The sequence below is a fragment of the Pelecanus crispus genome, chromosome 23, assembly GCF_030463565.1.
Source record: "Pelecanus crispus isolate bPelCri1 chromosome 23, bPelCri1.pri, whole genome shotgun sequence".
Lineage (NCBI taxonomy): Eukaryota > Metazoa > Chordata > Aves > Pelecaniformes > Pelecanidae > Pelecanus > Pelecanus crispus.
This window is the reverse complement of record NC_134665.1, coordinates 1,104,433-1,173,690: the sequence shown is the minus strand read 5'-3', so window position 1 is coordinate 1,173,690 and position 69,258 is coordinate 1,104,433. Positions and strand designations below refer to the sequence as shown.

Genomic DNA, 69,258 nt, shown 5'->3' with positions numbered 1-69,258 from the left:
ATGGGAAGCTGAGAACACCTCCTGGCTTGCTTTGCCCAGCACCAGCAACATTACAATGGTAATGAGCCACTCCCTTGCTGGGCCTCTTGTCCGCGGCATCAGCAGGAGCCTTGTGTGAGCAAAGGCATCCAGAATCAGCGGGCTTGGCATGGCCCCAGTGTCCCTGGGGAGAGGGTTGCAGCTGTCCCCGAGCAGGGACTACAAAGGGCTGCACTGCAGTGCCCCAGCAGCAGCTCCAGCCCTCCTGGCTGCCAGCAAGCCCTGCTCCTCTGTAGGGCCAGCACGCTGTGCCCACCACCCCAACCCTCCTGCCTCCCCCTGAGGGCCCTCTCTTCTCTTCCTCCACCACGCACTGACTGCAGCCCCTGCTTCCAGCTTTCCTGCGGGCACTGCTGCCAGCACTGCCGGGCCATCTCTGGCCAGAGCTGCTCTCACTGCTCAGCTAAGCAGCGCCATCAGGGCACTCGGTGTGACAGCTCTTCCCTGCCTTCCTTCCTCCCTCCCTCCCTCCCGCAGGCGTTTGGAAAGTACCTCCAGCCTTCGGAGAGGACAGGCATCGTCCTCATGGCCATTGAGGCCATGAGAGACTCAAGCATCTACGACAAGGAGGAGGCGAGCAGCATCCTGGCTGTGGCCATGAGAGAACCTGCCTCCTGGCTGACGGAGGTAAGCGGCCTGTGGCTGCCCTGCCCTGCCCTTGAGCCCTTTCAGGCGTTGTTCCTCCCTCCATCCCTCCCTCCCTAACCCAGGCGCCTTGAAGCCATTTTAAGCCAGCAGAGTAGGATGGCAAGGCCAGCACTTTCAGAGGCAGCTGAGGAAATGGCTGCGCTCCAGTGGCAGCACCATCCTCACCTGTGTGCCCTCCAGGTGCCAAACATCGTGAGGGGCATCTATGAAAACATGCAGTGCATCTGCACGGTGTCAGCCCGGCACAGCTTGGACTTGCTGCTTCTCCTGATGACTGACCAGTGCCCCAGGGAAGTGGTCACAAGCCTCCTGAAGCTCTCTCCATCGTCATGCGACAGGTGCTGACCCCAAAAGACTTTCTGCCTGCCAGACCCACAGAAAAGTGCAGGGCATCCCCGAGGAGCAGGGCCCTCCACGCCACCACGCTTTCCAGCCCTGGCGGGGCGGCCAAGCCCGCAGTAGCCAAAGCTGGCCAAGCCAGCCCAGAGCCCCGCCACGAGGTTCCTCCCTGCCCCACGGGGAACACTCTCTCAGCCCCCTCCTCCTTGCCCAGGCAGGGACCCGGGCACTCCAAGCCAGGGGGCGGGAAGGGCCGCGGCTGCAGCACAGCCTGGGTCCGGCGGGGCTGGCCCGGGCACAGTGTGGTGGCCGAGGCAGCCCTGCTGACAGAGCGCTCTGGGCCCGCAGTGCTGCTCTGGCCATGTGGGATGTGATGCTTTCCCAGCCCCACACGCTGGTGAAGGTCTTGAGGGAGCTGCTCAACAGGCTCGAGGACCAGCGGCTGCGCAGGATGTTCAGCTCCAACACAGAGGACGCCTGCATCCCGCACTTGGCTGTGAGTGACCAGACCAGTCCTTGCTCAGCCTCAGGGCTGTGCCTGCCTCTCCAGGAAAACAGGCACGGCCCTCTCCCCTCCCATCTGCCCACAAATGGTCACCTCCTCCAGGACATACGGGCACAGCCCCTTAGGGCCAGCGGGGATGACCACGTGGTGTGCGGCGAGGCGCAGGGCACGGGGGTGCCAAGCGGCCCTCCGCGGGCAGAGCTGCCCCCAGGACAGGCTGTCTGGCCCCGCTGCCCTTGCCCTGAGCTGCCAGGGGGAACCAGGAGCCGCACGGTGTGGGGAGCCCTGCGGGCTCTGCCAGTCTCTCACTGCCGCCTTTGTTTCAGCTGCTGGCCTCCGGCAACATTAAATCAGAGGACTTTGCTGGCCTGTACAAAGTCCACAGGTACCTGAGGCGGCCAAGCCTGGTGCTGCTCTCGCTGGTGCTCAGAGGCCTCCTCACGCTGTCGCAGAGACCTGAGATGGTGAGCAGGGCAGAGTCAAGTGAAGCCCCACGTTGGCAGCGTGGGGCTGGGGCAGCGGGTAACACGCACAGGGGCTTGGCCTGGGCTGGCAGTCAGGAGGTGGGGTGGCAGCTCCAAATGCCCTCGCTGTCCCCTTCCCGGGCCACAGGGTCCTTCAGGCTCGCACCTTGCCGCTGCAGCGCAAGGAGCAATGCTCCCTCAGCCAGCTGCAGGAGCTCTCGCTCCTGGCGCATCCCCGCGCTGTCGGGCAGGAGTTTCTGCTGCGCACCGAGGCAGCCAGCGCCAAAGTGCCTCGGTGGCGGGAGCGCTGTCCCCAGAAGAAGCGTCCTGCTGAGAGGGGGACGATGAGGTACAGCCGATGCTACGGGCTGCCTCTGGGGCCTGGGGCAGCGGGCCTCTGTCACGAAGGGGTCACAGCCCGCTCGTTGCCAGCTTGGAGATCGCTGCCCTTCCCCGCACCCTGCGGTGCACAAGCCGTGGGGGTCTGCAGAGTGCTGCCATGAAGGGGCCTGGTGGCTGCCTGGGGAGCTTTCCAGGCCCGGAGGGTTACCAACCCCTGTGCCTGTTTGGGCCAGTCGGGAAAGGGGGTGGCTGAGCAGGGGACACGCAGCCTTTCTTCTCCTGCCCTAACTTCCCTCCCCGCTGCTATCCCCGTGTCCCCATCAGCGCGCCCATGGCCACCGCCTGCCAGGAGGCTGCTGCAGGGATTCCTGTGCCGCCTGCCCTGCCAGGAAGCCCGACGGGAGGCTGCTGCTTAGTGGCCAGAGCACTTTTGCCAGGGTGGTCTTTCACCGCTTCGCAACCAGGAAATTCTGTGCTTCACACAGGCAAGAAAGATGCTGGTCCTGCTGCCGGACATCCTGGAGAGCCAGCAGAATGCCAGCACTGACAACAAGAGGAAGGCCCTGCTTGTCTTCAGAAACGTCATGGGCCATATGAAGAGGAAGGAGGCCAGCCTCACCGCTCTGCAGCTGGCGGAGAAGCTCCTGCCGCTCTTTGATGACGTAAGGCTGCTGTGGGAGCCTGATCCCCACTGATGGGCCCTCCGCAAGGACAACTGCCCGGCAGCCCAGCCCTGCGGCAGCCCTTGGCCAGGGCTCTTCCCCTCCTCACGCCCCTGGGCTCTCGTGGGGATGGCTTCTGGGCTCTGCAGCCCCACACGCCTTCTCCCTCACAGCTTGATGCCTCCGGGCGACCTGAGCCCCCTGGGGCCATTCAGCCACGGCTGCAGATCTGGCCCACAGCTCCTGTGTGCAGAACCTGACTCCAAAGCAGCCCCCCTCACATCAGCCACGCTCACGCCCTTGCTCAGGGAGCGCCTGTTGCTAAAGTCCTCCTGTCCTCCTCCCTAGCAGGAGTCCAGCCAGCTGCGAGAGCTCTCCATCTGCCTCTTCAAAGATGTCATGCAGATGGCGGTGGGGAACGACAAGCAGCAGCTGAAGAAGAGCGTGCAGAGAAGCCTGCTCCCACTGCTCTTCCACATGAGTGACCGGACCGAGAGCGTGGCCGAGGTACAGATTTCAGGCCCCAGCGGCCATGCGGAGAAGGGCGTGCTGACACCACAGGGGTGGCCTGGGCATCAGGGAGGGGCAAGGGCTGCTGGCAGTTGGACTCTGGGCAGAGCTCCCCTCCTTGCCTGCACCGCTCCCCCCACTGCCTTCCTCCTCCCTCTGTGCCTCCTGCTGCAGAGGAGGACGGGGAGGTGGGGTCCCCTGCCATCCCCGCTCCCCCCATTCCGCCCTCCTCCAGCACACCCCAGAGGAAGGCTCCCGCCATCCCCAGCGTGAGGAGGGGCGCAGAAGCTGCCACGGACATTTCCCACACCTGCCCTACCTGGTCAAGCCGGGCTCAGCAGCAGCCCATGGCCACCAAGGCCTGAACATGAGAGGCCCTAGAGGTTTCCCAGCTGCCCCTGCAGGTCTTGGAGGCCAGGCCTTTGAGCCCCAATCCCTCTCCACAAGCCTCCCAATCCCTCTCCACAAGCCCCCCAATCCCTGTCCCCCTCTGCAGGCCTCTCGGGAAGCCCTCCTCGTCGCTGCAAAGCTGCTCAAGTGGAAACAGCTCACGCACCTGACCAAGACCCAGCAGGCATGCAGAATTGGGGAGTGCTTGGTGAGGACAACCCCCAAGCCCCAGGGCCCGTGCTGGACGAGGGCTGCCCCCTGTGCAGCTCTGCCTCGCCTGCCCTGCTCCAGCCCAGAGCCCACAGCCTGGAGCTGCATCCTCCTTCCCTGCCCTCAGGCACAGAGCCCCCCAAGGGCTCTTCTCCACGCCCCTCTCCCCTCCCCACCCTCAGCATGTTGCAAGCCCAGCTGCGCCCTGGCTCAGAGGCTCTCAGGACCTGCAGAGCCCGCTCTGCCTGCGCCTGCCTCTCAACCTCAGCCCCATGCCCTTGTGCTCTCTCCAGCTGCTGCAGGACAGGAGCAGAGTTGAAGAATACCTGAGTCAGAGCCTGCCATACCTGACGGATGCTCAGGTCACCTTGCGAGAGGCAGCCGTGAGCTTCATTGGTGAGCCACAGCCCCTGTGCCCCATGGGGTCCCTCTTTTGGCAGCCTGGCCCCAGCCCCAGCCGCTGCACTGGCAGCAAGGGGCAGCCCTGCGGCTGCCACAGCCCCGACTGCCCCGTGCAGGGCCTGGGCAGCCAGGGGCTCTGTGCCTCCCTCTCCCAGCCCTGCCCACGCAGCTGGGCTTGCTGGCAGCCTTGCTCAGTCCCACCCGCCCTCGCCTACTGTCCTTCCCTGGGCTCACCCTGCTGAGGGGGAGGAGGGTGTGCAGCCAAACCGGCAGAGCCGGGAGCTGCGCTGCTGGGAGCATGCTGGGGAGCGGGAGGTCTGACGCAGCTCTGTGCCTAGGGCTTGCCGCGCAGCACCTGAGGGACAACAGCGAGGAGAAGCTGTCTGAGATCTGCAGCGGTGAGCAGGGGCAGTGCTGTGTGTGCCGGGGCTGCTGGGGCAGGCCACAGGGCCTGGGCAGTGTGCTGCTGCTATGCCTCGCCCTGCTCCAGGGAAACGCTTTCAGGGCAGAGGAACACCTCCGGGGCATTCCTGAGCAGCACCTTCCAGCTCATCCATGTGTCCCACCTGCTCCTCCTGGCCAGGGAAAGGCATGGCTGGGGCTGGCATGGTCTGGAGGGGATGCCGCGGGGTCTCTGCAGATAGGTGGGTTTCAGCTCTGTTCTCTTTCTTTCTGTTGCAGCCCTCCAGCTTTTGGAGAAAGACGCCGAGCCCTCGCTCTCGTCCCTGGCAGCTCAGACCCTGCTGATCCTGAGAGCTCCAAGGGAGCAGCCAACAGCGGGGCGGAGCCTGTGGGCGCTGTGCTGCTGGCCCTGCACAGCCAGGCAGAAGTGAAGCTCTCCTCAAGACAACGGCTCTTTTGGATTAAAGCTGGAAGCACAAGCCCAAGGCCATGGCGTCCTTCCTTCACACGGGAACCATCCTGAGCGTGCCGAGCGGACAGCGCTGTTCCAGGCCTCTACCGCTGTGCGCAGGGCAGCTCACCCCTCAGCACACCACTGACATCACAAGCAGCTGTGCAACACAACTTCCTGCTCCTGCTCTGCCAACTCCTCAGACATCTCTGACATCATAATGGCCGGCACCAGGAACGTTCCTGCTCCAGCCATACCACCTACACAGCTCCACGTGACATCACAAGCACCGCCAATACACAGCTGCATGCTCTGCCCTACTACATACACTGCCACCACAGGCATCACACGTAGATGTACACGCCACGAGACACCTCTGTCTTGCGATGATCCGGGGATTTCTCCCATGCCAAAGGTGCCAGCCCCCAAAGTTCTGGGCACACACTCTGGGCACCTGCCCTTGCCTTCCCTCCCAGCACTCCCAATACACATTCTCAAACTCACTCTCACTCTTGGCACAGACCACCTCCCAAAGTACAATCATCCACCAATTTCTCCCACGCCATAGCTCTAAGGCCTTAGAGCTGTTGCTGGTCCTCACCTTCCCTTGACAGCGCTTTCACAGCCAAACACACTCTGGCCATCTGCCCTTGCCTTGCCTCCCAGCACTCCCGTTACACATTCACAAGCTCACTCTCACTTTCGGCACAGACCACCTCCCAAAGTGCAAATTTCCAGCGATTTCTCCTACACCGCAGGCCAAAGGGCTAAGAGATGTTGCTGCTCCTCACCTTCCCTTGACAAGGCTTTCACAGCCAAACACAGTCTGAGCATCTGCCCTTGCCTTGCCTCCCAGCACTCCCAATACACATTCTCAGGCTCACTCCCACTCCAGGCACCTCCCAAAGTACAATCATCCACCAATTTCTCCCACACCATAGCTCTAAGGCCTTAGAGCTGTTGCTGGTCCTCACATTCTCTTGCAAGCGCTTTCACTCCCAAACACACTCTGGGCATCTGCCCTTGCCTTCCCTCCCAGCACTCCCAATACACATTCTCATACTTACTCTCACTCTCGGCACAGACCACCTCCCAAAGTTCAATCATACACCAATTTCTCCCACACCATACCTCTACTGGCTTAGAGCTGTTGCTGGTCTTCACTTTCCCTTGCAAGTTCTTTCACAGCCAAACACACTCTGGCCATCTGCCCTTGCCTTGCCTCCCAGCACTCCCAATACACATTCCCATACTGTGTGTTTGAAATCGCTGGGCGTTTGCACTTTGGGAGCTGGTCCGTGCCGGGAGTGAGAGTGAGCTTGACAATGTGTATTTGGAGTTGTTGGTGGAAAGGCAAGTGCAAATCAGCATTGTGTGTTTCGCTGTGAAGGCGGTGGCCGGGAAAGGTAAGGAGGAGCGAGAGCTTTCCGTTCTGGCACCTTTGCTGTGAGAGAAATCGCTTGACTTTTGCAGTATCGGAGCGGGGCTCTGCCTGTCGTGACAGTGACACAGAGGGTGGGCAGTGTAAGGAGCTAAGCAAGCACGGAGCACCACTGTGTGCGGTCAGCAGAGCCCTGCTCTGACACTGCAAACTTCCAATGCTTTCTGCCACAGCAAAGCTGCCAGCACTCAAAGCTCTTGCTGCTCTTCACCTTTCGTTGTGTGTTGTTTCACAGCCAAACACACAGTGGCGCTCCGGGCTTGCTTATTTCCTTACACTGCCAGCTCTGTCTTACTGTCACGATCAGCAGAGCCCTGCTCAACACGGCAAACATCCAGTGATTTCTCCCACAGCAAAGATGAGAGCACTGAATGCTCTTGTTGCTCCCCACCTTCCCGTGCCACCACTTTCACAGCACTAAGGCCTTCACTATTGCGGTGGGAGGAATCTCTGAACATTTGCACTTTGGGAGCTGGTCTCTGCCGAGAGTGAGAGTGAGCTTGAGAACATATCTTCGGAGTGCTTGGCACAGAGGCAAGGGTACATCACCATTGTGTGTTTCCCTGTGAAGGCGGTGGCTAGGAAAGGTAAGGAGGAGCGAGAACGTTCCGTGCTGGCACCTTTGCTGTGGGAGAAATCGCTGGATGTTTGCAGTCTCGCAGGAGGGCTCTGCTGATCGGACACAGTGGTGCCTGTGTTTGCTTTGCTCCTCACAGCTCCAAATTCACTCTAGAGCATCAGCACATCAAAGTTCTTGGCTAGAGCACCTGCTGCATATGTTTGTCCATGGGGATCCACTAAATCCAAGCTTACTGGTGAAGCCACTACTCACAGGACTCATTCCACATCGTGACCATCACTCCTCTCAGGAACAGATGGGAAAGCTCTGCATGACAAAGGCTGTCAGGACGTGCTCCAGAAGACCAGTACAACAAGACCCCCATCACCTAATTGCACAGAAATAATTCTAGCTCAGCGAAACAATTATTGAAAATGAAACACACAGAACAGCATCCACCATCAAAACTCCTTCAGTCGTAGTTTTAACTGCCACAGAGCTGCAGGCTGACGACCTTACCATCACCGTCACCCGACCCCAAAAGAAATGCTAACTGGCAAACAGTAACTCTGCCCACAGCCCGTATCTCTCCAGCCTTCAGAGGCAGAATAGCTCAGCCCACAGCTCTGCAGGTACAGACCAGCCCAGGCTTACAGCCTGTGTCTGCCTACTCCATCATCTGCCCAGAAAGTCAAATCAGTGGCTCCCGTCACGCAGCTCCCCCTGCCCAGGGCTGGGGCTGGCAGCACAGACAGGCCTGCATTTTGGGAAAGCCTTGGGGCCCAGAGCAATTCCCGGGCAGCTCCCTCCCCTCCCCTCCCCTCCCCTCCCCTCCCCTCCCCTCCCCTCCCCTCCCCTCCCTCCGTGAAGCAGGCCCAGACCCCTACATTGTGGCCCTAAACCCCTAATTGGTTGTGTTTGGGGGGACTTATTGGTCATATTGGGGTCACTCACCTTTTTTTGGTGGTGTTTCCAGTAGTAATGTGTGACTTCCGGTAATGCTGGAGGCCTTCCGGACCATAGAGAGGAACTTCTGGATCGTAGAGTTGGAAACCAAAAGCTCCTCTCTATGACCTGCACCGTCGAGTTCGACCCTGGAGGTCCAACTCCATGGTACGGCCTATAGAGTCGGCCCTGTGCAGCACAGAGCGGCGCGCCGGAAGCCCCTCTCGTACCCGGAAGTGCAGCTCCATGGTCCGGCTCCCAGGGATGGCCCGCAGCGATCGTGGCGGTTTGCCGGTAGCGTTTGGAAGGCGCTGTCTGTGGTTTGGGAGTCCTGCACGGGCAGAGCGTGGTGTTGTTTTTTCAGGTTGTTCGTTCCTTTTGTTGAGCCTTTGTGTGCTGGATGTGCCTTTTGTTTTGCAGTGGGTGTTTTTACTTGGGTTTATGGGTGTAGATGTTATTTTGTTTGTGTGTAGGAGTGCTGGTGTGCAGGTCGGTTAACAGATTTGTTGACTCTTGTTTGCATATTTGGTGGGTGAAGTTTCCTAATGGTGATGTATTTTGCATTCCCGCTGGGATTAATGAGCGGTGATGGTAATCTGTGGGGGGCGGTGGTGGGTGTGATGTCAGTAGTCCTGGCTGGAACACGAATGATTGTGTAGATTAAGGTATAAAAAAAATTAAAAATAATCAGTCTGGTGCAGCAGTAGAAAATGCCATGCTCCCTGGGAGTAAAATTAATTTTTTTTTTTAAATGGTTACTCACAGGTAGTATGTAAGTTTCTCCTGCTGCTTCTTTTCTTTTTATAAAAGTGATTTTTCTTTTAGGTTTTTTTTTTTGTCTTGACTGAGCGTGCGAGCGATGTCAGGGCCATAGGGAGGCAAGGCAAAGCCAGAGCCCCCGTGTTTGTGGTGCTGTGGAAGCGGCGCCAAGGGAGGGTGAGGGCTGGGCAGAGCTTTGGGTGCTGGCACCTTTGGCGTGGGAGAAACCCCCGGACGTTGGCAATTTGGGAGGTGGGCTGGAGAGCCCTGAGGGAGGGCAGGGCTGTGCACAGCCCTTGCGCTGCTGAGAGAACAGCCCCAGGGCCATGGCCCTTCTCGCAGGCCGTCTCTCCGCAGGCCCAGTGTCCCGGCGGGCTGAGGAGCCGCTGCGGGCTGGGGGGCAGCGGGCGCAGGGCAGCCCTGGGAGGAGAGGCGCGGGCTGCCTGTGCCCGCCTGGCAACAGCCACGCCATTGGCCACAGCTGAGCCAATGAGCGGAGCCGGAGGCGGCCTGTCAGTCCCAGGCAGCCTGGGGCGGGGCCGGAGGGGGCAGAGGCCGAGCAGCCTGAGGAGAAATGGGGGGGGGGGGGAGTGGGAGGAGGAGGAGAAAGAGGAGGAGAAGGAGAAGGAGAAGGAGAAGGAGAAGAAAGAGGAGAAGGAGAAGGAGAAGGAGAAGGAGAAGGAGAAGGAGAAGGAGGAGCAGGAATCTCCGCGTGCGGGTGGGCCTGGGGACAGGGACCTGGAGCCCTCAGTGCCCTGGGCCCCAGCATGGCCCAGCTCCCCAGCCCAGCCCCGAGTGCTCAGCCCCAGGGCCAAGGCCACAGGCAGGGTCCGAGCGGCTCCTGCTGCTGCCCCGAGGGTCGCCAGCCCGCGCCCTGAGAGCTGGAGGTGGGTGTCTGATGTGCGCAGGGCAGGGGAAGGCGGAGTGGCCTCCTCTCCAAGAGAGGGCTGCAGGCTGTGGAGCGGGCGTGCTGTGGTGGGGACAGAGCAGGTGCCTTTGCTGTCCCCAGGCCTGCACGTGGGTCTCGTGCTCATGGTCGGCCCCACCTCTGTTGACAGCCTTTGATAAAGAAATGTGCTGCCTGCAAAAGGCCTGCCCTTGGGCCTAATCCTGCACCCTAACATTGGCATCACCTTGCAGGGTGGCCAGGAGTGGGGAGAAAAGCCCGGCTGGGAGGAAAAAACTGCCCAGCTTTGGGTTTTTTCTTGGTTTGCTTGTTGGTTTTGCTTTCAAAATAATACTATTTAGGCTCTAAAGACAACCTGCAAGGAAAAAGGTAGCAGGCGTACCAGGCTGGCCACATTTCAAGCCTGAATGCATTCAACAGCCACACAAACCACCGCTCGCTCCCGCTGTGCACACTCCACCACCTGCCTGCAGGTACAGGCAGCTGCCCTGTTTCTTGAGCACTCTCCAGGAGCGGCAGCACCAGGCAGCTCAAAAGACCCTCCTGCCTGCAAAACCTTGAGCAGGGGTTAATGGGGGACAATTTCTCCTCTCTTCAGGCCTGCTGGTTAAAGACTCATCCATGGAGAGATGGCTCAGGACCACAGCAGGGCCAGCGGTGCTGCTTTCTGGATGCCATGGTGGCGATGGGCAGAGGGACCGGTTGTCAAATCCCAGGTCTGGGTACCCGTGTGGGGTGTGAGGGTCCCCCCTGCCTGGCTTTTCCCAGCAAAGTCGCAGCCAGTGCTGTCCCCGTGCTGCAGCCCCGGGGCCAAGGCTGAAGGAGCCGGACATTTCTGTGGGTGCTGCACCCTGCCGGGCCCCAGCGCCGTCCGCCCTGGGCTTCCCCCGCTGTTCTCTCCATCTCTGCTTTCTGCCAGGGCCGGGGCACCGCAGAATGTCTTGCCCGCTCCCCACAGCCGTCCTGACCCACGTCTGCAGCTTGTACGCTGTGTCCACAGCACCCAGCGTGTGATTTGGGGGTGGCAGGTCTCTCTTGTGGCACCCTGGGAATGGGGACAAAGCAAACGCCATCGCTCTCTTTTGCTCTTTGTCCCCAGGGTGAGCAAGCAGAGACGTCCCGTGTGCTGGAGAGCGTCCTGCAGGGAGGTGACAGCGGATTGCAGAGCCGCGCTGAGACCCGCCTGACAGCCAAGGCGCGCGGTGGCCGCAGAGCAGCCCAGGTGAGCTGGTTCTCTTGGAGGCCCCCAGAGCAGCCACGGCTGCCCCAAGGGGTCTTGCGGGGAGGACGGGGTCATCTGCCTGGTGGCTGTGGCACAGAAACGATGAGCTGAAGCCCCGTGGTCATGGCTGGCCAGGTCAAAGTCTCCGAGTGCCTCAGCCTTTCCCCCCAGGGGCGTTTAAGCTGGGCACTTTTCCAGGGTGTGAAGATGGATGGTGGTGATGTCCTGGTGGCTCTGTCTCACTCCCACTTCAAAGTTGTGATGTCCGAGATCCAGGGCCATGTGAAGGCCCTGGTGGAGATCTCCAGGGAGTTTGTGTTCCGTTTTCTGGTATTGTAGGGCTACAATGTGCTAGGGTTATGGGGTGACAGGGTTATGGTATGCCAGAGTTTAAGTGAGTTACAGATAAAGCATCTTACTGTTATGGAGAGAATCTGGGTTTGTTGGCCCTGGGCTCTTGGGGTTAGGTTGTTTTTGCCTTATCCTGTGTTCTGTGTGGTCTTTTTTTGTGGCGAGTCCTTTTTTTCAGCTTGTTTGCCTTTTTAGGGTTTGGAAAGGGGCGTTTGGTTTGTGTGCGATGTTTCTTCTGGTTGTTTTTTGCTGTTCTGGTGGATTGTGCTGTGTTTTCTGTCTTGAAAGCGTCATTTCTGGTGTAATATGTCTACTTCATGTCAGGCAGTGTCCCTTCTGGTGCGGTCTGCCTCATTTCTGGTGAGTCGGTAGCTGTGTTGGTAGGTAGGTGGGCAGGGAGGTCCATGTGGTCCATGGAGCATGACTGCCAGCGACTAACGGGCAGTTCTGGGGAGGGGTGAGAGGGCTTCTGGCCCATGGGTAATGACTGGCAGAGGACTAAGTGTGCTTCTGAGCTTGTGTGGACTTCCAAATGCATGGTCATTTCTCGTGCCTTGAGGAAGAGCCCTGGGAAGACACCAGCCGCACAGAAGGACAAGGGTTTCCCCAAGGGTACGTGGCTTTCTGGTTTTTGCTTTTGAGTGAGCAACCTGCAAAGAGGCTGCTGTCATTAATTTTAGTGACATTTTGTAAAGTCCTAGGCTGAGTTTTGTGTGACTTGAAGCATTGCTGACAAAATGGTGGAGGTTTGTGTGGGTGTTGTGGATGCTTCAGGTTTGAACGCCTGCTCGTGGTGGTGACTGCATGCAGTCCTTAGCTCCTGTCTCAAGGCACAACGTGTGCTTAGGGCGAGGTTCATCATCCATGCTAGTGGATGTGAATCTGTATTTCAGATAGATTTCTTGATCGTTTTGGATAGTGGGGGGTGAATTTCTTGTCAGATCTGATTCCAGCATCCTTGGTTTTGCATCTTCACGTGGCTGGCGAAGAGCTGGTAGGAGGAGTGGGAGAAGGGTCAGTGGTGCCGTTTCCCATTTCCACATTGACCGCTTGTACGGGAGTTATCAGGGTTCTCTTCCATTGGCGGTTTCTTTGCAGGCATCTCTTGAAGCCACTTGTCTGTTTTGTGAGGGGTAGTGGACTTAACGGGAGACCTGCTTTAACTTTTTTTGGTTGTTCTTGCATTCTTTGGCAATATCTACTTAAAAGTCTACTTCAGGAAAAGAAGAAGAAATCACTTTGTGTTTCTGTGTCTGCCTGAAAGGACTAAGCTGATGACAGAGAGAACTGATGTGAAGAGCCATTTTTTGGCGATATTGGGTGCCCCATCTGACTTGTCTGTCTTTCCCTGTGGGTAGGGTGGTGGTTTGCGCATGGCACTGCTCTGTGCTGCTGGGTCCACGTCCCTGTTGGTTGCCAGATGCAAGGCAAAGGGCTTATTCTCGTTAAAAATGACTTGTCTAATTTCAGAAATTGTCTGCATAGAGTTAAAGATGAAAGTCTTCCTCATCTCTTTGTGCACTAGTAGAGAAGCGGTGGGGGGTTTCAGGGCAGTGCCTGTGAACGAGCCTTTAGGAGATGCTGTCCCTTGACCCTCAGATGGGGCGATGAAGAGTTTGAGAAAGTCATGCGTGTTTTGGTGTTCACCAAAGCAGGTTATTTTTTCTTTTGTAGCTTCTGTAGCTTATATTTCTTATGTAGGAGAGCTGTGAGGCTGGGAGGACAGGCTGTGGGTAGGAGGGAATGTGCTTAGTTACCTATCAAAGGAAGATAAAAGAAATATCTGAGTCAGTGTAGCCATTCAGAGTTCTGGCTGTTTACATGTGGACCTGAACTTTTACCAGAATGGATTTGCTTGCACTTCTCTTTTAGTTCATGTGTGGGTACAGGAAAGAAGGCAGCAGACATATAGACTACCTGAAATCCCTTTTTATTGCTGGCCATAAAGGTGCCTCTCGGCTGGGAGCCCAGGAAGGACGCCATGTTACAGTTCTTGATTCCTTATATGCAGTCTTAAGGCTACTCACGTATTTGTTTTTACAGTCTAAAAAAGCTCTTGGCTTTGGCCATGAGGTGGCCTGTTAGCATTCACTTTTGAGTATTTGTTCACATGAAGCCCTGTGCAAGAACACTTAATGCATATTTCTTAGCTGAGTTGGCACTCTTTTGGTGCAACTTTGCTGCTTTCAGCTGGTTTCCGTCTGGTTTCTTCTAACAGTAGAGCCACTTGTATAGGCGAGGTCACGGTCGGTCAAGTTCTCTCGCGCATGTCTTTGAAACCATCTTTACATAGGAGCTTTTCTTATGTACCGCAATGTGCTGGTCAGCTTTTTCACCCAGGCTAGTTCAAAGCCTGCGCAGCACAACATAACCACTGCCTGATGAGCTTTCTTTATATCCCACGGGAGCTCGATGGTGCTAACACCATTTCTAGCTTTCCCTGGGAGACAGGGAGGAGCAGAGCTCCTGTATCACAGCTTGGCTTGGTCTGGGAAGGCAAACTGAAAAGCACGTGGCGGTCACAGACACTTCTGTCCTGGGCCGTGAGCTGTGCAGATGCCAGCAGAAAGCTCTGGGAACACTTTGCACACAGGCCAAGGCGTTCCTGCTGCTACCCCAAGTGTCGCCAGCCCGAGCCCTGACATCTGGAGACCGATGTTTGATGGCAGCAGGGCAGGGGAAGGCAGAGTTGCCTCCTCTGCGACAGGAGGCTGCCAGCTTTGGAGCAGGCATGCTGTGGTGGGGTCAGACCAGGTGCCTTTGCTGTCTTCTGTCCTTCCTGTGGGTCTCGTGCTCATGGACAGCCCCATCTCTGTTGACAGCCTTTGATAAATGGGGATTTGGAGGAGCGGAAGTTGTTTCTCCCTCCTGGGAGTGGGGAGCGTTCCTGCTTGGATGCAGCTCCCTTGGCAGATGCTTGTGCTCATCTCTCGTCCCCGAGGTCTGATTTGTGCCTTTCCCCCCACCCAGGCTGTGTTGCTGGCTCTTGTGAAATGGGGGTGCCGAGGGCGGATGGTTTTACCACAGCTGGGAAGTTCCAGTCAAGCTGTCAGGGAGGGTTTCTTCCTGGTTCTTGCGGTTACAGGTTTTCAAAGAACCCAGCAAAGAGGTTTTCCAAGGAAACGTGGCCAAGGCAAGTGCAGGGTTGAGCTCTGCTTGCTGTCAGTGTGGATTGTGTCTGTGCTCGGCCAGGCACGCAGGAGCTTTCAGATGAGGAATGGGACTATTCCAGGGTGAAGTGAGCAGTCAGGATCCAAAGTGTGTTCTGTGTAAGGCAATCGGGTGGCAATGTGCAGTTGGAGCCTTCTTGTTTGCTTACCCTTTGATTTCAGTGCTGTCCTCTAGTCCGAATCTTGCAGTGTTTTTGCTGAGGCGTAAAAATTAAAGGGATAAAGCAGATCATCCTCGCCCACGCACGCACCTTCCCCCCAGCTCCAGGTGAACAGCCAAAATCTCTGTGGGTACGTTGTTTTATGAAACGTGTATCAGATATCCAGCATCAGGGGAGTTGTGTACAGCGAATGGCTGCAGGTGCCTGGGGCTTGCAGGTGTCACCTGGAAGGGAAAAAGGGAGCAAAGGTGACCATGGGGACTTGTTACCAAGTACGTTTATTTGTAATCTCTCATTGTACGTTGCTGTATGTGTGCCTTGCAACATTTAGCTCGCAGTACTTCCTCCTCTCCTCCCCCTCTTCCTCCTCCCGATCGTCTTCCTCCACCTCCTGTTCCTACTCCTCTTCGTTGTCCTCATCCTCCTCCTCTTCCTCCCCCTTCCTCCCACTCCTCCTCCACAACTTCATCCTAATCCTCCTTCTCCTGTTAGTTGTCCTTATTCTCTTTTTCATCCTCTTGCTCACCTTCTTCTTGTTTCTCCTCCTTCTTCTTCTCTTTCTCCCCCACCTCCTCCACGGCCTCCTCTTTGTTCTGTTCGTCTGTTCATCCTGTATGTCATCCTCCTCTTCCTTCTCTTCATCTTCCTCCTCCTCATCGTCCCATTCCTCTTCATTCTCCTTCTCCTTTTCCTTCCTCCTCCTCCTCTTCCTGCCCCTCTACCCCCTCCTTCTCGTCCTTCTCCTCTTCCTCCTCTTTTTTCCTCTTCTTTCTCATGTTTGTCCTCCTCCTCCTCCTGTTTTGTGTCTAGTTCCCCTATCTTCTGCTCCTCCTCCTGCTCCTCCTTCTTCTCTTCCTATTCTTCCTTCTGCTCCTGGTGCCACCTGTTCCTCTTCTGACTGTTCCTCGTGTTCCTCCTCCACCTCTTCTTTCTCCTCCTCTCACTCCTCCTCATGTTTGTCCTCCTCCTCCTGTTCTGTGTCTTGTTCCTCCTTGTTCTCATTCTCCTTCTGTGTTCCTCATCCCCTTCATCCCCTTCCTCCTCCTCCTGCTGTCCATCAGTTCATCCTGTTTGTCTTCCTTCTTGTTCTCCTCCTCCTGTTTGTCCTCCTGTTAATTCTCTGTGATGGGATCATCACAACGTGGTTGGTTGGGTGCCTGGGAGTCGGTGATAGATGAAGGGATTCCCCGTTTAGAAGCGGCTTTCCATATGCCCTTTTCTTGTGTCAATGTGAGAAAAACGACATGCTGACAGTGGGGGTTTTAAAGGGTTTGTGGGTTGGAGAGAGCAGGGAAATGAGCTTATTCCACTGGGCACTCTGTCCTGCGCTGCTAAAAGGTGGTCTCGGGCTAATCGATTCTGTGTTACCATTTGTGGTGATAAGTTGATTTCTTCCTGTAGGGCTGTAATACTCCCTGCAGTTTCATTAATGGCTTTTTCTAGTTCTCTTGACACATTTGCAGTAGCTCGCTCTAGTTTTGCAACCCCTAAGCGTGGGATAAAAGCTGTTACAGACAGGGGGAACGTAGTGCCACGTGCCATCAGAGGGCTGTAACACTTTTTCCCGTAGCTATCAGTAGCTGGGAGCTCCAGAGGCAGAAGAGATGCTGGTTCAAACCTGTGCGGAAGGTATTAATGCACTTAGAATCCCCTTTTCACCTCAGATGGAGGGTAAATCCTGGAATGCCCTTTCTTCACCTATCCAATATGGCCCTAGTGCTTGTGCAAATAGGGCAGTCTGATCTTCAAAGGAGTCTGAATGATGCAAATGATTTCCTGTGCAAGGGTTAGCATGTGCCGGATTGGGCTGTTCAGGTAAACCAGTAAGGCTGGGACCCAGAGGAGATGGCTCAGAGCATCAGGATCCTCTAGGCCCGTAGTGGCAGCCAAACTCTTACCATTACCATTAGTTTGATTGTGGCTTCCTGCAGAAGAGCAAGTCAATCTCTCTGTGAACATCCACGTTGTCTGGCAGTGTGCAGGGCCGGATGAACTCCCTCCAGGAAGAAATGGCCAGCGTGATGGCTTATTTGAATGGGTTTCACGTAAGGGCTTCTGGAGAATCTCCCTTGCCCGCTCAGTGGATGTGGTAGATGGGAAGGTTTGGAGGAATGTGTGGAGGAATGGCGATTGCCTTTAGGGAGAGCTCGGGGTTAGGAGGAAGAGGGCGGGGCCGCCGTGCCCCCATGACGCGCGCCTTTTGTCATAATGCGCTGGGTGAGGTGAGGCGCTGGCGGCAGCCCGTGCACTTGTCGTCCAGGAAAGCCCTGGGCGGAATGCTGAGGCCGGGCGCCCGAGTGGCCGTAGTGAGCGGTCGGGCCTGGGAGCGCTGCGTGCGAGAGAGGGAGCGGAGGAGGAGCCGGGGCCGCGGGGGCCTCTCCCCATCGTGTGGCCGCCCAGCCGGGCTGCGAGGAGGAGCATGTCGTGCGTCCACTACAAGTTCTCCTCCCAGCTGAGCTATGATACGGTCACCTTCAGCGGCCTCCACATCCCCCTGTGCGACCTCAAGCGCCAGATCATGGGCCGCGAGAAGCTGAAGGCGGCCAACTGCGACCTGCAGATCAGCAACGCCCAGACCAGCGAAGGTGCGTGGGGGTGGTGGGCGCGGGGCCTTGGGCACCTAAAGCTGCCTGTTTATCTGCAGATGTGTCCTGGTTTTGTCTGGGCCAGAGTTGGTTTTCTCCCTAGTAGCTGGTGTGGTGCTGTGGTTTGGATTTAGCATGAGAATAATGTTGATAGCACACTGATGTTGTAGTTGTTGCTCAGGAGTGTTTGTGGCAGTCAGGGACTTTTCCGCTTCCCATGCTCTGCCAGGTGCAGAAGAAGCTGTGAGGGGGCAGAGCCGGGAGAGCTGACCCAAACTGGCCGGAGGGCTGTTCCATACCATAGGGCGTCATGCTCAGTATAGAAAGTGGGGGGGCTTGGCTGGGGGGCAGCGATCGCTGCTCGGGGACGGGGTGGGCATCGGTCGTCAGGTGGTGAGCAACTGCGTTGTGCATCACTTTGTGCTTTGTATGTTATTTTATCATTAGTAGAAGCGGTATTACTATTTCTCTTCCTCTGCTGTCCTATTAAACTGCCGTTATCTCAACCCATGGTTTTTACCTTTTTTCCCCCCCAATTCTCTCCCCCATCCCCACGGGGTGTGGGGGGAGGGTGAGCAAGTGGCTGTGTGGTGCTTAGTTGCCAACTGGGGTTAAACCACGACAAGATATTTAAACTATGTTCAGGAGAATGTCTGTGAAGAGACTTAAGAGCACACTGTTAGGGGTCCTAGGAATGCCATTGGATTGCATGGCACGCGTAGGTAGAGATCCATTTCAGAAGTCTTGTAGTTTTCTACTACTGTTGAATGAAATTGTCAAGAGCTTTTGAAAAATGGTTACTTTGCCTGAAGAGCTTTGCTGCAGAAGGGTCTGTGAATGTTGTCTTGGGTTGCTAAGGTACTGTCAGCTTCACACATGCCAGCAGGCTGAGTGGCCAACTGGCTGGCGTCACTACTGGAATGGTTGGGTCTGTGTCAAACAGAGCCTTAAAACCAGACTGATGGATGGTCCTAAATGTGATGGAGCCCAATTCTTATCCCCAGGAGAAGAAACGTTTTGAGATAGGCCGAACATGTGGCTTTTCTTATAGCAGGTGAGGAACAGAAAGCAAAGTTTTAGAAGAAAAAGTGATGCTCATAAAGATGTTCCCCCGTAAAGTGTTACTCTAATGTATATCATACCAGTTTTACAAAGTGTGTTGCTTTGTTTTTCATACGTAATCAGAATCTGGTGAAGAAAAAGTGTCTGCTTCCCTAGGTTCTGTTAAGCGTGGTGTTCCCTAAAGGTGAGGTTAAAGAAGGAGTATTTTTGCTTGAAATGCATAACCATGAATTTCAGTTTTTATTCATCAGATGTAGATGCTTAAACTCACTAGAAGTGAACAGGATTTTAAATGTCAGTGGAAAAAAATGATATGATGGACTCTTTTGAAGATCTGGAAAGGCAAACTGGATGGTTGAGACCTATTTTAAATGTCGGGGGGGCAGGGGTGTCCTCTTCCATGCTTCCTCTAGAGGCGTGTTTTATAAAGGCAGAATTCCCTTCAAAAAGCCTGCACTCAGGAATGATGCATTTCAGCTTGCCTCCCCCTCTTAATTTGATCTGAACTTCTTGACCTGTCTTTTAGAATGGATGTTCTCACAATGTTGTGGAAGAACTGTGAACTGCAGAGCTCAGGATTCCTGAGTGCTCTTTCCTGCCCTGTAACATTCTGACTCCAACCCCTTGGAGCATGTGCTATTCTGCTTCTCAGGCAAGAGACAACAAACCAACAACCAAACAACAAACCCCAGCTGGGACCTGACCTGGTCTTAGTGCAGATGGCAGGCTGTCTTCTGTGTTCTGTCAGTCCTGAGTGACCTTGGAGACCAGTGTGCTGCTGGCATTCAAACTGTTTTAAATGAATGGAAAAGATTTTGCTGCTTGTGTGTGATTATCAAACCTGAAGACTTCTAGGAATGTCCCGTTAGTGTGTTGAGACGATAAAAGCGCAGTGTTACATAGAAAGCTTTGCTTTCATCCCTGTGAAGGGATTGCCTGAAGTGCTATGTCATTACATAGTAATAGACATTCTTACAAACTGAATACTGTTTTGTTCTGTATTTGTGTTGTTTTCAGAATACACAGATGCTAATGCGCTGATTCCAAAGAACTCATCAGTGATCGTTCGAAGAATCCCTGCTGGAGGAGTCAAAGGCACCAGCAAAACCTATGTTGTGTAAGTATCCATACAGCATTGTACCCTTTGTTAGGGCTTTCAGTGTGTTAGCTGGTTTTGTGGATATTAGTTTACAGAGGCATTCCGATTGCATCTTTGTTGTTAAAGGTGCTGTTAATTTTGGTTGTCATGAGGTAGATTGTAATGTATCTGTCCCAAAGTCGACTGGGACATGGGGTTTGAACTGGAGCAATGGTAACTTTTAAGATGATTCTCTTGGGCTTCTTCTTGGGCTTGATTTTGCTGAGACCCAAGTTGTAGGTGCTGTTTCCTCTACCTGAGTGGTCATTATTAAATCTTCTTGCTTCTATTGCTTTTATAGTGAAGAGAGATATGCACTGTAGTGTGAACTGAGAATTTGTTCCCATGTCAGAAGAGTCTGATTGTTGGGGTTTGACTCTTTCTTGCCTTTGGGGGAGGGAGGGTGGGATATGGCAGGTATTCTTATGCCCCAGGTCTGGGGTTTTGCATCCTAGCTGTAGAGGAAAGAGCAAGGGTTGCCAGCTGGCAAACCATGCAAACAAGAAGTTCCATTCATAAGGGATTTGTATCAGTTTCCTAAAGACAGCGTCCGTTTCAGGCAAGAGAAAAAGAACACTGTCCCAAAGTGTATTGCCTTTTGAGCGAGTACAATGAAGGAATAGTTAATCCTTTCCAAACCTGAAACGCAGGAAGCAGTTTAGCACGTTGCCAACTGTTGCTAGTTCTCTTTCTACATCTGTTTTTACCCTAAGCTGACATCTGTGCTCCAGGTTTTAGTTCTGTATTCCCAAGATTTAAGGAGGGCAGATAACTGGGTGTATTGATTAAAATGACAGCCACTCAAATGCCATCCTGCCTACAGCATCATTGCTGTCATTTCTGTATTCACACAGTCCAGTTGTGTATCAGCTGCATTAGCACTGTTTGAATGGTCACGTTTTCCAGCCTTCTTAAAGATAGACCTCTCCACCACAGTTAGTAGGTGTTATTAGCTTGTGGTTTTGCCATGTCTTTCTGATGTGGGTTCCCCATAAATAAAGTATACTGATGAGTTACAGTGTGTCTCGAACAGACAGTACAGCAGCATCCTGGTGCCCGTGAAGCACTTGCAAGCAAAACACCCTGAATTTGTGTTGTGCTGCGTTGTGCTTATAAACGTGGCCTTGTTTTGGGGGTTAATTGAAGGATGGATGCTCAGTGCTGCCTTGTGAATGCATCCTCCGTTTCTGGTTGGGTGGCACCCTCTCCTGGTATTGTAATGCTGCCCTAAAGTGAGAGGACAGATGCTGCTGGCATCAAAGCTCAACTAAATCCCTGTGTGTGGGGACAAGGAAAGAATGGCACTGCTGTTGTAACGTTGAAAATTAGCCGTGCAGATTAGCTTTTGATTCCTCCAGCTGGAAACATTGCAGAAACTGCTGGTAGAGTGGTTAATGTTTGGGAATGATGAATGCATGCTGTAATGGTGGAGAGGCCTTGAAAATGTGTTACTCGCCTTGCAGTATGTTCTTGAAGGGAAATGCACGAAGAAACCACTGTGTGGTAATCTACAAGTATTTCCTTGTACTTCCTCATCTTCAGGAGGTACGGGCTCTAATTTAAGTTCTGATCACCTCCATTTCTCTTCCAGAAGTCGAACGGAGCCAGTGAGTGGACCATCAAAACCAGTACGTAAAAACACAATCTGACACTTTTTTCTGCACACTGCACTTAATTCTACACAATGTAGCCTGGTATAAATTTTCCAAACAGTAACTTAATCTGTTTTCCAGTAGAACATAGTATATGTTGTAAATAGAATGTATTTGATTCAGCATCGTAGTGTGTATGTTTGTATCGGTTGTTGTGTGCTTTTGTTCCTTGCAACACAAATTGTCTGGAGTGCATTTTTTGCCATTTTCACATTGTATTACTTAGCTTTTGTATTGAAAGTCTTTTTTTTTTTGCCTAATGTTTTTTGAAAATCCATTATTGTTCAGCTTGGTACTGTTCCTTAGTTCTGATTTGGGGGTTCAAACAAATATGATAAGTCACATATCCCATACATTTTGAGGACAGTTCTGTGCAGCTAAATGATTCCTTTCCATGTCCTTAAATACCTGGGTATTTGTTCCTAAAACTGAATGATTGAAGTGATATTGCTTGGGCCCCTCTGAGTGCATAAATGTCTTTCATAGCTTGCTGTGAATTTAAACATCGTTGCTACACAAAGTGCTATTGTCAAGTTCTGCATTTGATCTTTCCACTTTCTCGGATGAAGCAGTTTAGTTGAATAGTTTGTCTGCAAACGGAAATACCTAAACCCCAGTGTACAAATGTTGGCACAAGTTTAGAGCCTGGTGCATTTGTGGGTGAAATCCCTGTCATTTGTCCCAACCTCTGCCTGCAGTATGCTTTTGGAGCTGGGTGACTTCAGGGTTGGATGCTGCTTCAATTTCGCAGAGGTTAAGCCTGTCTTTAGTGTACCACCATATGATGCTAAACATATGGAGAAGGAATGATGGAGTGAGGAATCTTTTTCTGCATGTAGAGATCTTTTTTCCCAGAGTCTGCTAAAAACTGCTGCCTTGAATTCTTCCACTGCGTTAGGCACTAAAGGACAAGAGCGTTTTCCACGGAAGGCTTTTAATCTCTCTTCTGATCCAGTTAGTGACCCCTTGAGGAGAGCTGTTCAGTTTACATTGTGAAATGTTACTCTATGCTTTTGAACAACTTCAGGCACAATAAGCAGTGATTCGAGTGTCTTTCTGCTAAGGTTTTACTGGGGTGAGCTTCACTGCTGCTTGTGGCGTAACAGAATTGAGTATACTGGAAAAGGAGCAAGCGAGGAGTTCCCCTTTTTCCTTGTGGAAAAAGTGCCCTCCAGTCTTAGTTCTCAACAAACACAGCAGTCCATTACGAACCAGTGGCCTGAGGACTTCATTCCTGCAAGCTGTTCCGTAGGGAGCTGGGAGGGAGGAGTGTGGCTGCAATTTATTCTCAGAAATCCCTTTTTAGCTGCAAATTGGCAGCTTCCTTACCCCTGTGACTCTTAAGCAGTTGTGAGCATTTGACAAGGGTCCCTCTCTGAGATAGTCTGGAGCAGTAAGTTGATCTCAGGCGGGTTTGGTGAGTTTGGTTTCTTCTCATTAACCACAGAGGCACTCTGGAGCTGTCACAGGTTTGGACGCTTTTTTGAACAAATGCCGATTACACTGGGTTGGAAATGCCTCTTTCAGTGACACTCAGAGGATATGGTGCAGCCTTTCAGACTGCAGTAGAGGTGAACTATTGCTGTGTTTTGATTGTAGAACTTGAATATGTGTTTAATGTTTTGTGCACAGATCAATGACTCTTCTGGATCTATTTCTCTGGCCCAGCTCATTAAGGTATATCTAGATATATTCTTGTCAAATGCTTAAAACCAAAAGTGTTTGCTTTGTATTTTTAAATCTTATACGGTGATCTATAGCTGGATAACTCTTGTAATGTGAACAGAACTTTAATTTAGATTTTACTAATTTAAAAGTATTTATTTTAACTGTAAAATATGTGCGTATTTTGATACTGTCCTGTAAAGAGTAGTTGCCAGTCTGGGAAGATAGAAGGGGAGTACCTTATCAGCCTCAACGTAATGTTGCCATATTACTCACCTTCAAGACACAAAGAAGCAGCACTGCAGAAGCTGTTTACCGTTTTTCATACGTTTCATTCATGTTGTGTTGGAAACTAACACAACTTTCAGAGAAGAATTATATGGTCTGTAAGTTATGGACATTTCAGGGCGGGTTGCAACAGCCAAACGAGAAGCGTTTCTGGAACATGGACGATTGCGTGGCTATTTTTGAATTTCTAGTCACGATAGTTACAGTTCCATTCTGTGAATGCTGCAGAGTTTCATACATCGTAGTACATCTACAGTGGACAGCACAATCTAATTTGTTTGAGTGCAGGCTGCGTCAATTGTGTAAATGTACCTGACTGTTTATAGGAATATGCCAATGTGTACGTGTGGCATATTAGCAGATGGGACCTTCTGAAACTGTTGCAGTGCCGTGTTTTGCTGTGGAACTGCTTGCGTTCTGTGCTCAACAATGTGTAGCTTTGCCTGGTGATGGCAGTAGTGATTGCACGTTGTGCAAAGGCGTAGTGCTAGCCAATGGAATGAGTGGTCTTTCGAGTGACAACGATGAGAGAAGGCCGGGCCTAGTGCAGAGGATCTGCTTCTTTCTTCTGAAAATAAAGGCTGGAGTTCATTTCCAAGAAAGAGAAATCTCTTCCCACTCCTAACTTCTTCCCTCACTCACTGCAGAAATTACACTGTGTACCTTTGGCCAAAAAAAAAAAAAAAAAAAAAATTAGTTTGGAAGGTATCCACCAGAAGAAATTGGACTCCATTAGTGCTGTGCCTAAATGTGTCCTTGGTTCTGTAAACTCATGTGAAGTTTTCCCCTGAAATGTGAAAAAATGTCCCAAGTGGTGTAGACATTTCAGCTTTTGAGAACATTTAAAGAAAAATACAGGAAAATAACATAAAGCAGCTCAGAACTGTTACTTGCTCTGACCTCCTGAGTGCAGACTGGCTTAGCATGGAGGCAATGTGTTGTAAAAAGTTTTCCGGTTTGTTATTCCTATGTATTAAATGCCCTATTTGAGTTTGGGTCTATTCCTAGGATGCGTTATTTTGTGTTTTGGAAGTGTTCTGTAAACCGTTTGGGTTCAAACAAACTAGTCAAGTATCTGTAAAGTTGTCTGTAAATGTTAATGGCAGTGACTTCATAGATGTTGATCTGGATGATGTTACAGTTGAGAAAAAACTGTCTATATGAATGACTTGACAGATGTTGATGTGAATGATGTTACAGTTGAGAAAAAAACTGTCTATATGAAACAACCATTTAATAAAATACTGAAACTAGATGGTTGCTTTTGTGAATGAATGCATCTAAAAGCAAAAACATGCGCTGTTGATCTGAAAGATAGGTGCTTGAAGGTCCAAGTCATTTACAGTCCCTCCCTTCGTCCCTGCTTATGTCTGGACTAGCGTGCAATAAAAAAATCTGACCAAATACTGGTTAAACAAAAGCAGCTGGCTTCAAGAATTTGAAGACGTAGTTGTGCGTAAGGTTTATGAAGAAGTTAGTAGGGGGGAACATGCAGTTTGGACTGCCTACAGCACATGATGGTGACATTTCTACTGAAAAGAATCCTTTGTCTTGCTGAGGGATTCTAAAAAGCTTGATTCCTTTTCATGCTTCTGTGTCTGAAGCTCAGTTTCAGCAAGCAGAAACAACTTCCCTGACTGCTAAGTTGAGTGCCCTTTTCAGGCTGCAAAGGGTAAATCATGATAGTGGCATACATCTTTCTCAGTTAAATGGACAGCGGAGATCTTCTCCTTCACATAGTCTGGAGCTTAATATCAGTTCAAAAATACTGGACAGTGTAATTGTTTCTACGCAGAGCTTGAGTCCACGTGGAAGAAAGTGGGACTGGTTCCACAAGCCTTTATGTAAGGTGCAGACAGAGCCCAAGGTTTTGGGTGCCCAGGAATGCTCTTGTCAAGCAGGTTAACGGGCACCCAACCCCCACGTAAGGGCGTAAGGACTCCCCAGAACATCTTCAGCACAACTCTGTTTTATATGAGTAGCTGTTTTGGTGCAGCCTCAGCTGGCGTTGTGCTGCTCTTGACGGGACTGGGTGAGTGCTGTGGTCTCTGGCCGTGGGGGCTTCACTGTGTTTCTCATGCGTGTGTCAAATCCTGACCTGTTAAACAGACTGCCAATCTGGCTGAAGCCGATGCTTCCGAGGAAGATAAAATAACAGCGATGATGATACAGTCTTGCCAGGAATATGATCCATCCAAGTAAGTGTTGCTGATGTCAGATCTGTTCTTTGAAGATGATGGAAAAGCTGAAAGGATGCTTGTTGGAACAAGAGAGACACCTTTGCATACCTTTTTCTTTCTTTCCCCAAAATCTTTCAGTTACCTGAAGAAAGCCTTGGGTCCACCTCCACCATCTTACACTTGCTTCCGTTGTGGAAAACCTGGCCACTATAGGAAGAACTGCCCAACACATGGGGTAAGATTGTGGGGGACTGCTGGTGTTCGGTAGTTTGTCATTGTTTTTACCTTGGCAGTCACGGAACAATACAGAAACACTCCTATTAAGAATTGTTTGTCTTGGGGTGAAACGCAGAGGTTACCTGGCAGTGTTGCAAAGCCCTTCAGACTTCCAGGGAAACCTGCAATTACAAATGCAAAAATGTCTTTTTTCCAGGCCATAGACATTAAATATGTCCATAGACCTTTCTCTGTGGACTTTCACGCACATTTTTGTATATTTCAATATCACTGGAAATGTTTCTGGTTTTAACTCTTTAATGACTGGTTTTAGACAGGTTTCAGAATTCCGTCTAAACCCAAGATGTTTCTGTTGACCCCATCTTGTGACTAAGTGCGTTTTTTAGGTACACAAGCCTCTGGTTGAGTATTCATGCCATTGAACGTTCGTCACTGAATGCATATGCATGAGGTCTGAATTCAGCCTTCATCTAGAGATGGTGAACACAAGTTTCCCTAGCGAGTGATTCAGAGCAGCGAACTGAGCTCTCGCGCTGAATTGCGCTGGGGAGGAGGAGCGGGTTTGTGTCTCTTCTCTGAGTGGATGGCGAGCGCAGGGGTATTTCCCCCTTCAGGAACCTGAAGTTAAGCCAAAGAATGTCAAATGAGTTCAAAACGCTGCTCAAGCCTTTTGAACGTCCCGGCTCTGTTCTTTTAGGAAAAGAAGTATTTTAGTTGAGCAACCCTTACGCTGGGTACAAGGAGAGCACTAAAGGCTTTTGCTGCTTCCAATAGTCCTTGAAATGTCATTTGAAGTGTGGGTCCTGAGATGAGATATGTCTGCATTTCTTTCCTTAACAGGACAAACAATTTCAGTCTGTTCCCAGAATTAAAAAGAGCACAGGAATTCCCAGGAGTTTCATGGTGGAGGTGGAAGATCCCAACACCAAGGGTGCTATGCTGACCAAAAGTGGAAAATACGCAATACCAGCTATTAATGCGTAAGTAGGGAATTAATTGGACTGACCACAAAGGTAATAAGAGAAACCATGGGTAAATGTTTGCATGGCAATGCAACCAAGTTGGCCAGCATCTGGAATTACGGGGGAGGAAGCATTGTCATTGTAGCTTACCCTTAAACCTGTGATACTTTCTACCATTAAAATAGGGCGGTCCTTCTGTTCCAGCCCCTGCAAGTTGGTGAAACTTGCGGTATGCTAAGAATCTGTATTTCTGCAAAACGTTTCAGTAGTGTTTACAGCGGAGTCGGTCTCTGTGAACGCTCATTTTGCTTCTGGGTTATGCTTCAAAGGCTTCCTGCAAAATGTAACAAAGAGCTGTTGGACTGAGCTTTCCTGCCCCCCTGACTTTTATCCAATCCTATGTGTGAAACAGACTGAAGTTTTCCTGTGGCTATAAACTAAGAAAAGACTACTGTGTGCTGACAAGAGTGGCTGCTTTCAAATGCACTTGGTAGCACTTGTGTTTTTCTGTTGTGGATCTCCTTTTGTAGAAGCTGTAACACAGGCTTCCTCCATTAATCAAACGTAATTACTCAGAGACTAACTTTACCCTGAGCCTGCAATTTACACTTACCCTCTGGCAAAGGAGAGGTGGGATTCATTTCACCTGATTTCTAGGTGTCAAGGAATTATTTTTCCAGTCTGAGCTGGTTTCTGAGTTGATCCAATGAATGGGAGAGTTCTGCAGAAGGAAAATTCTTCCGCCCCTCCCTCTTTTAGTGCTGTGGCTACAGAAAAGTAGTTCAAACGAAATGCCTACATGTTAGAAGGCCAATGGGGAGTGAGAAGGATTCCATCTATTCTCTTCCTTTGGTAAAATGCAAAGCTTGGAAAAGTTTCCCTTTACCCATCTTTAACTCTTTCCTTTTTCCTTCCCCACCCCGCCTCCAGGGAAGCTTATGCTAGAGGCAAGAAGGAAAAGCCTCCCTTCCTACCAGCGGAGCCGTCCTCCTCCTCCTCCTCAGCTGATCCTGTTCCAGAGGAGTTGTTGTGTCTCATCTGTAAAGATCTAATGACAGATGCAACTGTTATTCCCTGCTGTGGGAACAGTTACTGTGACGAATGTAAGTGTTACTGCCCTGTCTGTTCATGCAAAACATCACATCTGATCTTCGGAAAGCAGAAATAGGAGATAACAAAATTACTTTCTTACGTAGATGCTGAACAGGAAAGAATGCTTCCCGTATAATGGGGAAAAAAAAGGCAGAAAGCTTTTTTCCCTTTTTACCTATCTAGTTAAGTCCTCTTTACATGGGAAAGGATGAGTATGAGAAGAGTGCATCACTGTGCAGGTGATTACAGTATTGGATATGGAATGCATTTAGTTTGTCCACAGCCCTTTCCCTCATACAAAATTATACAGCCAGCTCTGGTGCCTCACTGTGCTCTACAACAAAGGGACAGTTAGGCATTTAATCCACATTCTTCTCCATGGGAGAGCTGGTTAAAACCTTCAGAACTCAAACATACAAATGTTTTTTTGAGACATGTTTTATTCATTAACCTGGAGGTTGGTGACTTCTCGCTGTACTAGAGAGTGGAAAAAAGACTCGTGGGAACATCAGGACACAGCCTACTCTACATCTTCAGGTGTGACAGTAGTGAAATATCAAAGCTGTACGGTTGTGTGCTGCATACGAGACATTTGTGACGCTATTGAACTTTTATAGCTTCATGCTCTCAATTCCAGACCACATTCACCCATTAATCATAGACGTGTTTTGAGAATTGATTAGAAGCCAACTAATGTCCTCACTTTGGCTAAAACCTGTTTTGATGGTTCTAATTATTCACAGGCATTAGAACAGTGTTGCTGGAATCTGAGGAGCATACCTGCCCAACGTGCCACCAGACAGACGTTTCGCCTGATTCTTTAATTGCCAACAAGTTCCTACGCCAGGTGCCATGATGCCTTTTACGTAAACTGTTTGTAAGACAAGTCTGTTTGTGAAAAGGTGAAAGGGAAGCAAATCCTAATTTACATCTCCTTTAAGCAAGGCTGAACTGAACAAGGCCAAATTTACTTCTGAAATCCATGATCTGTTGTTACAGAAGCTTACAGCCTGGCACATTCAGGTCACACTTTTGTTTAAGATGATTGCCTCGCTTTCAGATTTGGTGTTAACACTGAAGTACTTTAAATACAGATACTCTGAGTCACCAGTCAGTAATATCAGTGTCTAATGGGATGTGTTCATATATCTGTATGGCGATTTATTTTACGGTTGATAGCATTTATAAGAACACAAAAGCAATTTTACTCTGTGGAGGCTTTTGTTCATTTATCTACTGAAGTTTCGTATTACCTTTTTGTCAATGTTTTTCTGCCTCTAGGCTGTGAACAACTTCAAAAATGGAACTGGCTACACAAAAAGGCTCCATACCCAGATTCGGCAGCAACAGCCACCACCACCACCACCACCACCACCACCACCACACCTGCCCGTCACCCCTCCTGCTGCTCTGGTGAGTGCCGCTCAACTGTCTAAACCTTCCCCTCTGTCAATCAGCAGTCTGTTGGAAGAGAAGGTAAGTTTTATTTCAACATATGCGCTGATTCCTGTATTTTCATAGAGCTTATTTTCCAACTGTTTGCATTTATGCACAAGGGCTACCAGGTTCCTGTTCAAAGGCAGCCCGCAGTAGCAAGTGTTCTGGGCCCCCAAGGACAACCAATACCCACAGCTGGTAAGTAACTAGAACTTCAGGATTTCCTGAAAAGAATTATCTTCAGACCAACTGAATGGATTTTTTTTCTTTTTTGTCTCCCCACTCCACAAGATCTTCCAATGAGAGCCAAAACAATTTGCTCAGCAGGTGGCAGAGCAGGTTGGGAACTGTGAGTATTTTACAGAAATTCAGTAGATGACCACTTGTAACCTGTTAAACGAGGCCGTAACACATGACTTGTACAGCAGCTGGTTTATAATGAACTGAGTATGCACAGATCGCTGTTTACACGTGCTTTTGCTAAGGAACTGATGAACTATAAAAAGATTCAAGAAGAGCATAGGCATTCGTTTTCCAGGTAACTGCTTTCCATGTCCGTAAAGGAGAAGCAGATTGTCTGGAAGAACCAGGAGGAGTTCCACTCCACCTCTCTCGTTAGGTGGATTGGGTGACTCAAGGGATCAGCAGTGATAGGAGTTGCACATGTAGGTTGCTAGCTCAGCTCTGGCAGAGATTCAGGTTGACCGATAGTTGTCCTTTGGCAGCCGTTGTTAAGGAACAGGCGTCTCTTTTCCTAAAGCTTCTCTGCAGTGACATCCTTCACCTCCTGACAGCCGTGAGAGGCTGGAAACTGAGTAGTGTAGTTGCTGGATTTTCTGTGTCTCCCTATTCTGAGTCCTGGTCCTGAGTCCCTAACCATGACCTCAAAGCACTTTGGAGGAGATACGTGAGAGAAATTGTCTTCATTTCCTCTTTTGTTTATTTCTGGAGGATACATGGAGAGATTTTAACCTGGACTGCAAACTGGTGGCTTTCGCTAGTATTCTGTTGACATTGTTGAACTTTTCGTAGGAATTAAAAGATCAGGCTTGTTTAAGGAAGTCTTAAATTGGTGAAGGACTTTGAGAGGAGGAATGATGCTAATGGACATAGGCGGAATAATGTGAAATAATGTTTCTTTAAAAAAATAATAAAAGAAAAACTTGTGAAGAAAAAACTCAGGGTAGCTGATGTTTTCTATTCCTCAAAATCACTTGGGCAGGAGTCTGAATAACTCTGTTGTTCATGCTCTCAGGATCTTTCCTGGAGTAATGGCATTGAGTCACATGAAACCAATCAACAGCTGTGGTAGTTCATGTGATAGAAGTGAGTGGAAATAGCCTTACCCTTCCTGGATGTTCTTACACTAACAAAGCAGCAGCTGTTGTGTCTTGTAAGCAGAAACTCTTACATGTTAGCAAGTTCTTCGCTTTGCAGTAGCATCATGTCAGCAACTGAAAGAAGCTTTGACGTAAGCATATGGAGAGGAAAAAGTAACCCAAACCAAACTTGGGAGGAAAAAACCTGGGGAGAATGACTGTTTTGACTTACCTTCAGTATTCTTTTCTGTGTTGTGGTTTTTTTAAGGTCCATGTCTCCTTGCAGTACTTCATCTTACTCTAGAAGTTCATATACCGACTCCAAATCAAGATCTGGTTCTTCCTGCACTCGCTCCTCCTCTCAATCATATAGACATTCCTGTTCTCGTTCCTACTCAAGATCACCACCATATACAAGAAGACGCAAAGAGAAGAGTGGCAACTCTCATTCTAGGTCAAGGGTACATGGTTCTCACAGGTCAAGGTCAAGGTCACCCCCATCCAGAAGATCCCGTTCACGGTCAAGATCACCAGTATTTAGAGGCCGGTCTCCCACTAAACGGACAACACCTCAAGGGCAAGGAGAAAGGGGGTATTCTAACAGACACAGAGAAGTTCCACCATACGATAAGAAAGCTCCCCATGGCAGATCTGCTGCCTTCCGACATCCATCTGAAAAGGAAAGATACAGCGCGTGGGAGAGAAAGGTCGACACCAATCATGAAAAATCTGCTCACATGGAACCTCCTGTGAAAAAAGTGAAGAAGGAGTAGCCAGACACAGACAGTGTTAGAACATCTTCCTTTTAAAAGGATGAGAATACTTTGATACTACCTGTAAAGAGTAGTTCCCACTTGGGAAGCTAGAAGGGGAGTACTTTTTGGGGAGGGGGGCGTTGCAGAAGCCATTCTGGAACATGGACAGTTGCATGGCTATTTTTCTCTTTGTTTGCTAGCTATACTTTACTAGTTATACTTTGTGTATAAACACAAATCACACGCTCATAAATAAAGTTAAGATTCTTTTAGCCTCGTCTATTCCCTGGCATGTCTGTATTACATTTCTAAGTAGCATCTTACCATAAGGGAACAGAGAAGTCTCAAAAAAAAATCAAACCAAAGGAAAAATCCTGGAGTGGGAGGGAAGACTTAGAGTTAGTTAGAAGGAATTCAAGTAAATGAAAGAGAAAGCAAACCCATTCCCTTCTTGTTTGCTCTGACTGTCCCTGATTTGGGCTGTGGGTGGCTGTCGGCAGGGTGGAAGCCTTGCATCTCTCTTTACAAGTCCTCTCTCCCTCCCCTGTAAAAGCTCTGCAGCCTCAGGTGCTTCTGCGCTTGGAGGCACAATGAGCTGCATTCTTAAAGCTACCTCAGGTCTTGGTCTACAGAGAGGGGGTTTGGTCTTGGTTTTGGTTTGGTTTCTTTTTTTTCATACACATATCCCTGTATGAACTTCGAAGCAGAACCTGGATCTGTGAGTGGCAGGAATACATCACTGGAGAGCCTGCCAATTCTTGTTGAACAGCAAAGCAGCAAAACTAAAATGAGTGAAGATTTTTAAAAAAAAAAAAGACGCACAAAAGCTTATGCTTTGCTTTTTTCTTCATTGTGTTGCTTTTATGTTCACTGTCATTCTGCACTTGCAAATTTGTGCTGCCGTCCTGCTGTTCCTGCAGCCAAAGCAAGCAAGTGGATCCTTTTTGGTTTAGTATGACTATTTCAGTAAGTGCAGGGATCTCTGGTTGGTGTTTGTCCTTAGAGGCTGCAGAAATGCAGAGTCATGCCCGTTGTTTCAGCACTGTCAAGCACAGCTGTGATCCTTCCTGGCTGAACTTTGAGTTTAGCCAAGCCATTGGGTTTTAGGAAACCACTGGAATTTACATGCAGCACTGCAGCAGTGAGATTAGCCTTTTCCTGCTATTTTCTGTCCCCTTTCCCACTTGCTCTGTGTTCATTTCTGTTTAGTCTTCTCTTGGAAGTGGGAGTTAATACATTGACTGTCAGTTCTGGGTTTGGGGTTTGTCTTTTCTTCTTCTGGTTTTTTTTCCCCAATTCTTCTGCAGTATTATCTTCAGGTTGTATCCAAGTTGCATACATCGCCTGAGGATGGAAACATTTACCCTGCTGCTGGGAGCAGGGAGGGCTCAGGAGCATATCTGAAATGCTTGTACAGCAGGGCAGGCAGTGTGAGAAAAAACCAAGCTGAACTGGAAGCCTGGGTCCGTTCCCAGCGCTAGGATATCATTGGTATCAGTGAGACTTGGTGGGGCAGCCGGGTGTCAGCTACAGCTGCTCACATGCTGGAGTGCAGGGCAGTCCCGGGAGAAAAGCGGGAGCCAGGCACGTGCGTTGCATTTGCTGAGCAGGGCTGGGTCCCTGGAGGGCAGAGAGCAGTGGCTTGAAGAATGGCAGCCTCAAAGGGCGTGCAAGGTGCGGGAGCTTCCTGCTGCCACCCTGGCTTGTGGGGATAGAGCTGAGGCACCCAGCCGAGTGCAGCCTGGTCCCTAGGATGGCAGGGCAGGCTCTGCCTGAAAGTGGAAGAGCTGCTCTCAGGGCCCTTGAGGCGTAGCATGGCTTCATGGGCACCAGAGCTGGGCCCCAAACCAACTGGCTCAAGGCTGCTTTGGATTTTGGAATGGACCTGAAGGTGGTGCCCAGTATCTGCTCAGAGCAGACAGAAGGCGGCCTTAGAGCAGACAGCTTGTCTCCTGTGGATACTCTGCTGTTGCAGCCCCAGATTTTGCAGGTGGTTAAGGGGGATGGATGTGAGAGGTGGCCACGCTGGACAGCAAATTGAAGGAGGAGTTGGGGTCTTTTTGGGGAGAGGAATCTGGCAGGGACAGCAGTACCCAGGAAACCCCATCAGTAATGGCATGGAAGTCCAAGAAGACCTAGCTAACAGCACCTGAAACACCACATCTGTTCCCAGGTGTGGCAAACGTGGGAGGAAGGGGGAAAAATAAGCAGGGGTAGGTGCCTTGTTTGGGAGGGGGCATGGGCGCAGAAAGGCAGGAGCCAAGGAAGCTGAGGGGGATGTACAAGCATGGAAAGTGGAGAGGAGTGGGGATCAAGGATCCAGCTGCTGCTTGGTTTGCTGGTTTGACTGAGCCCTGCACCTAATCCCCACAGCCCGTCCGACCTTCTTTTGGAGGGTGATTCCAAATCCTTTTGTGCGTGGCCCCACTCTGTGTACCCGGTGCGGGGGTGGGTGCAGAGGCCTGGCTGCTGCAGTGGCAGAAGGGAGCACAGGGCATGGGGACCCAGCAGCTGGAAACACCGAGTGTCCAGGGCCAGGTACTGCTGGAGCGCTGTGTGTGTGCAATTCGCGAGTGAACTTGAAGCTGGACGAGCTGGCGAGCAAAGAGGAGAGACCCTTTCAGTCATGTGGATGGCATGTGGCTGCAGCACGGGTACACGGGGTCATATGTTGTTATTATTATTAATACTACTACGACTATTTTACTTCATTTATTTCAATTATTAAACTGTTCATATCTCAACGCACGAGTCTTCTCACTTTTAACCTTCCGAATCTCTCCCCATCCCACCGGGCATGGGGAGTGAGCGAGCGGCTGTGTGGTGCTTAGTTGCTGCCCAGGGTTAAACCACCACACTCTGTGAGCTGCTCCCTTAGAGCCTGCAGTCACCTGCACGTGTCTGGGGCCACCTCCTGAAGCCCAAATGTCGCCAGGTGTTTGTGCCTGAACAGCTCCCTCCTGGCCTCCATCTCCATTATCGCCATGGGAGCTGAGACAAGGAGCTCCCATGCAGGTGCCCATGTTGTGCCCACCTGAAGTGAGGCAGGAGGAATCCCCCCTCCTGTGGGTTTGTGGCAGGCATGGGAGGGAGCTGAGAGCCCTTGCAGCCCCAGGACTCCAGGCCCAGGATGAGATGGCTCCATTGACTCTGCTGAACCCGTCCCTCAGCAGGGGCAAAGGAGATCCCTGCCTGTCACTGCCTGGGTGTCCTGTCTAAGGTGGAGACAAGGAAAAGTGATTACAGGTCATAAATCGGACTCAGGTGAGAGAAATTACACTGCTGGAAGTAAGAGTCTCTCCCCAGCTGCAGGAGGGAGCATCAGTGATGGCTTCAGGCTGTGTCACAGCAGGTTCCCCTGCAGCCCCAGGGACAACACAAGGCAGCCCAGAGGGGCAGAGCAAGGGCTGCCTTGGGCTGGTGCTGTGCTGCTGAGCTGGGCCGGGCTGCTGGGACGCAGGCAGCTCCTGGCAAGCGGGCAGCGCTGCAGAGAGACAGCTCTGCCCAGGAGCAGCTCCTGTGCCAAGCGCAGCAGGGCTGAGGGCAGTGCCTGCAGGCAGGGAGGGGAGAGGAGGGAGGCAGACAGGGGTTAAAGGCAGTGTGGGGTGGGAGGGTGCTGAGAGCTCACTGCGGGAGAGATCTTCACAGCCCTTGACACAGTAAGTCTGTGACTGCAGGGCTATGCAGCTGCATTTCCTTGAGGGGTCTCCTAAAGCTGGCACATGCCACAGATGACAGGATCTGTAAGTACAACTCTGAGAGTTTCTCTGTTGTAGAGAAGAACATGCTCCAGAGCAGGGCTGCCCTACTGCACCATGAGAGACTGGGACAAGGCATGACGGCTGCCTTCTCCAAGGGATGGCTGCAGGGGTGTGAAGGCGGGTGTGCAGCCAGGGGTGCCCAGGGCTGTCCTTGTGAGCAGGGTCCCTGCACCCCAGGGTGCTGTGTGCCGGGGCAGGGACTCTGCTGCCTGCCAGGGTCAGCTCTCAGCCTGCCCAGGGAACTCCCCACGGTTGTGCAAGGAGAAGCTGTGGATGGACAGAGTGACCCCAGCAAGGCAGGGTCCTTCTGCTGGTGAGAGGGTGCTGCGTGGGTCAGGGCTGCTCAGAGCTTCAGCCTCATCTCCAGAGTATTTCCAATAGGAGGTTTCAAGGGGAAGATCAAGACAAGGATTACTATAAAGAGAAGGAATTTCCCTGTGCCTTCAATTCCCTTCTCTTGGGGAACAGCAGGTGAGAAATGATAAAGGAGTTCTTAATATTGACAGAGCACTGAGACTGCTGAACTGTAACTCTGAGTGATCAGCAGGTTTTCCAGGAGTCTCCCAATGAGTTTTCAGCCACTCCTCTGCCCGTGGACAGAAACAGGATCACCCTTGATGGACCCATCAGGCTTAATCTGACCTGTGATTTTTTCTACCTGCAAACAGGACCATGCGCCCAGCCAGTGCCCTGCAAACATGCCGGTTTCTGGAGGGCTAAGGAGAGGGCACAGAGGTTGGGATGGGGTCTGTGAGTGCTGGCAGGGAAAGACATGGCACAGGGAAACAGCTCCCATGAGGAAAATCTCCTGGCAGCAGGGATATCATCAGGGAATGAGAGGAAACAAAAACCACAAATGTTGTGAGAGGGAGAGTTCAGAAACCTCCGTCTCATCCCCTGCCATGCAGAGCCCTTCCCCTGAGCAAGCCCCCTTGCCTCCTCTCCCAGCCAGCAAAGCCTCTGCCCCAAGGGCTGGGGGCTCCAAGGCGCGAACCAGCTCCTCTGCAGCCAGAGCTCCAGCAGAGCCGTGCTGCAGCTCTCCAGCCCCGCGCCCAGGGCCCTCTGCAGAGCACAGGGGCTGAGAGCAGCTGCCCGGCAATGCTGGTGCCTGGGAGGTGGCGGGCACAGCTGGGGAAGGGCAACGCTGGCCTGAGGGCCCGCCTGCCTCTGCCCTGGCCTCTCTCACCCACACCCGCACTCCAGCTCTGCTTCTCGCTCCACTTGTCCCTGTTAGTGCTGGGTTTATTTCCTTCTTGCTGTCAGGCTCCCTGGGCAGATGGAGTTTCAGCTGCAGAGTCACACACTGGTCTTGTGGGTCCCCCCATGCCCGTGTGTCCATGGGAACAAGTGTCCCAGCTTTCCTCTAAGCTGTGGGGCAGTGGGCAATGCAGTCAGTGCATGGAGGCAATGAGCTGAATCTCCCTTACTCAAATGCCATCACTAAGACACTTGGCTATCTCCTTGAGGTGTCCTTCCAAGCTGTGAGCTTCCCTCCAGCATGCAAACCTGTCCCATAGCATCTTTGTGTTATCTGAAACTGCAAGGGAGAAGCACAGAGATGCTAAGACAGAAAAAATGCTGTTGGGTTTGTGCAATGAGCCATGCGTGTCCTTGGCTAGAAGTGGGGTGCTGAGACCTTGAGAAAGGCTGAGACATTTAGTGGTCTGTGGAAGATCCATCTGCTCTCAGCAGTGCCTGGTGGCTTTTCAGGGTAACATGGGAGTGTGATCAGCCTCCATCTCAGAAAGCTGCAAGCCCGGAGAAACTGGGACCCAGACAGAGGGACAGAGCAGCTGCCCTCACTCTGCACGGAGCCACAGGCAATCCTCTTGCCTCACAGAACTCGCTCTGTTCTCCCTTTGTGCAGCAGAAATGCTGGGGGTTTCTGACATCCAAGAATACTCCCCAGGGTGGCAGGGGAGGGGGAGCTGTAGAAAACCTAAACCTTTCAAGTCGCCTTCTATCTTCCTGGGTCCTTAGCCCTGGGAGTGCAGATGCTGACAGGCCCTTCTGCGTTAGCAGTGGTTCCATCTGACACAGTTGAACACCAGGACTGGTCCCTGTCCCTGCCCACTGCTGCAGAGCAGGGCTGACTTCTCAAGAGCCCGTGGGCAGATGCCCTGCTCCTCATGGCACACACGGCCAGCACCAACCAGGGCTCCAGGCACATTGTTCAGGGAAGGGCTGCTAGAAAAACAAAAGGCTGGGTGTGTGTTTCAAGGGGAGGTCGTATGGGAAATTGCTTTGATTTTGCTCAGAGAAGTCTCTACTACCTTGTCACTGTCTTCTTCTCCAATGACAGTCACTGACTCCCAGAGGCAGCAGATGTCCAACGACAGCTCCATCACTGAGTTCCTCCTCCTGGCATTTGCAGACAGGCGGCAGCTGCAGCTCCTGCACTTCTGGCTCTTCCTGGGCATCTACCTGGCTGCCCTCCTGGCCAACGGCCTCATCGTCACCGCCATAGCCTGTGACCACCACCTCCACACCCCCATGTACTTCTTCCTCCTCAACCTCGCCCTCCTCGACCTGGGATCCATCTCCACCATTGTCCCCAAGTCCATGGCCAATTCCCTGTGGGACACCAGGGCCATCTCCTACTCAGGATGTGCTGCACAGATGTTTTTCTTTCTCTTCTTGATTGGAGGAGAGTATTTTCTTCTCACCATCATGGCCTATGACCGCTACGTTGCCATCTGCAAACCCCTGCACTACGGGACCCTGCTGGGCAGCAGAGCTTGTGTCCACATGGCAGCAGCTGCCTGGGGCACTGGGTTTCTCTATGCTTTGCTGCACACGGCCAATACATTCTCACTACCCCGATGCCACGGCAATGCTGTGGGCCAGTTCTTCTGTGAAATCCCCCACATCCTCAAGCTCTCCTGCTCACACTCCTACCTCAGGAAAGTTGGCCTTATTGTGGTTAGTGACTGCTTAGGATTGGGATGTTTTGTTTTCATTGTGGTGTCCTATGTGCAGATCTTCAGGGCCGTGCTGAGGATGCCCTCTGAGCAGGGACGCCACAAAGCCTTCTCCACGTGCCTCCCTCACCTGGCTGTGGTCTCCCTGTTTCTCTGTACTGGCAGTTTTGCCTACCTGAAGCCCCCCTCCCTCTCCTCCCCACCCCTGGACCTGGTGCTGGCAGTTCTGTACTCGGTGGTGCCTCCAGCAGTGAACCCCCTCCTCTACAGCATGAGGAACCAGGAGCTCAAGGATGCAGTGGGGAAACTGATCACTCGATGTTTTCCTGAAGCTATAAACTTCTGCTGCAGAACATTTATATTGTAAAATTATCACAGGCACAGCCTGTCACCTGTATTTTTTGTTTTTGTGGTGCTTTTTCCTTGTGATAATGTTGTCATCTCCTTTCTAAATCACTCTCTGTCTTTCTTTTTCTGACTGAGTGGCTGTGTAAATGAGGAGCCCTGCTCTGTCTGTTTGTTTCAATGCAGTAGAGCACACTTCAGTCACCTTTTTTTGTCTTCTGTTCCTTCCTCCAAGGCCTTTAAACACAATAAAGTGCACTTCAGTGAATTTTCTTGTCCTGGGTTCCTTCCTCCAAGGCATATTTGGAGCTGCAGGAACAGTTCCTGTGTGCACCGGTGGAGGGGAAAGGAGTGCCAGCATGGCAGCACTGCCAGGGAGCACCAGCCCTTGCTCTTCCAGGGCTCTTCTCTTTCCACTCGCACACTCTGGTTCTGATCCCTTGCGTTGCTGTAAGGCCTGAGTGCTCTGGCAGCTTGGTCACAGGCGTGCTGCATGGTAGTGCTGTGACCGCAGGCAGGGACAGGCCATGGGCACTTCTGTGACAGAGCTGGCCTCCATACCAGCGTTTCCATAAAGAAAGGTGATCTCCTCAGGGCAGTGCCTGAAGCCTTAGCTCTGCTTTCAGAGTTGCTCTCAAGGAGACACTCAAGCAAGTGCTGTGTTGAGGGCAACACCAGTGAAGAGCTCAAGTGTGTGAGTGTGCAGGACGGGGGCACACAGCAGTGTCCCTTGCACAGCCAGGCCTCCAGGGATCGCCTTGAAGGACCAGCAGAGCAGGGTCTGCTCTGTGTCCTTGTTTGCTGGACACCGCGGGCAAGGTGCCCCAGGGCAATGGTCACAGAGCAGCCCCTTGCAACCACCCTTCCCAGCACTGGCCTCTCACTGCAGCAAAGAGACCTTGTTTGTCCCTCCACACAGGCACACCAAACAACGAGTTCAAAAGTCCATGTTTGCATTGTCCAGAGGAGACTTAAGCATGCCCATGGTGTGCGTGTGGAGAGATGAACCCGAGTGAGCACAAATGGCATCAGCTATTGCCAGAGGTGCCATGAAGGCCAGTGGGACAGACAGTGCCTCCAGGTCACTGCACCTGGAGAGTAACATCCCCGGGGAAACCACCTGAATGCAGCACTGGGATGTGCTCCCTTGACCCGAGGTGCCTGTGTCCATTCCTCCTGCCGTGGGGCATCTCAGATGGGTGCAGAGCAGGGCAACCCACCGCAGGGCTGAGGTGCCTCCCAGCCTCTGGCAGTGGCAGCAGGAGGCCAGAGGGTCATGATGCCTGCTGCAGTGCAGGGCCTGCGCGTGTGCAAGGGCAGGACTCGTGCCTCTGCGCAGCCCTGTGTGTGTGAGGAGTGCAGGAGGCCAGCTCTGATGGGGACACCTCAGGGGGCCCTGCCCTTCCTGGGTGTGACTCCAGGAAGAAACCCCACTGTGCCAGTGAGATTCATCTCACTCGCCTGGGACAGGCTCATGGCAAATGCTGCTGTCTGCTCACGTCACCCTTTCTGCATTGTGCCCTCCAATGTGTCAGAGCAATCAGAGAGGTGCTGAGCTCCTTGCAAAAGGCAGACATCAAACCTTTCTTCCAGAAGTGCAAGAAGGAGCATTGCAAGTATTAGAGGCTGGTCACCCTCAGCTCAGTCCCTCGGAAGGTGATGGGCAAAGTACTCCTGCAGGCATTTCCAGGTCCTTGTAGGACAAGAAAGGGATTGCCGAACCTGGATGGGTAGGGGAAAGCAGGGGGTGTTTTGTACCTGGACCTTAGCAAGGGTGTTGCCAAGGTTTCCCACAGCCTCTTTATAGCCAGATTGGTGATGTCCGGACAGAAGAAATACGTGATGTAATGGGTGGGAGTTGGACTGGTGCCTCAAGCCCCACTGTCACCAGTGGTAGAGTCCTCCTGGTGGCCACTTCCTAGTGGCATCCCTCAGTGCAAGCACTTGCGCCAACACTCTTGAGTGTCTTTATTAACTCCCTGCATAATGTGATGCAGCCTTTTCAGCTCCTTTGTGGGTGATGCGAATCAGGGCAGAGTCCTTGGGAGATCTCATCTGCTTAAGCCTGCCTTGAGCAGCACAGCTGGACAAGGTGATGTTCAGCGGTCTCTTCCAACCTGAGGTATTCTATGATTCAATGAATCTTTTCCTTGGAGAGCTTTCTGATGGCAGTCCAGAGAGAGTCAGAAGTAGAGATATAAAATGCACCAACAGAAATACAGCAGTTCCTCTGAGGAACATTTCTCCACTCAAACCATTGGGAGGAAATCTATGAGATCAATTTGGTGAAACAAGCTTACTGTTGTCTGCTCACGTAGTCAGCCACAAGGAGGGTGATGGCTGGATACAGTACCATGTGGTCACTTGTGTCTCAGGAGCTCGTAATCCAGCCAATGGCTGTGAAGGGGGCTGTGAGGTCACTTCTGCCTCTGGAGGTGACAGGCCAACAGCAGGACTGTGTCTGGGAAAGGGACTTCATTCTGAAACAGCTGATAGGTCAGCCCTTGACTCATGGCTGGGATCTGTGCTTTGAAGCGCACATCTGCCAGCGTCTCTGACAGGCCAGCAGAAGGCACCTGGTTGGCACATTGACTGGGAGATGCCTTCTGCCCAAGGACTGAGGCTCACTGCAGGAAGGGGGCTTCTCTTTTGGTTGTCATGTCTCTTCTGCCTGAGGACATGATGGGACAGCAGCAGGCACGCAGCTTGCTCAAGTCTATCCGAGAAGCTGAAAGGGCAGCAGCTTTGGAAGATGATGGTGAAGTTCCTTCTGTGTGGTGAGGTGAAAGGCCACAAGAAGGCTGATGGGTTGGGATGCCTGCTTGAAGGGTTGTTTCACAGATGCTGGAGCTTTCCTTGGAGGTCGGAAAGAGCAGGAGAGAGAGACACTGCCACACGGTGCAGCTGGGAAGGTGGAGACTGGACATGAGGAGGAAGAAATGTCACTCAGAGGGTAGTGCTGTGGGACATGAAGTCCTGCAGGAGTATGAGATCAGTCCATCTCTCCGTGTTTCAAGGAACAGAGTGTGAGGGTGGACAGACATCAGTGAATGCATGGAAATGCCAGGGTGAGAGCAAGGTGGGGAAGCGAGGTGGGTGCCTACAGCCTGCAGGGAAAAAGAAGCAGCTGTGGCAAAGCGCAGGACAACCTGTGTTAGAGATGGCAAAGAGCGCTGGCAAGGCTGGAAGTCACCAAGAGAACCCAAGCCTTTGTGCCCCTGGGTACGGCAATCATCTCTGCCACCAAGGCCCATGAGCAGACATGTTGTGCTAAGGCACTGGGGGGGCCTCATGGCCTCCTTGCACACCCCCAGGAAGGCTGGGAGCTGTCACACCGTTGGCCTTCACTCAGCATCACACCCCCCACAGCCCAGTGCCCCAGGAAGGGCCCAGAGCAAGGTGTGAAGGACAGGATCTGCCTTCCATGGGGCTGGGGGTCAGGCCTTGGCCTTTCTGCTTCATCAAACAAAGCCAGGGCTTTCTCAGCAGCTGAGCTGCCTGCACATTACCTTTGCCTCCCTGCAATCACAGCCTCCAGTTCTCTGCTCTAACGAGTCCCTTGGGAGGCTTTGTCAGTAATGGCCCTCAGTGGGACTCATTAATGCTTCAAGGCACTTTGGGTTTTGCTTTTGACATTGAGTCTTGGAGAGGTTTGTGCAATCTCCTCTCAGTACCTGAGCATCAAGGACTCAGGATCGAATACACCATAGCACTCATTAACACCAAGCAAGCCCTAACAAGCTGTGTCTCTTCCTGTAATTGTCTTCTACTCTTGTACAGTTCATTAGAGAGGTTTCCTAGTGCACTTGTGGAGAAAGATTTCAAAGAACTTCTAATAAAAATGAATTTCTTTTTAAAGGGTGTAGTTTGTTAAGTTTCAGTTTAGAGAAGAGAGGATAGCAGCCTTCTTGGGGTGCTATTGACCCAGGGTCTCTCCTAAGGAGGTCAGGGCTGGTAGCAGAATCTGTCCCTTGAGCTCTGACACAGCATGGACACCCTTGCTCCTCACCTCCCCAAGCCCATCATGGCTCTCATCATCCATCTGGCACTTGCATCCCTTGTCCTTACGTCAGACTCTGCACTCTGCAGCTGGATGGTACAGCTCCTTTGTGCCAGCTCCCACCTGCTTGCCTTTGAGACCTGGCTGCATAAAGGCAAAGGGGGATTGCTCTCATTTTTGAACAAGCAAAATAAGACTGCTAAGATTCACCATTGCAATCAAACACACTCCTCAACAGTATGCCAATTACAAGCTGCCACCAATGAGGTTCACCTTCCTTCGTAAGGCATAATCATGCCACAAATGTTTGAGACAGAAGGGAAGTGGTAAAATAAAGACAACTAAAGAGCTGTCTAAAGACGGAATTAGACAGACTACTGAAAGATAGGCAAGCTTTTGACTCCATGGAGCTCAAGGCTGCTATGGGATTGTTGAGAGGTGTCTGAATGATCAAAGGGTAAGGGGAAAGTAAGTCTAAGGACCAACTGCAAGTGTTTCTGTGCAGATGGGCTGCTGGCAAGGGGACTACAGACATGGTCAGTTTAGTTAGGACAGGTGGAAATAGGATGAGGTGTTGACCACTCTTGCCTGATGCAGGATAGCAGGGTACAAAGCTTCAGTGAAACGCTGTCTTCTTGGATGGCCAAATTTGCACTCTTCTCATCAAATCTGTGCTATCTGTCTTTCTATGTGAGCATATGGAAAAATCTGAATGTATAGAAAAATGTATAGGTGTGTCCAGTTACTCAGCAAACTACATTTCCTAGCAGCACTCTCAAGGGACAATCTTTGCTCTGAGGAATTACTGTATTTCTGTGGCTTTGTCGCTCCGTCCCCTGCCCCACTGGGCATGGGGAGCAGGGTTCCCTCAGCTGCCTGCCTTGTGCTCACAACACACTCAGAGAAGCCCCTCTGGGTGCCCTCCCCATGCACGGCCATTTCCAGCCACCGCTGAGCTTGGCCTTTGCTGGCTCCATCCCTGCACCCACAGGCCAGGGGTCCATCTGCCTCCTGGGCAGCCTCTTCCCCCTCCAGCCTCCCGGACCTTCCTTCTGCAAGGTCACCTCCTAAGTCGTGGGGGTCCCTCTTCATCCACGCTGACCTCTTGCCAGGCCCTGCTCGACTCCCTGCACATCTGACTGCCTTCTTCATGGGCTTTGAGGACATTGTCCCTGAAGATCTGCCGCCCGGACCCATCCCACAGGGAAGTCTGCTGCCTCCCTGGGGCCCGGGTTAGGGACATTATGAGGAAACTCCCCGACCTCGTGAGGCCCTCCGATTATTACCCGTTGCTGGTTATACAGGTGGGTAGTGATGAGATTACAGAGAGAAGTCCTAAGGCAATGAAGAGGGACTTCAGGGCACTGGGGCGATTGCTCGCAGGATCGGGAGCGCAGGTAGTGTTTTCCTCAGTCCCGTCAGTGGCAGCAAGGAATGCTGAAAGGAATGGGAAAACTCCCCTGATTAACTGGTGGCTCAGAGGCTGGTGCCATCGGTGGAATTTTGGGTTTTTTGATCATGGGGAGGTCTACAAGGCACCGGGCCTGCTGGCGGCTGATGGAGATCGGCTGTCTCCAAGGGGGAAAAGGATTCTCACCCATGAGTTGGCGGGACTCATTGAGAAGGCTTTAAACTAGGTTTGAAGGGGGAAGGGGATATACACGGGCCCGCTAATGAGGAGCCCAGGGGCAGCACGCCAACGTTGGGGGCGAAATCGATAGCCCAGCTTAAGTGCATCTACACCAATGCACGTAGCATGGGCAACAAACAGGAGGAGCTGGAGGCCCTTGTGCAGCAGGATGGCTATGACATAGTCGCCATCACGGAAACATGGTGGGACGACTCTCATGACTGGAGTGCTGCACTGGAGGGCTATAAGCTCTTCAGAAGGGATAGGCAGGGAAGGAAAGGCGGTGGGGTGGCTCTGTATGTTAGGGAGTGTTTCGACTGCATAGAGCTTGACAGTGGTGATGACAAGGTGGAATGCTTATGGGTAAGGATGAGGGGGAAGGCCAGAAAGGCGGATGTCCTGTTGGGAGTCTGCTACAGACCACCCAACCAGGATGTAGAGGTAGATGAGGCATTCTATAAACGGCTGGCAGAAGTCCCGCAATCGCTAGCCCTTGTTCTTGTGGGGGACTTCAACTTGCCGGACATCTGCTGGAAATACCACACAGCAGAGAGGCAGCAGTCTTGGAAGTTCCTAGAGTGTGTGGAGGATAACTTTCTAATGCAGCTGGTAAGCGAGCCTACCAGGGGAGGTGCCCCGCTTGACCTGCTGTTTACCAACAGAGAAGGGCTTGTGGGAAATATCGAGGTCGGAGGCCGTCTCGGGCTTAGCGACCATGACATGATAAAGTTCTCAATTTTGGGTGATGCTAAGCGGAGGGGCAGCAAAACTATTACCATGGACTTCCGGAGGGCAGACTTTGGCCTCTTCAGGACCCTGGTTGGGAAAGTCCCTTGGGAGGCAGTCCTGAAGGGCAAAGGGGTCCAGGAAGGCTGGGCCCTCTTCAAGAAGGAAGTCTTAAGGGCGCAGGAGCGGGCTGTCCCCGTGTGTCGTAAGACCAACCGGCGGGGAAATCGACCGGCCTGGCTGAATAGGGAGCTTTTGCGGGGACTCAGGGAAAAAAGGAGAGTCTACCGCCTTTGGAAGAAGGGGCGGGCAACTCAGGAGGTGTACAGGGATCTTGTTAGGTCCTGCAGGGAGGAAATTAGAAAGGCAAAAGCCCAGCTAGAACTCAATCTGGCCAGTGCTGTAAAAGACAATAAAAAATGCTTTTATAAGTACATCAGCAATAAAAGGAGAGCCAAGGAGGATCTCCATTCTTTGCTGGATGTGGGGGGGAACATTGTCACCGAGGACAAGGAAAAGGCTGAAGTACTTAACGCCTTCTTTGCCTCTGTGTTTAACAGCCAGACCAGTCATCCCCAGGGTACTCAGGCCCCTGAGCTAGAGGATAGGGATGGGGACCAGAATGGAGCCCACATAGTCCAGGAGGAAGCAGTTAATGACCTGCTACGCCACCTGGACGCTCACAAGTCTACGGGGCCGGATGGGATCCACCTGAGAGTACTGAGGGAGCTGGCGGAGGAGCTCGCCAAGCCACTCTCCATCATCTATCAGCAGTCCTGGTTAACAGGGGAGGTCCCTGATGACTGGAGGCTTGCCAATGTGACGCCCATCTACAAGAAGGGCCGGAAGGAGGACCCGGGGAACTACAGGCCTGTCAGCCTGACCTCGGTGCCGGGGAAGATTATGGAGAGGTTCATCTTGAGCGAACTCCACAGGCAAGTACAGGTCAACCAGGGGATCAGACCCAGCCAGCATGGGTTCACAAAAGGCAGGTCCTGCTTGACCAACCTGATCTCCTTCTATGACCTGGTGACCCGCCTGGTAGATGATGGAAAGGCTGTGGATGTCATCTACCTGGACTTTAACAAAGCTTTTGACACCGTCTCGCATAATATCCTCCTCGGGAAGCTGGCAGCTCACGGCTTGGACAGGCATACTCTTCGCTGGGTAAAGAACTGGTTGGGTGGCCGAGCCCAGAGAGTTGTGGTAAATGGTGTTAAGTCCAGTTGGCAGCCGGTCACGAGCGGTGTTCCCCAGGGCTCTGTTTTAGGGCCAGCCTTGTTCAATATCTTTATCAATGATCTGGATGAGGGGATCGAGTGTGCCCTCAGTAAGTTTGCAGATGACACCAAATTGGGTGGGAGTGTCGATCTGCTGGAGGGTAGGATGGCCCTGCAGAGGGACCTGGACAGGCTGGATCGATGGGCCGTGGCCAACTGTATGAGGTTCAACAAGGCCAAGTGCCGGGTCCTGCACTTCAGTCACACAACCCCATGCAACGCTACAGGCTTGGGGAGGAGTGGCTGGAAAGCTACCTGGCCGAAAAGGATCTGGGGGTGTTGGTTGATAGCCGGCTGAACATGAGCCAGCAGTGTGCCCAGGTGGCCAAGAAGGCCAACAGCATCCTGGCTTGTATCAGGAATGCTGTGGCCAGCAGGAGCAGGGAGGTGATTGTCCCCCTGTACTCGGCACTGGTGAGGCCGCACCTGGAATACTGTGTCCCGTTTTGGGCCCCTCAATACAAGAAAGACATTGAGGTGCTGGAGCGTGTTCAGAGACGGGCAACAAGGCTGGTGAAGGGTCTGGAGAACAAGTCTTATGAGGAGCGGCTGAGGGAACTGGGGTTGTTTAGCCTGGAGAAGAGGAGGCTGAGGGGAGACCTTATCAACCTCTACAACTACCTGAAAGGAGGTAGTAGTGAGGTGGGTGTTGGTCTCTTCTCCCAAGTAGCTAGCGATAGGACGAGAGGAAATGGGCTCAAGCTGCGCCAGGGGAGGTTTAGGCTGGAAATTAGGAAAAATTTCTTTACGGAAAGGGTGGTCAAGCATTGGAACAGGCTGCCCAGAGAGGTGGTGGAGTCACCATCCCTGGAAGTGTTCAAAAAACGGGTAGATGTGGCACTTCGGGATATGGTTTAGTCTAGTCTACCCTTGATTGGTTTAGGTGGGCTTGGTAGTGTAGGTTAATGGTTGGACTGGATGATCTTAAAGGTCTTTTCCAACCTAGACGATTCTATGATTCTATGATTCTATTCTAAGATCCAGGAGGGACTCACAGCCCCTGTGTCCTCCAGGACAGGCCAAGCACATCCTCAGCTAACTGCAATCAGCTCTCCTGCACTCTGCCACTGTCATTCTGCTACTTGTCCTCCTTCTCCACCACCTCATGGTCACTGCAGCCATGGCTGCCCTCATCCTTCACACCCCCAGACAGATCCAGCTGTCAGTAACTGAGACCAGCCCTGGTGAGCTCATCATCAAGTGCCTGTGTCAAAATGTTGTCTTCCACTCCCTCCAAGAATCTCCTGGCTTGCTTGTGCCCAGCCCTGCTGCCCTCCCAGCAGACTGTGCAGTGGCTGAAGCTGCCATGTCCCTGAGGAGCTGGGACCATGAGGCTTCCTCCAAGGCAAGGCTCTGTGCACGCCAGCCTCCCCTTTGCACAGAGCTCACCTCCACCTCCTCACGCGCCCACCTGCCCTCCTGAGGAGCCCTTGGCGTCCATGGCTGCCCTGCCACCACTCGAGCTGTGCCAGCAGGGCTCTGCAGTGCCCGTGGGGGAGCACGTTGGTGCCTGCCCAGCAGAAAGGAGAGCGCTGGGGAAGGGAGAGGAGAGGCAGGGAAAGGGGAAGGGTTGTGGGAGGTTGGCTGGGAGGTTCCTGCTGTTGCCAGAAGAGGACGATGCAAGGAGAGGCCTGGTAGCTGGGAGGTGGATTTTGAAGTCCCTTCTTTGCAAACAACCCAATTGGCCCCGTGCTGAGGCAGGCCCCAAACTGTCAAATTTGGGTACAAATGGAGAAAAGCTGAGACTGTTGAGGAAAAAGTATCATCTGAGGGTGTCAATGAACTGGGGAGGAGAGTGGGGCAGAGAAAGGGAGGGATGGAGGTGCAAGGTGGAAGCAGCAGCCCGTGGAAGAGGGGTCAGGAGGGGGATTGAAGGGGCCAGGTGCCCGTGGGGAGGGGCTGGGCAGTGCCGGCATGGCCAAACCCTGTGCCTGATCACCGTGCTCTGTCCTGCTTATGGTACTGGTTTCAGCTGGGGTAGAGTTATCTTCATAGCAGTTTGTATGGGGCTGTGTTTTGGATTTGTGCTGAGAACAGTGTTGATAACAGGGATGTTTTTGTTATTGCTGAGCAGTGCTTGCACAGCGCCAAGGCCTTTTCTGCTCCTCACACTGCCCTGCCAGCGATTTGGCTGGGGGTACACAAGAAGTTGGGAGGGGACCCATCTGGGACAGGTGACCGCAAGTGACCAGAGGGACATTGCAGACCACAGGACATCGTGCTCAGCAATAGGTGCTGGGGGAAGAAGGAGGAAGCGGGGGTGTTTGGAGTGATGGCATTTGTCTTCCCAAGTAACTGTTATGAGTGATGAAGCCCTGCTTTCCTTTAAATGTCTAAATACCTGCCTGCTGGTGGGAGGCAGTGAATGAATTCCTCATTTTGCTTTACTTGTGTGCACAGCTTTTGCTTTACCTATTAAAATATCTTTGTTTCAATCCGTGAGTTGTCTCACTTTTACGTTTCCTGCTGTCACTAGTGTGTATGTGTGTGTGTGTGGGCGTACCTGCTTTGCTGGTCAAGTGGGGCTAGTGAGGAGGAAGAGGAGGCCACCAGGATCTGGAGAGACCCAGGGTTGGAACTACCAAGTGGGTGATATCTCTGAGAGGGGGCAGACCCAAAGGCCAGGCCCACAGTGGGAGATCCGATTTTCTTACAGAGATGCTAGGAGAGTGTCTGCTCTGCCCCAGAAACACACACTTTTCTATCAGGTCCAGGTGAGACAGAGCAGGTTCATTCCTCAGTAAGAATAAGAGAAATGCCAACATTTCTGTAGAAACTTAATAAACACTCAGAACCATACAGATAATGATAACAGAAATGCTACACCACCAGCCCCTCCCCGTAAAAGAGAGGCCTGCAATGCTACACCCTGAGAATAATTTGTGAACAGCAATGGAAAATTTATCAGTGTTGAATATCATCCATGAAATCACTTTCCTAAAGGCCTCCTTGAGCTCCTGGTTCCTCATGCTGTAGATGAGGGGGTTCACTGCTGGAGGCACCACCGAGTACAGAACTGCCAGCACCAGGTCCAGGGGTGGGGAGGAGAGGGAGGGGGGCTTCAGGTAGGCAAAACTGCCAGTACAGAGAAACAGGGAGACCACAGCCAGGTGAGGGAGGCACGTGGAGAAGGCTTTGTGGCGTCCCTGCTCAGAGGGCATCCTCAGCACGGCCCTGAAGATCTGCACATAGGACACCACAATGAAAACAAAACATCCCAATCCTAAGCAGTCACTAACCACAATAAGGCCAACTTTCCTGAGGTAGGAGTGTGAGCAGGAGAGCTTGAGGATGTGGGGGATTTCACAGAAGAACTGGCCCACAGCATTGCCGTGGCATCGGGGTAGTGAGAATGTATTGGCCGTGTGCAGCAAAGCATAGAGAAACCCAGTGCCCCAGGCAGCTGCTGCCATGTGGACACAAGCTCTGCTGCCCAGCAGGGTCCCGTAGTGCAGGGGTTTGCAGATGGCAACGTAGCGGTCGTAGGCCATGATGGTTAGAAGAGAAACCTCAGGAAGAGCCAGAAGTGCAGGAGCTGCAGCTGCCGCCTGTCTGTGAATGCCAGGAGGAGGAACTCAGTGATGGAGCTGTCGTTGGACATCTGCTGCCTCTGGGCATGGGGGACTGTCCAAGAGGGAAAAGACAGTGACAAGTTAAGAGAGAATTCTCTGAGCAAAATCAAAGCCATTTCTCATAGAAACCCACCCAAAGGTTCTCTCTCTGTTCAGGAGGTCCTTTGGCAGGTCCTGTTCACAAGCCCTGGTTGGTGCTGGCTGAGGGTGCCCCAGGGAGCAGGGGCTCTGCTGTGGGCTCTGCAGGACTCAGTCCTGCCCTACAGCAGTAGGAAAAGAGGAACACGGGGTGATTTCAAGTTAAATCCCCTCATGACATCAAAGAGCTTTTCAGCATTGTCGCTCCCGATTTACCCAAGTTTAGAGCAGAGCTGTGGGGATTTTGTTTTGTCTCTTCTGCTCTGGCTGCCCCACCACAGCTGAGGAGTGTTTTTACTGCAGAAACCCCTGGCATTCCTGCTGCCCTGCAAGGGAAACCGTGTGGGTCCTGAGAGGCCAGGGGAGGGTCCCTTAGTGCCGAGGGAGGACAGCCGCTCTGTGCATCAGCCCTGATCTCAGCTCCCTGTGCTGGCAGCTCTTTCAGCGGGAGGACTATCGCCCTCGGCTCTTCCCCCAAAAGAACCAGGACACTGCTGGGAGCAGAGGAATCCAGTTTCCAAGGGCAGACGGCCAAGGCCCTCAGCCCATCTCCTGGTACCTGCGGAGGATCTCAGCTCTGCCCTGCCAAGCAGGGACGCAGAGGGCTCATTACAGCTGCCGGCATGCAGCCGCCCAGCAGCATTTCAAGGGCCTTAGCACCCCGCTGGCTTCTCCATGGGGCTCCTGTGCAGCAGAGAGAGGCCATGGGAGAGCTGTGCCCTGCGGGAGGGCAGCCTGCAGCCCAGCAGCACCTCCCAAGGAAAGACTCACCTCTCCTCAATTCCTTACGTCCTGAAGAGAGGGTGAGATCCCTGCTAGCCGCACACACTGCAGCACCCAGAGCCCCGAAGGTTCACAGGGAGCGAGTTGGGTGCTTTTCCTCCATGGACACAGGTGCATGACAGCGCTGGTGTCTGAGCTGCACTTGAATCCTCACCCCCACACCCCAGTGAGTGTGACAGTCAGAACTGTAAGGGCAGCAGGGAGAAGAGGAGGAGATGCCAAATGAGGCCTTGCAAGGGAGGCAGGGGAGGGAGGCACAGTCACACACTTGAGTGTTTCTCCTCTTTGGTGGTCAGGCTGCTGCAAGGGCAACTCCTGAGCATGTCCCCATGATAGGAAGGGCAGGGGCTGTGCTGTGTGAGTGAGGAGAGCAGGGGCTTGCTCCCGGGAAAGCGCCTGCACTGCAGGGGATGGCAGGGAGATGCGTGAATGCCTCCTGCCACGGCATTTCTGCCAGCAGGTCTCTCTGCCTCCCTGCCCACCTCTCTGCTGCCTGCAGCTCTTCTTGGCCAGGACCTGTTTCTCTCTCCCCACGTCTCCTCCCTCTTCATGCTCACAGAGCCCGTCCCACGCGCTGTGTGCTCAGCTCTGCCCTGCACACCCCTCCTGGCAGCAGGGCACTGCCCAGGGACATCTCTGGGGGTGTGCAGGGACCAAGGAGCAGCTCAGACAAGTCCTGATGAGAACTGGGCTCTCACTGCCTACTCCAGAGCACAGAAATACATTCCCATCTCCCACTGCCCACACAGCCAACTGAGAAGAGAAAAAGGACAAATTTCTACCCTTTCAGGTAATCCCCTACCTTGACATCCATCTTTAAACTGACCTTCTGCAAATATCCTGCAGGTGATGTAGGAGTCTGAGCAGCCCTGACCCATGCTGAACACTCTGGACAGCAGAAGGACCCAGCCTTGCTGGGGGTCCCTCCTACCACCCTCAGCTTCTCCCTGCAGCACCGTGGGGAGCTGCTTGGGCAGGCTGAGAGCTGACCCTGGCAGGCGGCAGAGTCCCTGCCCCAGCACACAGCACCCTGGGGTGCAGGGACCCTGCTCGCAAGGACAGCCCTGGGCACCCCTGGCTGCACACCTCTCTTCAAAACCCTGGAGCCATCCCTGGCAGAAGGCAGCCGTCATGCCCTGTCCTGATGGTACAGCAGGGAAGCCCTGCTCTGCAGCACCTCCTCCTCCTCTGCACTAGAGAAACTCTGAGAGTCCTCCTGAAAGGTCGTATTTGCTGTGGCATGTACCAGCGTTTGGATATCCCTCCAGGAACACCACCTGTGTTTCCCTACACCCAGAGACTTACCATGCAGAGGGCAGTGAAGATCTCTCCCGCAGTGAGCTCTCAGCACCCTCCCACCCCACACTGCCTTTAACCTCTCCCTGCCTCCCTCCTCTCCCCTCCCTGCCTGCAGGCACTGCCCTCAGCCCTGCTGCGCTTGGCACAGGAGCTGCTCCTGGGCAGAGCTGTCTCTCTGCAGCGCTGCCCGCTTGCCAGGAGCTGCCTGCGTCCCAGCAGCCCGGCCCAGCTCAGCAGCACAGCACCAGCCCAAGGCAGCCCTTGCTCTGCCCCTCTGGGCTGCCTTGTGTTGTCCCTGGGGCTGCAGGGAATCCTGCTGTAAACATGCTTAAGAAAAACTTTTCCTTCCCTCAGCTGGGGAAGATAGTTATTTCCAGCAGTGTAATTTCTCTCACCTGAGTCCGATTTATGACCTGTAATCACTTTTCCTTGTCTCCGCATTAGACAGGACACCCAGGCAGTGACAGGCAGGGATCTCCTTTGCCCCTGCTGAGGGACGGGTTCAGCAGAGTCAGTGGAGCCATCTCATCCTGGGCCTGGAGTCCTGGGGCTGCAAGGGCTCTCAGCTCCCTCCCATGCCTGCCACAAACCCACAGGAGGGGGGATTCCTCCTGCCTCACTTCAGGTGGGCACAACATGGGCACCTGCATGGGAGCTCCTTGTCTCAGCTCCCATGGCGATAATGGAGATGGAGGCCAGGAGGGAGCTGTTCAGGCACAAACACCTGGCGACATTTGGGCTTCAGGAGGTGGCCCCAGACACGTGCAGGTGACTGCAGGCTCTAAGGGAGCAGCTCGTCGAGGCAGGGCAGCATTGGAGGCATCTTCTTGGAGACTGATGGGAAACTCAGTTGGCCAGGAGGAATGACAGCAGATGCCCACTGAACCTGTAGATATTCCTTATGTCCAGGGCAGCCTATAGAGGTATTGATCTGACCAAATGGAGTCCTGCAGCATAGAAAAAGTTCTGATTTGCCAATTTGCCAGGTGACTGCCAGCTCTAGGGGAGCAGCTCACAGAGTGTGGTGGTTTAGCCCTGGGCAGCAACTAAGCACCACACAGCCGCTCGCTCACTCCCCTGTCCTGGTGGCGTGGGGAGAGATTCGGAAGGTTAAAAGTGAGAAGACTCGTGCGTTGAGATATGAACAGTTTAATAATTGAAATAAATGAAGTAAAATAGTCGTAGTAGTATTAATAATAATAACAACATATGACCCCGTGTACCCGTGCTGCAGCCACATGCCATCCACATGACTGAAAGGGTCTCTCCTCTTTGCTCACCAGCTCGTCCAGCTTCAAGTTCACTCGCGAATTGCACACACACAGCGCTCCAGCAGTACCTGGCCCTGGACACTCGGTGTTTCCAGCTGCTGGGTCCCCATGCCCTGTGCTCCCTTCTGCCACTGCAGCAGCCAGGCCTCTGCACCCACCCCCGCACCGGGTACACAGAGTGGGGCCACGCACAAAAGGATTTGGAATTGCCCTCCAAAAGAAGGTCGGACGGGCTGTGGGGATTAGGTGCAGGGCTCAGTCAAACCAGCAAACCAAGCAGCAGCTGGATCCTTGATCCCCACTCCTCTCCACTTTCCATGCTTGTACATCCCCCTCAGCTTCCTTGGCTCCTGCCTTTCTGCGCCCATGCCCCCTCCCAAACAAGGCACCTACCCCTGCTTATTTTTCCCCCTTCCTCCCACGTTTGCCACACCTGGGAACAGATGTGGTGTTTCAGGTGCTGTTAGCTAGGTCTTCTTGGACTTCCATGCCATTACTGATGGGGTTTCCTGGGTACTGCTGTCCCTGCCAGATTCCTCTCCCCAGAATGACCCCAACTCCTCCTTCAATTTGCTGTCCAGTGTGGCCACCTCTCACATCCATCCCCCTTAACCACCTGCAAAATCTGGGGCTGCAACAGCAGAGTATCCACAGGAGACAAGCTGTCTGCTCTAAGGCCGCCTTCTGTCTGCTCTGAGCAGATACTGGGCACCACCTTCAGGTCCATTCCAAAATCCAAAGCAGCCTTGAGCCAGTTGGTTTGGGGCCCAGCTCTGGTGCCCATGAAGCCATGCTACGCCTCAAGGGCCCTGAGAGCAGCTCTTCCACTTTCAGGCAGAGCCTGCCCTGCCATCCTAGGGACCAGGCTGCACTCGGCTGGGTGCCTCAGCTCTATCCCCACAAGCCAGGGTGGCAGCAGGAAGCTCCCGCACCTTGCACGCCCTTTGAGGCTGCCATTCTTCAAGCCACTGCTCTCTGCCCTCCAGGGACCCAGCCCTGCTCAGCAAATGCAACGCACGTGCCTGGCTCCCGCTTTTCTCCCGGGACTGCCCTGCACTCCAGCATGTGAGCAGCTGTAGCTGACACCCGGCTGCCCCACCAAGTCTCACTGATACCAATGATATCCTAGCTCTGGGAACGGACCCAGGCTTCCAGTTCAGCTTGGTTGTTTCTCACACTGCCTGCCCTGGGGTACAAGCATTTCAGATATGCTCCTGAGCCCTCCCTGCTCCCAGGAGCAGGGTAAATGTTTCCATCCTCAGGCGATGTATGCAACTTGGATACAACCTGAAGATAATACTGCAGAAGAATTGGGAAAAAAACTCAGAAATAGAAAAGACAAACCCCAAACCCAGAACTGACAGTCAATGTATTAACTCCCACTTCCAACAGAAGACTAAACAGAAACGAACACAGAGCAAGTGGGAAAGGGGACAGAAAATAGCAGGAAAAGGCTAATCTCACTGCTGCAGTGCTGCATATAAAATCCAGTGGTTTCCTAAAACCCAATAACTTGGCTAAACTCAAAGTTCAGCCAGGAAGGATCACAGCTGTGCTCGACAGTGCTGAAACAACGGGCATGACTCTGCATTTCTGCAGCCTCTAAGGACAAACACCAACCAGAGATCCCTGCACTTACTGAAATAGTCATACTAAACCAAAAAGGATCCACTTGCTTGCTTTGGCTGCAGGAACAGCAGGACGGCAGCACAAATTTGCAAGTGTAGAATGACAGTGAACATAAGGCAATGAAGAAATACACAAAGCATAAGCTTTTGTGCATCTTCTTTTCAAAAAAATCTTGACTAATTTTAGTTTTGCTGCTTTGCTGTTCAACAAGAATTGGCAGGCCTTCCAGTGATGTATTCCTGCCACTCACAGATCCAGGTTCTGCTTTGAAGTTCATACAGGGATATGCGTATGAAAAAAAAGAAACCAAACCAAAACCAAGACCAAACCCCCTCTCTGTAGACCAAGGCCTGAGGTAGCTTTAAGAATGCAGCTCATTGTGCCTCCAAGCCCAGAAGCACCTGAGGCTGCAGAGCTTTTACAGGGGAGGGAGAGAGGACTTGTAAAGAGAGATGCAAGGCTTCCACCCTGCCGACAGCCACCCACAGCCCAAATCAGGGACAGTCAGAGCAAACAAGAAGGGAATGGGTTTGCTTTCTCTTTCATTTACTTGAATTCCTTCTAACTAACTCTAAGTCTTCCCTCCCACTCCAGGATTTTTCCTTTGGTTTGATTTTTTTTTGAGACTTCTCTGTTCCCTTATGGTAAGATGCTACTTAGAAATGTAATACAGACATGCCAGGGAATAGACGAGGCTAAAAGAATCTTAACTTTATTTATGAGCGTGTGATTTGTGTTTATACACAAAGTATAACTAGTAAAGTATAGCTAGCAAACAAAGAGAAAAATAGCCATGCAACTGTCCATGTTCCAGAATGGCTTCTGCAACGCCCCCCTCCCCAAAAAGTACTCCCCTTCTAGCTTCCCAAGTGGGAACTACTCTTTACAGGTAGTATCAAAGTATTCTCATCCTTTTAAAAGGAAGATGTTCTAACACTGTCTGTGTCTGGCTACTCCTTCTTCACTTTTTTCACAGGAGGTTCCATGTGAGCAGATTTTTCATGATTGGTGTCGACCTTTCTCTCCCACGCGCTGTATCTTTCCTTTTCAGATGGATGTCGGAAGGCAGCAGATCTGCCATGGGGAGCTTTCTTATCGTATGGTGGAACTTCTCTGTGTCTGTTAGAATACCCCCTTTCTCCTTGCCCTTGAGGTGTTGTCCGTTTAGTGGGAGACCGGCCTCTAAATACTGGTGATCTTGACCGTGAACGGGATCTTCTGGATGGGGGTGACCTTGACCTTGACCTGTGAGAACCATGTACCCTTGACCTAGAATGAGAGTTGCCACTCTTCTCTTTGCGTCTTCTTGTATATGGTGGTGATCTTGAGTAGGAACGAGAACAGGAACGTCTATATGATTGAGAGGAGGAGCGAGTGCAGGAAGAACCAGATCTTGATTTGGAGTCGGTATATGAACTTCTGGAGTAAGATGAAGTACTGCAAGGAGACATGGACCTTAAAAAAACCACAACACAGAAAAGAATACTGAAGGTAAGTCAAAACAGTCATTCTCCCCAGGTTTTTTCCTCCCAAGTTTGGTTTGGGTTACTTTTTCCTCTCCATATGCTTACGTCAAAGCTTCTTTCAGTTGCTGACATGATGCTACTGCAAAGCGAAGAACTTGCTAACATGTAAGAGTTTCTGCTTACAAGACACAACAGCTGCTGCTTTGTTAGTGTAAGAACATCCAGGAAGGGTAAGGCTATTTCCACTCACTTCTATCACATGAACTACCACAGCTGTTGATTGGTTTCATGTGACTCAATGCCATTACTCCAGGAAAGGTCCTGAGAGCATGAACAACAGAGTTATTCAGACTCCTGCCCAAGTGATTTTGAGGAATAGAAAACATCAGCTACCCTGAGTTTTTTCTTCACAAGTTTTTCTTTTATTAGTTTTTTAAAGAAACATTATTTCACATTATTCCGCCTATGTCCATTAGCATCATTCCTCCTCTCAAAGTCCTTCACCAATTTAAGACTTCCTTAAACAAGCCTGATCTTTTAATTCCTACGAAAAGTTCAACAATGTCAACAGAATACTAGCGAAAGCCACCAGTTTGCAGTCCAGGTTAAAATCTCTCCATGTATCCTCCAGAAATAAACAAAAGAGGAAATGAAGACAATTTCTCTCACGTATCTCCTCCAAAGTGCTTTGAGGTCATGGTTACAGTCAGAATAGGGAGACACAGAAAATCCAGCAACTACACTACTCAGTTTCCAGCCTCTCACGGCTGTCAGGAGGTGAAGGATGTCACTGCAGAGCAGCTTTAGGAAAAGAGACGCCTGTTCCTTAACAACGGCTGCCAAAGGACAACTATCGGTCAACCTGAATCTCTGCCAGAGCTGAGCTAGCAACCTACATGTGCAACTCCTATCACTGCTGATCCCTTGAGTCACCCAATCCACCTAACGAGAGAGGTGGAGTGGAACTCCTCCTGGTTCTTCCAGACAATCTGCTTCTCCTTTACGGACATGGAAAGCAGTTACCTGGAAAACGAATGCCTATGCTCTTCTTGAATCTTTTTATAGTTCATCAGTTCCTTAGCAAAAGCACGTGTAAACAGCGATCTGTGCATACTCAGTTCATTATAAACCAGCTGCTGTACAAGTCATGTGTTACGGCCTCGTTTAACAGGTTACAAGTGGTCATCTACTGAATTTCTGTAAAATACAGTTCCCAACCTGCTCTGCCACCTGCTGAGCAAATTGTTCTGGCTCTCATTGGAAGATCTTGTGGAGTGGGGAGACAAAAAAGGAAAAAAATCCATTCAGTTGGTCTGAAGATAATTCTTTTCAGGAAATCCTGAAGTTCTAGTTACTTACCAGCTGTGGGTATTGGTTGTCCTTGGGGGCCCAGAACACTTGCTACTGCGGGCTGCCTTTGAACACGAACCTGGTAGCCCTTGTGAATAAATGCAAACAGTTGGAAAATAAGCTCTATGAAAATACAGGAATCAGCGCATATGTTGAAATAAAACTTACCTTCTCTTCCAACAGACTGCTGATTGACAGAGGGGAAGGTTTAGACAGTTGAGCGGCACTCACCAGAGCAGCAGGAGGGGTGACGGGCAGGTGTGGTGGTGGTGGTGGTGGTGGTGGTGGTGGTGGCTGTTGCTGCCAAATCTGGGTATGGAGCCTTTTTGTGTAGCCAGTTCCATTTTTGAAGTTGTTCACAGCCTAGAGGCAGAAAAACATTGACAAAAAGGTAATACGGAACTTCAGTAGATAAATGAACAAAAGCCTCCACAGAGTAAAATTGCTTTTGTGTTCTTATAAATGCTATCAACCGTAAAATAAATCGCCATACAGATATATGAACACATCCCATTAGACACTGATATTACTGACTGGTGACTCAGAGTATCTGTATTTAAAGTACTTCAGTGTTAACACCAAATCTGAAAGCGAGGCAATCATCTTAAACAAAAGTGTGACCTGAATGTGCCAGGCTGTAAGCTTCTGTAACAACAGATCATGGATTTCAAAAGTAAATTTGGCCTTGTTCAGTTCAGCCTTGCTTAAAGGAGATGTAAATTAGGATTTGCTTCCCTTTCACCTTTTCACAAATAGACTTGTCTTACAAACAGTTTACGTAAAAGGCATCATGGCACCTGGCGTAGGAACTTGTTGGCAATTAAAGAATCAGGCGAAACGTCTGTCTGGTGGCACGTTGGGCAGGTATGCTCCTCAGATTCCAGCAACGCTGTTCTAATGCCTGTGAATAATTAGAACCATCAAAACAGGTTTTAGCCAAAGTGAGGACATTAGTTGGCTTCTAATCAATTCTCAAAACACGTCTATGATTAATGGGTGAATGTGGTCTGGAATTGAGAGCATGAAGCTATAAAAGTTCAATAGTGTCACAAATGTCTCGTATGCAGCACACAACCGTACAGCTTTGATATTTCACTACTGTCACACCTGAAGATGTAGAGTAGGCTGTGTCCTGATGTTCCCACGAGTCTTTTTTCCACTCTCTAGTACAGCGAGAAGTCACCAACCTCCAGGTTAATGAATAAAACATGTCTCAAAAAAACATTTGTATGTTTGAGTTCTGAAGGTTTTAACCAGCTCTCCCATGGAGAAGAACGTGGATTAAATGCCTAACTGTCCCTTTGTTGTAGAGCACAGTGAGGCACCAGAGCTGGCTGTATAATTTTGTATGAGGGAAAGGGCTGTGGACAAACCAAATGCATTCCATATCCAATACTGTAATCACCTGCACAGTGATGCACTCTTCTCATACTCATCCTTTCCCATGTAAAGAGGACTTAACTAGATAGGTAAAAAGGGAAAAAAGCTTTCTGCCTTTTTTTTCCCCATTATACGAGAAGCATTCTTTCCTGTTCAGCATCTACTTAAGTGTTAAATAGAGCATGTAAGAAAGTAATTTTGTTATCTCCTACTTCTGCTTTCCGAAGATCAGATGTGATGTTTTGCATGAACAGACAGGGCAGTAACACTTACATTCGTCACAGTAACTGTTCCCACAGCAGGGAATAACAGCTGCATCTGTCATTAGATCTTTACAGATGAGACACAACAACTCCTCTGGAACAGGATCAGCTGAGGAGGAGGAGGAGGACGGCTCCGCTGGTAGGAAGGGAGGCTTTTCCTTCTTGCCTCTAGCATAAGCTTCCCTGGAGGCGGGGTGGGGAAGGAAAAAGGAAAGAGTTAAAGATGGGTAAAGGGAAACTTTTCCAAGCTTTGCATTTTACCAAAGGAAGAGAATAGATGGAATCCTTCTCACTCCCCATTAGCCTTCTAACATGTAGGCATTTCGTTTGAACTACTTTTCTGTAGCCACAGCACTAAAAGAGGGAGGGGCGGAAGAATTTTCCTTCTGCAGAACTCTCCCATTCATTGGATCAACTCAGAAACCAGCTCAGACTGGAAAAATAATTCCTTGACACCTAGAAATCAGGTGAAATGAATCCCACCTCTCCTTTGCCAGAGGGTAAGTGTAAATTGCAGGCTCAGGGTAAAGTTAGTCTCTGAGTAATTACGTTTGATTAATGGAGGAAGCCTGTGTTACAGCTTCTACAAAAGGAGATCCACAACAGAAAAACACAAGTGCTACCAAGTGCATTTGAAAGCAGCCACTCTTGTCAGCACACAGTAGTCTTTTCTTAGTTTATAGCCACAGGAAAACTTCAGTCTGTTTCACACATGGGATTGGATAAAAGTCAGGGGGGCAGGAAAGCTCAGTCCAACAGCTCTTTGTTACATTTTGCAGGAAGCCTTTGAAGCATAACCCAGAAGCAAAATGAGCGTTCAAAGAGACCGACTCCGCTGTAAACACTACTGAAACGTTTTGCAGAAATACAGATTCTTAGCATACCGCAAGTTTCACCAACTTGCAGGGGCTGGAACAGAAGGACCGCCCTATTTTAATGGTAGAAAGTATCACAGGTTTAAGGGTAAGCTACAATGACAATGCTTCCTCCCCCGTAATTCCAGATGCTGGCCAACTTGGTTGCATTGCCATGCAAACATTTACCCATGGTTTCTCTTATTACCTTTGTGGTCAGTCCAATTAATTCCCTACTTACGCATTAATAGCTGGTATTGCGTATTTTCCACTTTTCGTCAGCATAGCACCCTTGGTGTTGGGATCTTCCACCTCCACCATGAAACTCCTGAGAATTCCTGTGCTCTTTTTAATTCTGGGAACAGACTGAAATTGTTTGTCCTGTTAAGGAAAGAAATGCAGACATATCTCATCTCAGGACCCACACTTCAAATGACATTTCAAGGACTATTGGAAGCAGCAAAAGCCTTTAGTGCTCTCCTTGTACCCAGCGTAAGGGTTGCTCAACTAAAATACTTCTTTTCCTAAAAGAACAGAGCCGGGACGTTCAAAAGGCTTGAGCAGTGTTTTGAACTCATTTGACATTCTTTGGCTTAACTTCAGGTTCCTGAAGGGGGAAATACCCCTGCGCTCGCCATCCACTCAGAGAAGAGACACAAACCCGCTCCTCCTCCCCAGCGCAATTCAGCGCGAGAGCTCAGTTCGCTGCTCTGAATCACTCGCTGGGGAAACTTGTGTTCACCATCTCTAGATGAAGGCTGAATTCAGACCTCATGCATATGCATTCAGTGACGAACGTTCAATGGCATGAATACTCAACCAGAGGCTTGTGTACCTAAAACACGCACTTAGTCACAAGATGGGGTCAACAGAAACATCTTGGGTTTAGACGGAATCCTGAAAGCTGTCTACAACCAGTCATTAAAAAGAGCTAAAACCAGAAACATTTCCAGTGATATTGAAATATACAAAAATGTGCGTGAAAGTCCACAGAGAAGGGTCTATGGACATATTTAATGTCTATGACCTTGAGAAAAGCCAATTTTACATTTGTAATTGCAGGTTTCCCTGGAAGTCTGAAGGGCTTTGCAACACTGCCAGGTAACCTCTGCGTTTCACCCCAAGACAAACAATTCTTAATAGGAGCGTTTCTGTATTGTTACGTGACTGCCAAGGTAAAAACAATGACAAACTACCGAACACCAGCAGTCCCCCACAATCTTACCCCATGTGTTGGGCAGTTCTTCCTATAGTGGCCAGGTTTTCCACAACGGAAGCAAGTGTAAGATGGTGGAGGTGGACCCAAGGCTTTCTTCAGGTAACTGAAAGATTTTGGGGAAAGAAAGAAAAAGGTATGCAAAGGTGTCTCTCTTGTTCCAACAAGCATCCTTTCAGCTTTTCCATCATCTTCAAAGAACAGATCCGACATCAGCAACACTTACTTGGATGGATCATATTCCTGGCAAGACTGTATCATCATCGCTGTTATTTTATCTTCCTCGGAAGCATCGGCTTCAGCCAGATTGGCAGTCTGTTTAACAGGTCAGGATTTGACACACGCATGAGAAACACAGTGAAGCCCCCACGGCCAAAGACCACAGCACTCACCCAGTCCCATAAAGAGCAGCACAACGCCAGCTGAGGCTGCACCAAAACAGCTACTCATATAAAACAGAGTTGTGCTGAAGATGTTCTGGGGACTCCTTACGCCCTTACGTGGGGGTTGGGTGCCTGGTAACCTGCTTGACAAGAGCATTCCTGGGCACCCAAAACCTTGGGCTCTGTCTGCACCTTACATAAAGGCTTGTGGAACCAGCCCCATTTTCTTCCACGTGGACTCAAGCTCCGCGTAGAAACAATTACACTGTCCAGTATTTTTGAACTGATATTAAGCTCCAGACTATGTGAAGGAGAAGATCTCCACTGTACATTTAATTGAGAAAGATGTATGCCACTATCATGATTTACGTTTTGCAGCATTAAAAGGACACTCAACTTAGGAGTCAGGGAAGTTGGTTTCTGCTTGCTGAAACTGAGCTTCGGACACAGAAACATGAAAAGGAATCAAGCTTTTTAGAATCCCTCAGCAAGACAAAGGATTCTTTTCAGTAGAAATGTCACCATCATGTGCTGTAGGCAGTCCAAACTGCATGTTCCCCCCTACTAACTTCTTCATAAACCTTACGCACAACTACGTCTTCAAATTCTTGAAGCCAGCTGCTTTTGTTTCACCAGTATTTGGTCAGATTTTTTTATTGCACGCTAGTCCAGACATAAGCAGGGACGAAGGGAGGGACTGTAAATGACTTGGACCTTCAAGCACCTATCTTTCAGATCAACAGCGCATGTTTTTGCTTTTAGATGCATTCATTCACAAAAGCAACCATCTAGTTTCAGTATTTTATTAAATGGTTGTTTCATATAGACAGTTTTTTTCTCAACTGTAACATCATTCACATCAACATCTGTCAAGTCATTCATATAGACAGTTTTTTCTCAACTGTAACATCATCCAGATCAACATCTATGAAGTCACTGCCATTAACATTTACAGACAACTTTACAGATACTTGACTAGTTTGTTTGAACCCAAACGGTTTACAGAACACTTCCAAAACACAAAATAACGCATCCTAGGAATAGACCCAAACTCAAATAGGGCATTTAATACATAGGAATAACAAACCGGAAAACTTTTTACAACACATTGCCTCCATGCTAAGCCAGTCTGCACTCAGGAGGTCAGCGCAAGTAACAGTTCTGAGCTGCTTTATGTTATTTTCCTGTATTTTTCTTTAAATGTTCTCAAAAGCTGAAATGTCTACACCACTTGGACAATTTTTCACATTTCAGGGGAAAACTTCACATGAGTTTACAGAATCAAGGACACATTTAGGCACAGCACTAATGGAGTCCAATTTCTTCTGGTGGATACCTTCCAAACTAATTTTTTTTTTTTTTTTTTTGGCCAAAGGTACACAGTGTAATTTCTGCAGTGAGTGAGGGAAGAAGTTAGGAGTGGGAAGAGATTTCTCTTTCTTGGAAATGAACTCCAGCCTTTATTTTCAGAAGAAAGAAGCAGCTCCTCTGCACTAGGCCCGGCCTTCTCTCATCGTTGTCACTCGAAAGACCACTCATTCCATTGGCTAGCACTACGCCTTTGCACAACGTGCAATCACTACTGCCATCACCAGGCAAAGCTACACATTGTTGAGCACAGAACGCAAGCAGTTCCACAGCAAAACACAGCACTGCAACAGTTTCAGAAGGTCCCATCTGCTAATATGCCACACGTACACATTGGCATATTCCTATAAACAGTCAGGTACATTTACACAATTGACACAGCCTGCGCTCAAACAAATTAGATTGTGCTGTCCACTGTAGATGTACTACGATGTATGAAACTCTGCAGCATTCACAGAACGGAACTGTAACTATCGTGACTAGAAATTCAAAAATAGCCACGCAATCGTCCATGTTCCAGAAACGCTTCTCGTTTGGCTGTTGCAACCCGCCCTGAAATGTCCATAACTTACAGACCATATAATTCTTCTCTGAAAGTTGTGTTAGTTTCCAACACAACATGAATGAAACGTATGAAAAACGGTAAACAGCTTCTGCAGTGCTGCTTCTTTGTGTCTTGAAGGTGAGTAATATGGCAACATTACGTTGAGGCTGATAAGGTACTCCCCTTCTATCTTCCCAGACTGGCAACTACTCTTTACAGGACAGTATCAAAATACGCACATATTTTACAGTTAAAATAAATACTTTTAAATTAGTAAAATCTAAATTAAAGTTCTGTTCACATTACAAGAGTTATCCAGCTATAGATCACCGTATAAGATTTAAAAATACAAAGCAAACACTTTTGGTTTTAAGCATTTGACAAGAATATATCTAGATATACCTTAATGAGCTGGGCCAGAGAAATAGATCCAGAAGAGTCATTGATCTGTGCACAAAACATTAAACACATATTCAAGTTCTACAATCAAAACACAGCAATAGTTCACCTCTACTGCAGTCTGAAAGGCTGCACCATATCCTCTGAGTGTCACTGAAAGAGGCATTTCCAACCCAGTGTAATCGGCATTTGTTCAAAAAAGCGTCCAAACCTGTGACAGCTCCAGAGTGCCTCTGTGGTTAATGAGAAGAAACCAAACTCACCAAACCCGCCTGAGATCAACTTACTGCTCCAGACTATCTCAGAGAGGGACCCTTGTCAAATGCTCACAACTGCTTAAGAGTCACAGGGGTAAGGAAGCTGCCAATTTGCAGCTAAAAAGGGATTTCTGAGAATAAATTGCAGCCACACTCCTCCCTCCCAGCTCCCTACGGAACAGCTTGCAGGAATGAAGTCCTCAGGCCACTGGTTCGTAATGGACTGCTGTGTTTGTTGAGAACTAAGACTGGAGGGCACTTTTTCCACAAGGAAAAAGGGGAACTCTTCGCTTGCTCCTTTTCCAGTATACTCAATTCTGTTACGCCACAAGCAGCAGTGAAGCTCACACCAGTAAAACCTTAGCAGAAAGACACTCGAATCACTGCTTATTATGCCTGAAGTTGTTCAAAAGCATAGAGTAACATTTCACAATGTAAACTGAACAGCTCTCCTCAAGGGGTCACTAACTGGATCAGAAGAGAGATTAAAAGCCTTCCGTGGAAAACGCTCTTGTCCTTTAGTGCCTAACGCAGTGGAAGAATTCAAGGCAGCAGTTTTTAGCAGACTCTGGGAAAAAAGATCTCTACATGCAGAAAAAGATTCCTCACTCCAGTTCATCATTCCTTCTCCATATGTTTAGCATCATATGGTGGTACACTAAAGACAGGCTTAACCTCTGCGAAATTGAAGCAGCATCCAACCCTGAAGTCACCCAGCTCCAAAAGCATACTGCAGGCAGAGGTTAGGACAAATGACAGGGATTTCACCCACAAATGCACCAGGCTCTAGCCTTGTGCCAAAATTTAAAAAAATACTTAATTTTGTTTGAGAAGGAACCATCACTACAGGAAACTTATTTTCAGTGTACTTTGTAAAGTATTCAGTGACTTACTGGAAAATTAATACAAAGCTACATTGTTTAGAATTAAGTGCAGTGTGTAGAATAAAGTGTGAGATTGTGTTTTTACGTACTGGTTTTGATGGTCCACTCACTGGCTCCGTTCGCCTTCTGGAAGAGAAATGGAGGTGATCAGAACTTAAAATAGAGCCCGTACCTCCTGAAGATGAGGAAGTACAAGGAAATGCTTGAGATCACCACACAGGGGTTTCTTCGCACATTCTCCTTCAAGAACAAACTGCAAGGCGAGTAACGCATTTTCAAGGCCTCTCCACCATTACAGCATGCATTCATCATTCCCAAACATTAACCACTCTACCAGCAGTTTCTGCAATGTTTCCAGCTGGAGGAATCAAAAGCTAATCTGCACGGCTAATTTTCAACGTTACAACAGCAGTGCCATTCTTTCCTTGTCCCCACACACAGGGATTTAGTTGAGCTTTGATGCCAGCAGCATCTGTCCTCTCACTTTAGGGCAGCATTACAATACCAGGAGAGGGTGCCACCCAACCAGAAACGGAGGATGCATTCACAAGGCAGCACTGAGCATCCATCCTTCAATTAACCCCCAAAACAAGGCCACGTTTATAAGCACAACGCTGTGGCGTCCAGAATTACTCAGTAGTGCCTGAAAGCACTGCAACAACTGCTGCAGTAATGTGCCCAAAGTTTACATGCAGAGCCACACAAATTCAGGGTTTTTTTGCTTGCAAGTGCTTCACGGGCACCAGGATGCTGCTGTACTGTCTGTTCGAGACACACTGTAACTCATCAGTATACTTTATTTATGGGGAACCCACATCAGAAGGACATGGCAAAACCACAAGCTAATAACACCTACTAACTGTGGTGGAGAGGTCTATCTTTAAGAAGGCTGGAAAACGTGACCATTCAAACAGTGCTAATGCAGCTGATACACAACTGGACTGTGTGAATACAGAAATGACAGCAATGATGCTGTAGGCAGGATGGCATTTGAGTGGCTGTCATTTTAATCAATACACCCAGTTATCTGCCCTCCTTAAATCTTGGGAATACAGAACTAAAACCTGGAGCACAGATGTCAGCTTAGGGTAAAAACAGATGTAGAAAGAGAACTAGCAACAGTTGGCAATGTGCTAAACTGCTTCCTGCGTTTCAGGTTTGGAAAGGATTAACTATTCTTTCACTCTACTCGCACTAAAGGCAATACACTTTGGGACAGTGTTCTTTTTCTCTTGCCTGAAACGGACGCTGTCTTTAGGAAACTGATACAAATCCCTTATGAATGGAACTTCTTGTTTGCATGGTTCGCCAGCTGGCAACCCTTGCTCTTTCCTCTACAGCTAGGATGCAAAACCCCAGACCTGGGGCATAAGAATACCTGCCATATCCCACCCTCCCTCCCCCAAAGGCAAGAAAGAGTCAAACCCCAACAATCAGACTCTTCTGACATGGGAACAAATTCCGAGTTCACACTACAATGCCTATCTCTCTTCACTATAAAAGCAATAGAAGCAAGAAGATTTAATAATGACCACTCAGGTAGAGGAAACAGCACCTACAACTTGGGTCTCAGCAAAATCAAGCCCAAGAAGAAGCCCAAGAGAATCATCTTAAAAGTTACCATTGCTCCAGTTCAAACCCCATGTCCCAGTCGACTTTGGGACAGATACATTACAATCTACCCCATGACAACCAAAATTAACAGCACCTTTAACAACAAAGATGCAATCGGAATGCCTCTGTAAACTAATATCCACAAAACCAGCTAACACACTGAAAGCCCTAACAAAGGGTACAATGCTGTATGGATACTTACACAACATAGGTTTTGCTGGTGCCTTTGACTCCTCCAGCAGGGATTCTTCGAACGATCACTGATGAGTTCTTTGGAATCAGCGCATTAGCATCTGTGTATTCTGAAAACAACACAAATACAGAACAAAACAGTATTCAGTTTGTAAGAATGTCTATTACTACGTAATGACATAGCACTTCAGGCAATCCCTTCACAGGGATGAAAGCAAAGCTTTCTATGTAACACTGCGCTTTTATCGTCTCAACACACTAATGGGACATTCCTAGAAGTCTTCAGGTTTGATAATCACACACAAGCAGCAAAATCTTTTCCATTCATTTAAAACAGTTTGAATGCCAGCAGCACACTGGTCTCCAAGGTCACTCAGGACTGACAGAACACAGAAGACAGCCTGCCATCTGCACTAAGACCAGGTCAGGTCCCAGCTGGGGTTTGTTGTTTGGTTGTTGGTTTGTTGTCTCTTGCCTGAGAAGCAGAATAGCACATGCTCCAAGGGGTTGGAGTCAGAATGTTACAGGGCAGGAAAGAGCACTCAGGAATCCTGAGCTCTGCAGTTCACAGTTCTTCCACAACATTGTGAGAACATCCATTCTGAAAGACAGGTCAAGAAGTTCAGATCAAATTAAGAGGAGGAGGCAAGCTGAAATGCATCGTTCCTGAGTGCAGGCTTTTTGAAGGGAATTCTGCCTTTATAGAACATGCCTCTAGAGGAAGCATGGAAGAGGACACCCCTGCCCCCCCGACATTCAAAATAGGTCTCAACCATCCAGTTTGCCTTCCCAGATCTTCAAAACAGTCCATCATATCATTTTTTTCCAGTCATATTTAAAATCCTCTTTACTTCTAGTGAGTTTAAGCATCTACATCTGATGAATAAAAACTGAAATTCATGGTTATGCATTTCAAGCAAAAATTTGGCATTCGTATACATTACACTGAAATGTATTCTCTAGCTTTGCTCTGAAAACCACGGGGGGATTTTTGCATTTTCACATGGGAAACACCCTTAGGAAAGCTTCAGGAAGCACCTGTGTCACTAATAGACCAAGTTTAAAATTTTAGACTCCTTTTACTCCTTGTCAAAGGGCAACACAACCGACCTAGAGGAGGATCTGCTCACTGGTGAACAAGAGGGATGCTCTTTAAAGCATAACAGATACTCCTTCTTTAACCTCACCTTTAGGGAACACCACGCTTAACAGAACCTAGTGAAGCAGACACTTTTTCTTCACCGGATTCTGATTACGTATGGAAACAAAGCAACACACTTTGTAAAACTGGTATGATGTACATTAGAGTAACACTTTACGGGGGAACATCTTTATGAGCATCACTTTTTCTTCTAAAACTTTGCTTTCTGTTCCTTACCTGCTATAAGAAAAGCCACATGTTCGGCCTATCTCAAAACATTTTTTCTCCTGGGGATAAGAATTGGGCTCCATCACATTTAGGACCATCCATCAGTCTGGTTTTAAGGCTCTGTTTGACACAGACCCAACCATTCCAGTAGTGACGCCAGCCAGTTGGCCACTCAGCCTGCTGGCATGTGTGAAGCTGACAGTACCTTAGCAACCCAAGACAACATTCACAGACCCTTCTGCAGCAAAGCTCTTCAGGCAAAGTAACCATTTTTCAAAAGCTCTTGACAATTTCATTCAACAGTAGTAGAAAAATACAAGACTTCTGAAATGGATCTCTACCTACGCGTGCCATGCAATCCAATGGCATTCCTAGGACCCCTAACAGTGTGCTCTTAAGTCTCTTCACAGACATTCTCCTGAACACAGTTTAAATATCTTGTCGTGGTTTAACCCCAGTTGGCAACTAAGCACCACACAGCCACTTGCTCACCCTCCCCCCACACCCCGTGGGGATGGGGGAGAGAATTGGGGGGGAAAAAAGGTAAAAACCATGGGTTGAGATAACGGCAGTTTAATAGGACAGCAGAGGAAGAGAAATAGTAATACCGCTTCTACTAATGATAGAAGAACATACAAAGCACAAAGTGATGCACAACGCAGTTGCTCACCAACCGACGACCAATGCCCAGCCCGTCCCCGAGCAGCGATCGCTGCCCCCCAGCCAAGCCCCCCCACTTTCTATACTGAGCATGACGCCCTATGGTATGGAACAGCCCTCCGGCCAGTTTGGGTCAGCTCTCCCGGCTCTGCCCCCTCACAGCTTCTTCTGCACCCGGCAGAGCATGGGAAGCAGAAAAGTCCTTGACTGCCACAAACACTCCTGAGCAACAACTACAACATCAGTGTGCTATCAACATTATTCTCATGCTAAATCCAAACCACAGCACCACACCAGCTACTAGGGAGAAAACCAACTCTGGCCCAGACAAAACCAGGACATATCTGCAGATAAACAGGCAGCTTTAGGTGCCCAAGGCCCCGCGCCCGCCGCCCCCACGCACCTTCGCTGGTCTGGGCGTTGCTGATCTGCAGGTCGCAGTTGGTCGCCTTC

The 69,258-nt window shown here is 50.5% G+C and overlaps 3 protein-coding genes and 1 pseudogene across 3 annotated transcripts; 3 read left to right on the top strand and 1 right to left on the bottom strand.

Moving 5' to 3' along the window:
• Nucleotides 1-17,298: 17,298 nt before the first annotated feature.
• On the top strand, nucleotides 17,299-21,313 carry LOC142595888 (E3 ubiquitin-protein ligase RBBP6-like). Its single transcript, XM_075724738.1, has 3 exons — nucleotides 17,299-17,464; nucleotides 19,544-19,643; nucleotides 21,256-21,313. The coding sequence occupies exons 1-3, from the start codon at nucleotides 17,299-17,301 to the stop codon at nucleotides 21,311-21,313; spliced, it is 324 nt and encodes a 107-aa protein (XP_075580853.1).
• A 4,116-nt stretch (nucleotides 21,314-25,429) lies between these two features.
• On the top strand, nucleotides 25,430-31,269 carry LOC142595815 (E3 ubiquitin-protein ligase RBBP6-like). Its single transcript, XM_075724665.1, has 9 exons — nucleotides 25,430-25,467; nucleotides 25,588-25,684; nucleotides 26,563-26,666; nucleotides 27,579-27,751; nucleotides 28,484-28,587; nucleotides 29,022-29,216; nucleotides 29,297-29,375; nucleotides 29,469-29,526; nucleotides 30,765-31,269. The coding sequence occupies exons 1-9, from the start codon at nucleotides 25,430-25,432 to the stop codon at nucleotides 31,267-31,269; spliced, it is 1,353 nt and encodes a 450-aa protein (XP_075580780.1).
• A 5,974-nt stretch (nucleotides 31,270-37,243) lies between these two features.
• On the top strand, nucleotides 37,244-38,300 carry LOC142595814 (olfactory receptor 14A16-like; annotated as a pseudogene).
• A 915-nt stretch (nucleotides 38,301-39,215) lies between these two features.
• Nucleotides 39,216-49,405, bottom strand: LOC142595813 (olfactory receptor 14C36-like). The gene is made up of 2 exons (XM_075724664.1): nucleotides 48,783-49,405; nucleotides 39,216-39,369 (listed from the first exon to the last, which is right to left on the bottom strand). Exons 1-2 carry the CDS (start codon nucleotides 49,403-49,405, stop codon nucleotides 39,216-39,218), a joined length of 777 nt encoding a protein of 258 aa, XP_075580779.1.
• Nucleotides 49,406-69,258: the final 19,853 nt, after the last annotated feature.

What these genes read in the sequence shown, in the direction of transcription:
- LOC142595813 (XM_075724664.1), bottom strand. Translation starts at nt 49,405, where the DNA reads ATGGCCTACGACCGCTACGTTGCCATCTGCAAACCCCTGCACTACGGG. An exon ending in GTTCACAAATTATTCTCAGG is followed by an intron (nt 39,370 to 48,782) that starts GTGTAGCATTGC and finishes GTTACTCTCCAG; the next exon opens with GTGCAGTGACCTGGAGGCAC.
- LOC142595888 (XM_075724738.1), top strand. Translation starts at nt 17,299, where the DNA reads ATGTCGTGCGTCCACTACAAGTTCTCCTCCCAGCTGAGCTATGATACG. An exon ending in CAACGCCCAGACCAGCGAAG is followed by an intron (nt 17,465 to 19,543) that starts GTGCGTGGGGGT and finishes TGTTGTTTTCAG; the next exon opens with AATACACAGATGCTAATGCG. An exon ending in ACCAGCAAAACCTATGTTGT is followed by an intron (nt 19,644 to 21,255) that starts GTAAGTATCCAT and finishes TTTCTCTTCCAG; the next exon opens with AAGTCGAACGGAGCCAGTGA.
- LOC142595815 (XM_075724665.1), top strand. Translation starts at nt 25,430, where the DNA reads ATGATGATACAGTCTTGCCAGGAATATGATCCATCCAA. An exon ending in GAACAGTTACTGTGACGAAT is followed by an intron (nt 27,752 to 28,483) that starts GTAAGTGTTACT and finishes AATTATTCACAG; the next exon opens with GCATTAGAACAGTGTTGCTG. An exon ending in GCAGTCTGTTGGAAGAGAAG is followed by an intron (nt 29,217 to 29,296) that starts GTAAGTTTTATT and finishes TTTATGCACAAG; the next exon opens with GGCTACCAGGTTCCTGTTCA.